Source organism: Podarcis melisellensis, assembly GCF_964234715.1.
Source record: "Podarcis melisellensis genome assembly, chromosome: 6".
NCBI lineage: Eukaryota > Metazoa > Chordata > Lepidosauria > Squamata > Lacertidae > Podarcis > Podarcis melisellensis.
In genome coordinates, this window is record NC_138538.1 from 6,433,438 (window position 1) to 6,505,526 (window position 72,089).

General features: G+C 46.9%; 1 protein-coding gene across 1 annotated transcript; it reads right to left on the reverse strand.

Moving 5' to 3' along the window:
* Window positions 1-40,317: 40,317 nt before the first annotated feature.
* SOX18 (SRY-box transcription factor 18) lies at window positions 40,318-49,935 on the reverse strand. Its single transcript, XM_081917492.1, has 2 exons — window positions 49,120-49,935; window positions 40,318-45,133 (listed from the first exon to the last, which is right to left on the reverse strand). Exons 1-2 carry the CDS (start codon window positions 49,619-49,621, stop codon window positions 44,253-44,255), a joined length of 1,383 nt encoding a protein of 460 aa, XP_081773618.1. The 5' UTR covers window positions 49,622-49,935; the 3' UTR covers window positions 40,318-44,252.
* Window positions 49,936-72,089: the final 22,154 nt, after the last annotated feature.

Here is a 72,089-nt window from a genome sequence, read left to right on the forward strand (position 1 = left end):
ACCTTGGGTTAAGAACTTTGCTTCAGGATGAGAACAGAAATCGTGCTCCAGCGGCACGGTGGCAGCGGGAGGCCACATTAGCTAAAGTGGTGCTTCAGGTTAAGAACAGTTTCAGGTTAAGAACGGACCTCCAGAACGAATTAAGTACTTAACCCGAGGTACCACTGTACTAGCAAACAGGTCATGGCTGTTCAATCATCCTTTAGCCAGCATCCCTCAACTTATTGGAAAAGAGCTTATTGGAAGAGCGTGTGTGGCTTTCAATGGACACACCACACTTTGGTTCTCTTCTCCCCCATTACTCATTGCAGGCCCAGACTTTCCTCGCTCGTTCCAGCAAAATATTCTCCTTTCCATGCCGGTTGCCGCAGTCACGTCCTGTTTCCTGTCTGGCCAACGTTGGTTTCCGCAGCAAAGGAATGGTGCAGAAATCATGGAATTGGCCACTCTTGCTGAAAACCTCCGGCGACAGAAGGGTTTTCAGCAGACGAACCCTGAGCCAGAATGCCAGCCCGGCTAGCCTAGGGTTTGCCAAGCTCAGCAATTCGCCAACCTGGTGCCCTCCAGCTGTGCTACAACTCCCAGCAGCGCCAGCCGGCATTACTAAGAGCCAGGGACGGTGGCGGCTGCTATTTCCCCTTCCTTCCAGAACGGCACTAGGAAAGTTTCAGGGGTAAATAACAATGGAGAAGTTGGAAGCAGGAAGGCTGGCGGAGCAGTTGCGAGTGTTGCTCTCCACCCTTCAAAGCAGGTGGTTTCGTAATCCTAGAACTGTAGAGTTGGAAAGGAACCAAGGGGTCATGTAGTCCAACCCCCTGAAATGCGGGGATCACACCTGACAGATGCCCCCCTCTCTTTTGCTTTCCACCCCCCAGCCCCACCCAATTTCAGGCAGAAATTTTGGCATTTCAGAAGTTTGAACTCCTTGCAAGCAGAAAGCCAGTACTTTGCTTCAGGGTTACAGCTTTTCTCCCTGTTCTCCTAGCTTTCTCTCTGCAGGCAAGATGTCCATTTGTCTGTCTGTTTTTAGGTGTCCCTCCATTCATATTAATTTTATCTATTTTTAAATATTTCTTTGCTGTCTTTCAGGGCGAAGCCCTCGCCAAGGCAGCTCACTTCAGTAAACAAAGCTCAAAAAACCTAGAACCAATAAAATGAAACCATTGCAAAGGCAGCCCACTTGGCCTTGAAACTCACTGGGTGACTCACTGGGGAAGGGTCATAGCTCTGGGACAGTGCTGTAGATATTAACACAAAGCAATTGGATGCATAAACACTGCGTCCTTTCGGAAATGAAATGGTCCAGGCCTATAAATATTATCCAAAGCTTCACTAACCAGAATTTCTTCAAAACAGATACCCAAACAACCAAGGGTACACCCTGAAAGTTGTAAAAACATACGCATATTCAAGCCTAGGCTCTTCTTCATAAATATATAGCATAATTGCGATCAGAGCAAAAATCAAAGCTCTGTCTCTCCCAGAGCCTGTATCCATCCTAAGGCTTTGCCCTCCTGGAGTGGCGTCTTTATCACATCGTTCTCCCATGGTGCCTGGAGAACAACAGACTAACTCCCTTCAAAATGAAGATTTGCAACTGACTACCTTAGTCGTGTGACTTAAGGTTAAACACTCACGTGAAAGAGCAGAGAACATCAACAGTTAATTATTAACCCAGCTAGAGAGTTAATTATTAACTCAGAGAGCTTCAATGATGGAATTTCCCGATGTTAAACCCTGAGCAATACACATACAAACATTTCTGCATTTCAGTGTGCAAGTAAACAATGATGCTTAACAGTTAGAAGTGTCTGCCTTGCATGCAGAAGAATCCCCACTGAAATCTCCAGGTAGGGTTGGGAGAGAACCCTACTTGAAATCCCAGAGAGGTGCTGCCAGTCAGTGTAGACAATATTAAGATAGATGAACCAATGGTCCCATTCAGACTAAGGCAATTTTCCATGCTGCTCTGCACCTTGGGCCCGTTACTGCCTCTCAGCCCATCCTACCCTACAGGGTTGTTATGGGGATTAAACATGAAGGGGGAGACCCTTGAGCTCCTTGGAGGAAAAAGTGGGATGTACATGCAATAAAACAATTAGTAATAATCATATAAATCTGGTTGGCCACTGGGAGAAAAGGTTGCTAGACCAGGTGGGCCATTACAGAAGACTCTCCTTATGTTGTTGGACTACAATTCCCACCAGCCAGCAAGACCAGGGGTTAGGGATGATGGGAGTTGTAGTCCAGCGGTTTGGAGGTTAGGAAGCACAACTGCCCCTGGAAGTCTGGTTTTAGGAAATTAAACACTGGGCAACGGGAGGGGGGAATGGTGGCAATTGCGGCAGCGGCAGCGATGGAGCAGATGTTTGTGCAGAGGGGGCAGATGCCAGCGCCGCTCGCCCCTTTCGGCACCTCCTCCCCGGTGTGCCAAGATTCCATGGTGGAGTGTGAGTGTTTATCCCAAGCGATTCTCATCATTTTCAGCCGGGCCGGAGGTGTTCAGAGCCGGGAAGGAAGTAGAGGCAGCAACTGAAACAACAATAAAAAGAAAACAAAGACCCTCTCTTTTTTTTTAACTTTTGAAAAAAAATAATAATAAAGAAATTCTCCGTTCATAAATCAAATGAACTGCAGGTGATCCCTGGAGCTAGCCAAAGTCCCGGCAGAGAGGAGCTCTTCAAAAACAAGCCAAGGAACAGCTGGGGGAGAGAGATGGGTTTCTGTGCCTGCCTCTTAGCAGAACAGGGATGCCTCTGGCTTGCCGATGGCTCAGATGCTGGAGAGGGGACGAAAAGAGAAGAAAGTGTCTTGAATCAGTGCTGCAAAGCACAAAGATCCTCCCCCCCCTTCCTCTATTTTCTTTTAAAAAGGAGGATTGTGAGTAATCCCTCCATGACACCAGTTCTTCCAAAAGAGTGATAAATGAGTATTTATAGAAGTGTAAGAAGTGAATCAGAGGGACACGGGTGGCGCTGTGGGTTAAACCACAGAGCCTAGGACTTGCCGATCAGAAGGTCGGCAGTTCGAAACCCCGCGAGGGGGTGAGCTCCTGTTGCTCAGTCCCTGCTCCTGCCAACCTAGCAGTTCAAAAGCACCTCAAAGTGCAAGTAGATCAATAGGTACCGCTCCGGCGGGAAGGTAAACGGCGTTTCCGTGCTCTGCTCTGGTTCGCCAGAAGCGGCTCAGTCATGCTGGCCACATGACCCGGAAGCTGTATGCCGGCTCCCTTGGCCAATAAAGCGAGATGAGCGCCGCAACCCCAGAGTCAGCCATGACTGGATCTAATGGTCAGGGGTCCCTTTACCCTTAAGAAGTGAATCACTAGATCAGTGTAAATTGAGTAGCGAATTGCCCCAGTTTTCAGCTTTTGCTCCTCAATGTTTATTTGTTTCTATATTCACTTCATCCAAAGATCTCAGATCCACAGCAGAAATACGCAAAATGAAAACACACACAGAAAAAACAAGAACAAAAACCAAACAAACACAATTCCCACTCCTACAAACACATTTAAAAGGCCACAGAATGGCAATCAGCCCTAGGCCTGGTTGAAGTGGAACGTTTTTGCCTGGCGGCCAAAGATATGTAATGAAGGTGCCAGGCGAGTCTCCCAGGGGAAAATATTCTACAAACAGGGAGCCCTGTTCTCATGTTGCCACCCTCCGGATCTCATGTGGAGGAGGATGTTCACAGATCTGGGTCAGTTCATATGGAGAGAGGCGGTTCTTGAGGTAATACGGTCCCCAAAGATAAAGGCTAGAAACCTGAAGCCTTTTAAAAAATATAAAGTAATTCAATTGAGATGCTGATATTCTCAGAATTTAGGAGCTTATAAGAGATTATAAAATGATCCCCAACGGAGTCAGGAGCACAGAGGGGAGTTTGCAAATTTCCCTGCTCCTACCCTGAATCTGCTGGGCTCAGCATTCCCAGTGATGGTTTCTTGATGTGGCTCAGTTAGCATGAGGTCTGGTGCAACTGAGGTCGCGCCTCCAGTGCTTGTGGGGTTGCTCAATTTTATTTTAGTCTGCCTGGGCGATTCCTCATCTGTTCCGCAGGCTCTCTCTCTCTCTCTCTTTCCGCATAACATGAGGATCTTCTCCTTGTGTTGTGGGTGGGAAGCTAGTTAATTACCAAATGGCTTCGGGACGATGAACAGAAGGCTCTCCTGCCTGGGTTTCTCCCCCACGAGGGGACAATTTGGCTCATGCGCAATGTGCGCTTGACACAGTCGTAATCCTGGCTGCGAGAGAAGTGCCACACACCACCCACGTCCCTGAGTCTACCCGTATGCCTTTTTGAACATTTCAGAATCATTGTGGGGTGGGGTACAGGGATGGCAACTTGAATAAAATATTGGGGGGCAAATAAGCCCTGCCCTGAATAATCGATCACACGTTGTGGTGCATAAACACCACTCAAATGGCAATGCCCATCAGCTTGGGGGGGGCCCTCAACTATTTTCCTGAGGGGGCTAAAGGGACCTTGGCCCCTAAGAGTTGGCTCCTATGGTGGGGAGGAAGGGGGTTGTTATATACTGAGTGAATAGGATCCAAAATGCAGCAGTCTGATTGGTCCTAGAACAATAGGATTCAGAATAAAGCAGTGTGATTGGTCCTAGAACAATAGGGTCCAGAATGCAGCAGTCTGATTGGTCCACAGGAGCCGCCCAATCCAGCTCCAGGTGGAAGTGAATCCGCAATCTGATTGACCTACAGGAGAATCCCGGAATTAGCCAATCACGTGGGGCCCATTGTGTAAATAATGTATATAAAGAAGACATTCTGGGGGAACTTCCATTCCTCATACTATGAGCTGAATAAAGAGCATGAAATCCACACTTGACTCTGAGTATATTTCAGGGGTCATGGAAGCAATGGATTGAAATTTGTTTTTTTACTACAAGAAATTCAGATCCACCAATTGTTTCTATTTTCCAGAGACGTCTCTGGTTCAGAGAAGCCACCCTGGTTTCTGATTTGATCCCTGAACGTCCTGCTTTTCCTTAGGATGCCCCTGTTTTCATTGGAAAAATCTTAGAGGGTATGGAGTTATTTATTTTATTTATGATTTTCAGCTTTATACATTTCAATAATTGTACAATCATTTTAACATTCCAAAACTCGACTTCCTTCCCCCTCTTTCTGCGGTTCCTTAAATTAATTTTTAGAATCATAGAATCATGAAGTTGGAAGAGACCACAAGGGCCATCGAGTTCAACCCCCCTGCCAAGCAGGAAACACCATCAGAGCACTCCTGACATATGGTTGTCAAGCCTCTGCTTAAAGACCTCCAAAGAAGGAGACTCCACCACACTCCTTGGCAGCAAATTCCACTGTCGAACAGCTCTTACTGCCAGGAGGTTCTTCCTAATGTTTAGGCGGAATCTTCTTTCTTGTAGTTTGGATCCATTGCTCCGTGTCCGCTTCTCTGGAGCAGCAGAAAACAACCTTTCTCCCTCCTCTATGTGACATCCTTTGATATATTTGAACATGGCTATCATATCACCCCTTAACCTCCTCTTCTCCAGGCTAAACATGCCCAGCTCCCTTAGCCGTTCCTCATAAGACATCGTTTCCAGGCCTTTGACCATTTTGGTTGCCCTCCTCTGGACACGTTCCAGATTGTCAGTGTCCTTTTTGAACTGTGGTGCCCAGAACTGGACACAGTACTCCAGGTGAGGTCTGACCAGAGCAGAATACAGTGGCACTATTACTTCCCTTGATCTAGATGCTATACTCCTATTGATGCAGCCCAGAATTGCATTGGCTTTTTTAGCTGCCGTGTCACACTGTTGGCTCATGTCAAGTTTGTGGTCAACCTAGACTCCTAGATCCTTTTCACATGAACTGCTCTCAAGCCAGGTGTCATCCATCTTGTATTTGTGCCTCTCATTTTTATGTTTTCTGCATATTCCAAAAATAAATTAATTTACTCATTTATTCATCTACTTTAAAAACCGTATTTTTCGCCCCATAGGACGCACTTTTTCCCCTCCAAAAATGAAGGGGAAATGTGTGTGCGTCCTATGGGGCGAATGCAGGCTTTCGCTGAAGCCTGGAGAGTGAGAGGCATCGGTGCGCACCGACCCCTCTCGCTCTCCAGGCTTCAGGAAGCTATCCGCAATCCTTGGAAGCCCGGCGTGAGTTCCCGTGGGCTCACAAGGCTTGCGGGCAGCAGCCCGAAGCACGGGGAGCCCTCCAGAGGGTGCCCCGTGCTTTGGGCAGGTGTCTGCAAGCTTTGTGTGCTCGGCGGGAGGTCCCGCCAGGCGCGCGAGGCTTGGGGCTCCCCATGCTTCGGGCGGGTGTGCGCAAGGCTTGGGGCGGCAGCCGCGGCTGGGGGAGGGGAAATAATTTTTTTTTATTCATTCCCCCCCCCAAAAAAAACAATAAGGTGTGTCCTATGGGCCAGTGCGCCCTATAGGACGAAAAATACGGTATATACACTTATAAAACTGCAGGCTATTACAATAATCCTGCCAATGTTCTGTTTACAGCTTATTTGTAAATATTCAATAAACCATTTCCATTCTTTTATAAAAAGTTTGTTATCTTCATTTCTTACTTTCAGACCAATTTTGCCATTTCTGCATATTCTGTAAGTTTTTGTATCCATTCTTTTTTCGCTGAGAGTTCTTCTTCTTTCCATTTCCCCCCCCCCCCCATAACATTCTTGCCACTGTAGTCATGTACATGAATAAATTTCTATACAGTTTGAGTAGTTTTGTCCCTATAATTCCCAAAAAGAAAGCTTCTGGGTTTGTTTTTTTACAAACATTATTTGAAACATCTTTTTCAATTCATTATCTATCATTTCCCAGTAAGCTTCAACCTTCCTACAAGACCACCACATATGATAAAAATAGCCTTCTTTCTCTGAGGGTATGGAGTTATCCAACCCCCAAGCTTTCTCAAGGAAATCCTGTCTCAAGGAAATCCTGTATTTGTTGTTGTTTAGTCGTTTAGTCGTGTCCGACTCTTCGTGACCCCATGGACCAGAGTATGCCAGGCACTCCTGTCTTCCACTGCCTCCCGCAGTTTGGTCAAACTCATGCTGGTAGCTTCAAGAACACTGTCCAACCACCTCGTCCTCGGTCGTCCCCTTCTCCTTGTGCCCTCCATCTTTCCCAACATCAGGTTCTTTTCCAGGGAGTCTTCTCTTCTCATGAGGTGGCCAAAGTATTGGAGTCTCAGCTTCAGGATCTGTCCTTCCAGTGAGCATTCAGGGCTGGTTTCCTTCAGAATGGAGAGGTTTGATCTTCTTGCAGTCCATGGGACTCTCACGAGTCTCCTCCAGCACCATAATTCAAAAGCATCAATTCTTCGGCGATCAGCCTTCTTTATGGTCCATCTCTCACTTCCATACATCACTACTGGGAAAACCATAGCTTGAACTATACGGACCTTTGATGGCAAGGTGATGTCTCTGCTTTATAAGATGCTGTCTAGGTTTGCCATCGCTTTTCTCCCAATAAGCAGTATTTAATGTTTTATTATGTTTTTATATGTGTTGGAAGCTGCCCAGAGTGGCTGGGGCAACCCAGTAAGACGTATAAATAGTAAAATTATCATTATGGGATGCAACATTCCTTCATCTGAGGAAAGATGAAGGGCATGGGAATTTTCCAGAATGAAGAAGAAGAAGAAGAAGAGTTTGGATTTGATATCCCGCCTTTCACTCCCTTTAAGGAGTCTCAAAGTGGCTCACATTCTCCTTTCCCTTCCTCCCCCACAACAAACACTCTGTGAGGTGAGTGGGGCTGAGAGACTTCACAGAAGTGTGACTGGCCCAAGGTCACCCAGCAGCTGCATGTGGAGGAGCGGAGACGCGAACCCGGTTCCCCAGATTAGGAGACTACCGCTCTTAACCACTACACCACACTGGCTCCCTTACTGTGCAACCCAAACCCAAAATCAGTGGTGATGTGAGAGCTTGGATTTGCTGGATCTTGGATTTTCCTGACTGAACTAGGGCTAAACTGACACATGTCCATCATCCCTAGTCAGCCGGGGCTCAGAAGGAGGAATTTAAGTCAGCATAAAATCCCCAAAAATTGTCGTTCTAAAGGGAGAGGTGAGAGTGAGTGAGAGTGATGGGAGAAGGAGAAACATCTATTCCATACCTTCATTCAGCTCGGCCTTGTGGCCCTATCCTGAAAACTCAGACCCACCCTCATCTGTAGCCCCTCCAAGAGGCTCCTGGGCAGAATTTGCAACAGGGGTAGGTTTCACTGGTTGCCAATATAACTGTCCTCTGCTTGCAATTCACAGCTCCGCATGTATGAGTCAGGATACTGGTTGAGAGAGCCAACAGTGAGTGGTTCTTCACTTTATACAACTTTATGCAAGTACCACTTCCTCCACTTTATGCAGTTTCATGCAGGTACCACTTAATATCACTTCCACATTGGTAAGAACTTAGTGTGGCACTCTGGAACTCCCTGCCTATTGATATCACACGGGGCCTTCTTAGGGTTGCCATACAATGGTACCTCGGGTTACATGCGCTTCAGGTTACAGACTCCGCTAACCCAGAAATAGTACCTTGGGTTAAGAACTTTGCTTCAGGATGAGAACAGAAATCATGCTCCGGCGGCACGGCGGCAGCAGCAGGCCCCATTAGCTAAAGTGGTGCTTCAGGTTAAGAACAGTTTCAGGTTAAGAATGGACCTGCAGAATGAATTAAGTACTTAACCCGAGGTACCACTGTATTTTGAAGAGCAAAATAGAGGACACATTTGTCGACTTCTGCTTTTAACTACGGATCACTATGACGACCCTCATTTTAAATACCCCAACTCTATGTAGGCTATAGAAGCTGTGACATATTGCTAGTAGCAATGTTCTTAACTTTCAACAAAATAATAATAATAATAATAATAATAATAATAATAATAATAATAATACATATTGCTCCCTCGCTTGCCGCATGAAAGTATTTGGACTCCTGTTCATATCTTTGTGAACATAAGTGTGCACAGAACAATTTATTAAACTGTTTAACATGTACATATGGACTCTTCTTAAGGGCAGGGGGATGTTAAGTCTCGCCCTCCCAGGCTTCTTCTCCAAGATCTTGTAACTGAGCCAGCGTAGTTTAAGATGCTGCTCTGTTGCGATTCTCTGCTGCAGACTAGCTTAGCTGGGTGCCTTAGATCTGAGTCTAATATGCTAGAAAAAAAATCTTGGGTTACTATAAACAAAAAAAACACAAAAAAACCCAGACATTTTGCCAAATTTTAAAAATCCACCTGGACAGAAATGTTAACCCTAAAACAGAGGACATGTCCTGGAAAAAGAGGACATATGGCAACCCTACCTTCATTGTACTCATTTAAGCGCCTGCTAAAAATATGTTCGATTAGACATGCCTACCTAGATGATGCTTAGAAAGCTGAGGCAATTTAAATCTGTTTTTAGTATTTTTATCTTCTACGTGATGTAGAGTACTGTTGCATTTCCCCCTTGTTTTTACTTTTTAAAAATCTTTTTTGCAAACTTCTTTGAGGGTTTCTTTTCTTTCTTTTCTTTTCTTTTTTACCATCAAGTGGTATGTAAATTTTATGAAATAAATAACTACATACAGTGGGTGTGGAGCTGTGCCCAGGCAGGCACGTTTTTCAGGGCATCTGTTGTGATATTGTCTGCGTTGAGTTGCTGCCTCATATTATTGTGTCCCATATTATTATTTAATCTGGATTAACAGTTTCCATGGAAAAGCTGATAAGCAAAGACCCCCACGGAAACAGTGAATCCAGAATAAAGGTGTGGTGACACACAAACACACCTTCCTACCTACCTACCTGCCTACCTACCTAGGTGTTAAGATCCTCAGGTGAGCACCTTCCCTCTCCCCATAAACATTGGAGGTATGGTTGGTGGTGACACAAGAGAGAGACTTTTCTGTGGTGGCCCCCATAGTGTGGAATTTCCAGTTCTGATTACTAGGCTGCTGTCAGGGAAAACGGGATTTAGAAGCTGGTTTTAAATGGTATTTTAACTATTGCTGTTATTACTTTGTATTTCATGAGGCTGTTTTTAAATATTCCAAGCCTGCCTTGGACCCAACTTGGGTCAGGGGGGCGATATAAATACATTAAAATCAAAAGTAAACATTGTAGACATTTTTATTGTTAAATCGCTTTGGTATGTTGTAGGGGAAGTGAGTCATCAGTGAAATGAGATACGTAAAACGCCCAAGATCTGCGCCAGGTTTGGGGGCCTGTTGGAGGAGGAAGCAAAATGGCGGCTGATCTGCCAACATAGTTGCCACCTCAACAACGTTTTGTTTTGTTTTTTTAAAAAATTTTTTAAAGCCATCAGGGGGAAGAATGAAACGATCTGTTCTGCTGCCGTTGCCAATGGTAAGCCCCACCCTCGAGACACTGCTAGAGACATAGGAGCCAACTCCTAGGGGCTATGGGATCAAATATGTGACGCAGCAGCTTAAAAAGCCAATGCAATTCTGGGCTGCATCAATAGGAGTATAGCATCTAGATCAAGGGAAGTAATAGTGCCACTGTATTCTGCTCTGGTCAGACCTCACCTGGAGTACTGTGTCCAGTTCTGGGCACCACAGTTCAAGAAGGACACTGACAAACTGGAACGTTTCCAGAGGAGGGCAACCAAAATGGTCAAAGGCCTGGAAACGATGCCTTATGAGGAACGGCTAAGGGAGCTGGGCATGTTTAGCCTGGAGAAGAGGAGGTTAAGGGGTGATATGATAGCCATGTTCAAATATATAAAAGGATGTCACATAGAGGAGGGAGAAAGGGGGTTATGGCCCTTGTGGTCTCTTCCAACTCTATGATTCTATGATTCTATGAAATATAAAATATGTGAGGGGATTGGGCCTCCGCAAAGTGAATGGGAATTGCCATTCAAATGGCGTGATGCACAGCATCATGTGATCGATTATGCGGGGGCGGACTTACCCGCCTCCCCCAATATTTTTTCCAAGTTGGCACCCCTGGCTGGAGAATTTCTCCTCTCCCCAGCGAAATTTGGTGAGATGTCCCCCCCCCCCAATTTCTCTGCCTCGGCTTGGGTGGAGGATTCCCAGGTGCATAAGCAGAGACTGGGCGTCCATCTTTCAGGGATGCTGACGTTCCATCCCGCAGGGGGTTTGAGCTACATGACCCCTGAGGTCCCCCTCAGACGGGCCCCCGGCCTCCCTCGAAGCCGCGCCACCGCATCGCGCAAACCGTGGCAGGCCGCCACAAAGGAACCCTGCGTCTTTAAGATGTTCCGTACAGTACGAGGGAATGCACTTGCTGAATTACAGCTTTTTAATCAAATACATGTAACCATGTCACTTAAAGGGCTCAAGAGAAGGAATAATATATATAAAAAATACAACTAGAAGAGCACGAAATTAAAACCAGCTGCTTTGTTATACCCCCACCACACTTAATCGGTTCTGAATGTTCAGAAGGAAGGGGGGCGAGTGCGAGAGAACATAGCCAAAACACCATATTTCTGTCCATCTTTTGGATCCTGCTAGGTCTGCTTTACATTTTTTTTATGTGGGGGGGCGGGGAGAGCTCAGCAGGAACAGCCAAGCTAGGAGAAAGATGGACGGGGGGGCCTCCGAGGCCCCCTTTGCAATCTGGAATGGTTACACTCTGTCTCTCTTCCCAGTGGCAGGACACCAGAGATCTCGGGTTCCCATTGCAGCTAAAGAAATAGCAAGGGTTTGGGGTTGGGGGGGGGGAGAGGATTGCAGAAATGCTGCAGATTAATAATGGGAGAGCAGGCAAACAGCCACACCATAGCGTATACCCAGTCTACGAGGTTTCACTTAGGAGGGCCATGTGGTGGTGGCTTTTATAGCCGGAGCCTCCAAACGGCAGATACCGCCCCCATCAACTCCTTCTCTGCTTTGCTTTATTAAAGGGTACTGTGCTTGTAAATTTCTGGGATTTCTAAAGGGACAGGATTGGTAGTACTCCCGCTCCCAGAGGCTGCCCATTTCGTCTTCCGAAAGATAAGAGACATTTAATGTTAAGTGCATGACTGCATTTAACAGATCGCTGTGGTTTGGTAGGGTTACTTTATTTTGCTCTTTTGACAGCAGCCAAAGGTGGGGATGGGGCCAATCAGGATCAGGACCACAAGGGATAGGGGAGAATGGGGGGTGGGTGGTTAAACAGGAGATGGACAGTCAGGTTGTGCATCCATAGCAATGGCCAGAGGAGGAATGACTGCCAGGAGGAGCACAGAGAGAAGAAAGGCCATAGTACACCAGCAGCATCACAAGCGGACGCCTTCCTGTGCCCCAGCTGCAACAAAACATGTCTCTCCTGCATTTGACTCTGCAGCCGCAGCAGGGAAGCTTCCCACAGCTGGACCTCACCCCACAAGGCACACTCACCCATTGTCTCTTGAGATCAGTGCCAGATTTACGTATAAGCTAAACAAGCTATGGCTTAGGGCCCCACTCTCTTGGGGGCCCAAAAAAAATTTAAAGGAAAAAACAACACCTGGATGTACATCTCCAAAATATAAGATTAAAAATAAATAAAATAAAATCTGCATACAGCAACAGTGGTTTATGTTGTGTATGTGTTATGACGTGGGGTTTGTGATTTCAGACCTTGGAAGTCGCAGTGCTGAGCGAGCTTCCGCGGTTCAGCTAGAAATGCAGATACAGACTCCCCAGCACGCTGCTGCCTCTTATGAAACTCTATCCGCTGGGCCATCTTGGTCTCAGTAGGCACCAAATGGCTTGTTAGGCAGGCCAGAATATCTTTGAGAGATGTCTCACTTAGCTTCGCTGGAGCAAGCAATGCCTTGGCCAGCTTGAAGATCTCAGGCCCACAGTAGCTCAGGAATGTGGCCCTTCTTTTGCTGGCATCGGTGATCCCTTGAGCCACTGCGAAGAACTCCGAAGCGTTCGACGTAGTCTTCCCACGTGTGGGGCTCTGATGCCTGGAAGGGCTCCAATACCCTTGGACTCTCCATGGTCCTGTGGGCAGGGTCGTCTTCTCAGCTGGCCAGTGAGTCTTGTTCTTAGCTACAATCCGGACTCTGAGGCAGGGCTGCGTTAACTGCTCCTCAGCATTCCGGATCCCATCCTCGTCGCCAGTTGTTGTGACGTGGGGTTTGTGATTTCAGCTCTCTTGACATAATATGCTGGAGACAGTTCTCTAGTAACACTTCTTTATTAAAGCAAACAAGACTGAGACCTGAGGAGGGGAGAGCTACATTTATAGGGACAGGGAACTAGCTAGAAAGGATACATTTTGGAGGGAACAATATCAGGCAATCACAGTCCTGCCTTCTGGAGGAAACCAATAAGACAGAGGATCCAAATACAGCAGCTTAAATGAACCAATAGTAGCTGTACCCTCTAGAACCAAAAGGCAGTTACTTTACCCTAATGCAAATACAGACAATAATAATACAGATATAAAATCCTTTGACTCAATACACAACAGTATGGACCTATTGGGTCCATAAATTACCATATAGCATATATTCATATAGCATATGTTCAGCATATATTTGCTGTTGACAAAGGACAGCTGGACATATAAAGGGCCCTATTACCTTCAGTAGCTTAGGGCCTCATCAAACCTAAATCCGGCCCTGGACCAATGCCAGATATAGACATAGACAGAGATAGAGATATAAAACTGGCAGCCCGGGGTCTCGTATGAGCCTTGGGGATTCCTTTCATGGCCCCCAGCAAAGATTCTGATCCAAAGGATTGTCTTCTTTCCCCACCTTTTCCTCCAAGGACCTCAAGGTGGCCTACACGGTTTTCTTCCCTTCCTTATTTCATCTCCCAAACAACCCTGGGAGGTACGTTAGACAGAGAGGCAGCGACTGGCCCAAGGTTGCCCAGTGTGAGTGGGGATTTGAACCCAAGTCCTAGCCCAACACTCTCTGAGGTCAAGGCACAAGGAAAAGGTTTAAGTTCTGTTATGTACTGAGTTGAATAGGATCCAAAATGCAGCAGTCTGATTGGTCCTAGAACAATAGGATTCAGAATGCAGCAATCTGATTGGTCCTAGAACAATAGGATCCAAAATGCAGCAGTCTGATTGGTCCTAGAACAGTAGGCTCCAGAATGCAGCAGTCTGGTTGGTCCTAGAACAATAGGATTCAGAATAAAGCAGTGTGATTGGTCCTAGAACAATAGGGTCCAGAATGCAGCAGTCTGATTGGTCCACAGGAGCCACCCAATCCAGCTCCAGGTGGAAGTGAATCCGCAACCTGATTGGCCTACAGGAGAATCCCGGAATTAGCCAATCACGTGGGGCCCATAGTGTAAATAATGTGTATAAAGCAGACATTCTGGGTGAACATCCATTCCTCCTCACCACTATGAGCTGAATAAAGAGCATGAAATCTGCTCTCGACTCCGAGCATATTTCAAGTTCCTTCTCCCCATTGTGGAAAGCAAGGGGAGGAAGATTGGGCCCCCCACAGTCCACCCCCCACACTTTGTAGTTCCAGTGGGTATCAGTCATTTGGGAGGGACCTTCCCATCTCTGGGTGGTGACGACTGCACCAAAGACAGGATGCGACCTCCCCCATCACACACCCCTTTTAAGTCCCCCAACAATGGCTTTCAAATTCAGCGCAGTGAAGTGGTTGCAGAGGAAGTAGGCAGCCCAGTGAGACTTTCAGATGTGGAACAAGGCGCCACTCCTCCTCACAGCGAACTCAGCTGGTGAGTGACGCCAGGGCTTGTAGCCAAAACATGGGCACTGGGAATCAAGAGGGGAGACTCAGCAGCCTGGCCAGGAGGCGGGCTCTGGAGTTTGTTTAACTACAAAACAGAATAAAAACCAAGGGGACATCCCCCCCCCCGAAAAAAAGACAACTCTGTGTATATCCTCAGTAGCCGTGTAAAACAGAGTGGCAGTAGGAACAGAAAAATGGAGGAACGAGTATCACAGTGGAATACTGTTATGTACTGAGTTGAATAGGATCCAGAATGCAGCAGTCTGATTAGTCCTAGAACAATAAGATCCAAAATCCAGCAGTCTGATTGGTTCTAGAACAATAGGATGCAGCAGTCTGATTGGCCCTCGAACAATAGGATCCAGAAATTAGCAGTCTGATTGGTCCTAGAACAATAGGATCCAGAATGCAGCAGTCTGATTGGTCTGCAGGAGCCACCCAATCCAACTCCGGGTGGAAGTGAATCCGCAACCTGATTGGCCTACAGGAGAATCCCGGAATTAGCCAATCATGTGGGGCCCACTGTGTAAATAATGTATATAAAGCAGACATTTGGGGGGAATTTCCATTCCTCACTACTCTGAGCTGAATAAAGAGCATGAAATCCACACTCGACTCCGAGTATATTTCAAATACCCTGCTTGGGGGGGGGGGGGATGGCTGGCTGGAAACCAGAAAAGGAGGGTCTTGCTCCCCAAAGCCTCATAACTATGGGCCTGGCCCAAGCTAGATCCATGGTTAGGCAAAGAATCGTGGACGTAGAGAGACAACAGGACTGTACAAGGGTCCCCGATTATAAAATCATAGAAAACGGGAGATTTGTAGCCGCCCCAGCAGCATATCTCTATTTCCTCACACCCAGAAATGCAAGAAGGGTTTTTACTCTTGCTAGAAGTTCGGCCTTGCCCTCACCGGTTCTGGAAGGCTCCTATAGGGGGAATAGAAAGCCTCAAACATATATATTTTTAGATGTCCTTTTTATTTTGAGATTCGTAGAGACACCACTGATCCTTTGCTGAAGAGACTCGCCGATCTTTCAGACAAGTCTAAACCGAATTCTCTCCTCTTAGGCAAAGATCGTAAGATGACCTGGCTGGTAGCCAGATTCTGCGCCCAGATTTGTAGGCACAGATCATCCTCTAGAATAAAATAGCTTACTAGGGAAATGCTGAGGTTGCCCTTTGGGGTGCCTCAGGGTCAATTTTTTATGGTAGCCCAAATCTCAGTTGTACGGGTGTAAGTATATATCTCAATTTTAACTCACGAGCTATTGCTGCAATCTGCTCCGATTGTATATTTTATCTTTACGAACGCTGTTTTTATTGTGTTATGTTATGTGAGCTGGTCTTTGACCGTAATAAATTATCTATCTAAGGAGGAAGAATACGCTGCAACATTTTGTTGCAGACCCCCCTCGCACTGATCTGTTTCTAAACCACCCTGTCCTGTGGAGCGGGGCCAAGCGACGTCACTCCCATAGAACCCTGAAACACATGCTGATGCTTTCATAGAAGCGGGTCTTGGAATACGATGGGTTCCACATAAATGTTTCATCATTGTAATAATGCTAATGAATGAGTGTGGCGAGGTTGCATTCCGTTCGTGTCTTATTTAAGAATGCCTGCAGCTCATAAGAGCCGTGGAGAGACTGAGCGAGCCGCATCCAGGGGGGTCCAAAGTATGCCTCCCCCCGTATCCCGCTTTGAAGCTTTGACGTATGGCCCTCCCCATGGCAAACGTGAGCTTCTCGCATTTGCCACCCCACATGTCTCAGTGGCCTGAGAAGGGATGCTGGAACATGGAGGGCAAAGTCCTTGGGGCAGACCATGGGTAGGCAATCTAAGGCCTGGGGGCCGGATCCAGCCCAATCGCCTTCTTAATCCGGCCCACAGATGGTCCGGGAATCAGCGTGTTTTTACAGGAGTAGAAGTACTCATGGGGACAGGGGGCGGGCAGGTGTGGAGGACTCCCTGGTCCTGAATGGGGTAACTGTGCCCCTGAAGGACCAGGTGCGCAGCCTGGGGGTCATTCTGGACTCACAGCTGTCCATGGAGGTGCAGGTCAATTCTGTGTCCAGGGCAGCTGTTTACCAGCTCCATCTGGTACACAGGCTGAGACCCTACCTGCCCGCAGACTGTCTTGCCAGAGTGGTGCATGCTCTGGTTATCTCCCGCTTGGACTACTGCAATGCGCTCTACGTGGGGCTACCTTTGAAGGTGACCCGGAAACTGCAATTAATCCAGAATGCGGCAGCTAGACTGGGGAGTGTGAGCGGCCACCGAGACCATATAACACCGGTCTTGAAAGACCTACACTGGCTCCAAACAAAGGTTGGAATGGACCCCTTTCAAAGCGCTTCTTCCCACTCATTTCACCCCTCTGTCCGTTTAACTTTGCTGCCTTTGCACCCCCATTTTCTCCACACACCCCTGTCACCCACAGCTCACACCTAGACTCCCCTTCTCTGCCCTCCCACCCCCTCCTTACTTTCACGGAAACACACATGCACAGAAAATTCATGGAGGAAACAGTTTGCAGTGGGGCAGCTCAGAGAACATAAATGGGGTTGCCATGTCTGGATGGCTGCATGGAATTAGTCTGGGGACCTCAGGTTCTCCCCCACTATCAGAGTCAAGGATCACCGAGTTGTAAGGTACTCCAAGAGGCTATCCAGCCATCCCCAATCTCAGCAGTAACAGCAGCAAAAGAAGAAGTTGATGCTATTCTAGGCTGCATCAACAGAAGATCAAGGGAAGGAATAGTCCCACTCTAACTTGTGTTGGTCAGACTGTGGGATGTGAAACACAAGAGCAGTCAAGTACAACATTCCTAGAGTGAACATGTTTATACATGGGGAGGGATGTTTGTCCAGCCAGCAGGTAAACTTCCTGTTTCCTTCTGGACTGGGACAGACTTCCTCTGCATGTGACTAGAGGTGGGCGTCACCTGTGCAGGTAACGACAAAAGCACAGGGCAGGACAGCCATCTCTCTCTGTTTGACTACATGCAGCGAAGAAGCAACAACTGCTTAGCCAAAGATGCTCAGCCAAGAGAGGACAAAGGGACTGTCTCCTTATGAGATAGTTTCCAGGTGTATGTTACTTTTCTAAGCTAAGTCTGCCTTCTGGGATCCGATTGTGAACAGAATGTGAGTAAACTCTTTTTATACTTTAATAGAAGACATGTCATGTCTTATCTTTTATGAGGGAATAAGAGGGAAATACCAGAACAGTTATTATAGAGGCTTTAGCGAGCCTGAGCAAACGCATCCGCTGCGAGTTTAAAAGGGGAATGTTACTCTGCTAAATTGTGAACTTGTTAACACAAGTTGGAAAGGCTATAATCAAATAATATATCCTTTCCTGCGTCCCTGAACATTCCCACACAGACCACACCTGGAATACTGTGTCCAATTCTGGGCACCACAATTGAAGAAGGATATTGATAATCTGCAAAGGAGGGAAACCAAGATGATCATGGGTCTGGAAACCAAGCCTTATGAAGAATGGTTGAAGGAGCTGGGTATGTTTCATCTGGAGAAGAAGAGACTGAGAGGAGATATGATAGCCATCTTCAGATATCTCAAGGGCTGTCAGGTGGAAGATGGAGCAAGCTTGTTTCTCCCTGCTCTGGAGGGTAGGACTCGAACCCATGGCTTCAAATTACAAGAAAAGATATTCTGACTAAACACCAGGAAGAACTTTTTGACAGGAAGAAGAAGAAGAAGAAGAAGAAGAAGAAGAAGAAGAAGAAGAAGAAGAAGAAGAAGAAGAAGAAGAAGAAGAAGAAGAATTTGGATTTGATATCCCACTTTCTCACAATCCGAAGGAGTCTCAAAGCGGCTAACATTCTCCTTTCCCTTCCTCCCCGAGAACAAAAACTCTGTGAGGTGAGTGGGGCTGAGAGACTTTAAAGAAGTGTGACTAGCCCAAGGTCACCCAGCAGCTGCATGTGGAGGAGTGGAGATGTGAACCTGGTTCACCAGATTAGAAGTCCACCACTCTTTACCACTACACCACACTGGATCCCAGTGTAAGAGCTGTTTGACAGTGGAAAGGACTCCCTTGGGAGGTTGCAGAATCTCCTTCATTGGAGGTTTTAAGCAGAGGTTGGATGGCATCTGCCAGGGATGCTTTAGCTGAGATCCCTGCATTGTAGGGGACTGGACTAGATGGCCCTTGGGGTCCCTTCCAACTCTACGATTCTCAGAGTGGACCCCATGTCTGGCAACTGAGCAGATGCCAGGCCATGTCTGGTGTGGGCCTGTTGTGACCCGGCGCGCACAGCTGTTGCACGGCTAAACAGGGTAATGAATGCTTGTTTTTAATTGCTCTGTGCGTCGATGGTGCTATTGAAATGATTAATAATAGCAGAGCCCCAACTGCGAGAGCCTCAACTTCTGGCACATGTGTCATCATTTCCTTGTTCTTCCAGCCTTGGATCACACCCTTTTCTGTCTACACACATGCCTCTTGGCCCAGGACCACCTATCACTTCCCCCCTCCAGCTAGCGTTTGCCAAGACTCTCGAGCTGTGCGGTTATTGTGTAACGTGGACAAACATTTGCGACGAGTGAGGCCGGGACCACCAGATATGTCAAAACACTTCACATTTATTTGCTGCATACAATATGTCCGAGCACCTTGAATGCCAAAGACCGATCCCTTCTCTCCGACGGCCGCGACGCCTCCGCGATGAGTATCTCCTGCGTCCGCATAGCACAAAATTGGTTTTCTTTTTTAATTTAATGAAAGGGGGATATTTCGAAAGCGCAAAAACGCACACACAAACAACGGGTGGAAAATGTACATGTGTTCCATATGGGAGGTTTGGCCAGTGGACAGCAGCCAAAGTGAGAAAGAGAGAGGGGGGGTTATTATTTTTTTTAAGCCACGTTCCTCAAAACTGTTGGCTGGATCTCTTCCCAGAATGGTCCCATTGTAGCCTCGACCAGCTTTCCTTGATGGGTTTCAGGCAGTCGGCAAGGTTTTGGCTCCAGCAGGAACATAAACCTTTGCCAGGGTTTACCCCCACAGCGCTCAAAGAAGAGAAGGTCATGTTGCCCCTGCCAGATCCCACATCCTCTCACGATCACCACCAGGAGTGATGTGCTTAGGGCAAGGAGGGAGACCCTCCAGGTGTCCATCTTTTCCAGGGACAGTCCCGGATTTACAGAAGCCGTCGCAGTTTCTGATTTGATCCCAGAATGTCCTGCTTTTCCTTAGGACGTCCCTATTTTCACTGGAGAAATGTTGGAGGGTATGGAGTTATGTGACCTCTGAGTCAAGGAAATAAAAAACTGTGCAACCTCTAGAGGACAACGGAAAGCAGCCCCGTATTGTTGTTGTTTAGTTGTGTCTAACTCTTCATGACCCCATGGACCAGAGCACGCCAGGCACTCCTGTCTTCCACTGCCTCCCGCAGTTTGGTCCCGCCCCTTGCTGTGGCGATGGGGCTTGAATAACTCAAGAGAAGCTGTGAGCTATGCCGTGCAGGGCCACCCAAGATGGACAGGTCATAGTGGAGAGTTTTGACCAAACGTGATCCACCTGGAGCAGGAACCGGCAAGCCACTCCAGTATCCCTGCCAAGAAAACTCCATGGACAAAGACAACAGCCCCGTATAGGGAAGTTTTTAAAAAAGTTTAATGTTTTATTATGTTTTTGTATATGTTGGAAGCTGCCCAGAGTGGCTGCGGCAACCCAGTCAGATGGGTGGGGTTTAAATAAGAAAATGATGATGATGATGATGATGGAATAGGATGCCCCTATTTTCACCGGAGAAATGTTGGAGGGGAAGGAGACATTGACCCTCAAAAGCGCAATGCAAAATACCAGGGGGACTTGATTTGATTTAATATTTGCATGTTACTATTCCTTCTTAAGAATAATATTATTTATTTTTGATGGTTTTGAGTGACACTCATCTATATAATTTGGAAAGTGGTTTGTCGGTCTGTTCTCTATGAATTCAGATGCCTCTCAAGATATTGTTGCCAAGAAATTGGCATGAGGGTTCCAGGGATGAGGGTAGGGGTCTTACAGTAGTTGTTAATTATAACAGATCTAATTGACACAGAAATGAAAAATGCACATGTATTGATGACGGTTTAAAAAGCAAAATGGCAAACTGTGTATTGCTAACAATCGGGGTTTTTCACAGGAGTTTTCTAAGGGACTCTAAGCTCCTAAATGAGTTAATGATTACCTGATGATTGTTTTCTGTTACTCTCAACTGTTGTAACCTTAGATCAGGTGGGAAAGGTATTTGCTTGCAAATCTCCATTTTGAAGTGAGTTACCTTGGAGTCTTTTCTCTCTCAAAAGTCCACGATGTCCATTGCCTAAGGCCAATGGAGGCTGGAACACAGACTGTGGGGAGAGGCAGACCTCAGCTTCTAGGTCTGCTGGGATTATTCCATATTTTCTAAGATGGTGAGCTTGTGCTGGACAGCACAGGACTTTGCACGACTACGTTGGATGTATCTTTGATGCTTAGGTTCAGTTTTTTGAAGAGTTCTGCAAGTAAAACATTAGGAAGAACTTCCTGACAGTAATAGCTGTTCGACAGTGGAATTTGCTGCCAAGGAGTGTGGTGGACACTCCTTCTATGGAGGTCTTTAAGCAGAGGCTTGACAACCATATGTCAGGAGTGCTCTGATGGTGTTTCCTGCTTGGCAGGGGGTTGGACTCAATGGCCCTTGTGGTCTCTTCCAACTCTATGATTCTATGATTCTATGATAAAACTTTGAATGATACCTTTATGGGCCTGAACAACGATTTCTGCCTAAAGGAGTCCATTCTTATGCATCCAGTTGCTTCAAACTGCATGATATTAATATCTGCAATAGTGGCCAACCAGATGCCTGGGGAAAACCTGCAAGCGGAATTTGAGCTCAAGAGCCACTCTCCCATCCTGCACTTTGCACAACCGGTGCAAAGAAGCATGACTGCCTCCCATCATAAAAGCAAAACATAGTCATCCAGGCAAGCAGCCATTGGCAGCCTTTTCTAGGGGTGTAGCCAAGCTGCTGAATGTGGGTGTGAAGGAAGCCCTAAAGGATGAGGAATGGAACTGCCTCTTCCTCCACAATGTTGACCTCATTCCCCAAAACGACCACAATCTCTACATCTGTGGCCCGTGGAGTCCCAAGCACGTCTCTGTCACCATGAACAAATTTGGCTACAACCTCCCATATTTGCAATACTTTGGCGGTGTGTTGGCCCTTACCCCGGACCAGTACCTAAAGATCAACGGCTTCCCCAATGTGTACTGGGGCCGGGGAGGTGAGGACGACGACATCGCCACTAGGGTGCGCCTGGTCAGCATGAAGATCTCATGGCCTCCTGTCTCTGTTGGCCACTACCAGATGGTGAAGCATAAGGGAAATAAAGGCAACGAGGAGAATCCACACAGGTTTGACCTGCTGATCAGTACGCATCGGGGTGTAGCGTGGGGAGAGCCAGGGGGGCCATAGTCCTGGTTACATAATTTTGAGGGAGTGCAAGCTAGGTGCCCCCATGCAGAGATCTCTGCCCTGCCCACCACCAGGGGTCTCTGGGCCCTGGAGCCAGGTTGGCCTTGCCACTGCACCACCAGCCCCCTCCCTCAATGGCCACCTGGCCAGCACTGGGGGGATGTGCCTGCAAAGGGCTGCGTTAGCTGGCCCAAGCCAAAGCAAGGCCAAAGCACCACCACCTAAAATTAGGGAGGGAGGGCGGGTGTTCGGCAGCCCGAAGCAAGTGCCCCCAATTACGTCGCACTGCCGCTTTTATAGGCCCCAGGAATCACACAATCCATCCTGATTGGCCCAAACAGCCTGGCGCGATCCCAGGGCCCGACTATTAAGGCTTGGGACAAGCCCAGAAACAACTCACCCTGCAGGTGTGCCTTAGGGGCCTGTGCGCAACCAGGATCCTAATTAAGGAGGATCCAATTTAGGAGGATCCAGTTGGTACACGGGTGGCGCTGTGGGTTAAACCACAGAGCCTAGGACTTGCCGATCAGAAGGTCGGCGGTTCGAATCCCCGCGACGGGGTGAGCCCCTGTTGCTCGGTCCCTGCTCCTGCCAACCTAGCAGTTCGAAAGCACGTCAAAGTGCAAGTAGATAAATAGGTACCGCTCCGGCGGGAAGGTAAACGGCGTTTCCATGCGCTGCTCTGGTTCGCCAGAAGCGGCTTAGTCATGCTGGCCACATGATCCAGAAGCTGTATGCCGGCTCCGGCGGCCAGTAAAGCGAGATGAGTACCGCAACCCCAGAGTCATCCGCGACTGGACCTGACGGTCAGGGGTCCCTTTACCTTTTTTTATACCCCACCCATCTGGCTGGGTTTCCCCAGCCACTCTGGGTGGCTCCCAACAGAATATTAAAAATATGATAAAGCATCAAACATTAAAAACTTCGCCAAACAGGGTTGCCTTCAGATGTCTTCTAAAAGTCTGCAACCCCAGAGTCGTCCGCGACTGGACGTAATGGTCAGGGGTCCCTTTACTTTTACATTTATCTACCCTGCACCTCCTGACGTTCAGTTTCACAAGTTCTAGTGCAGGAACAGTTGGCAGGCGGCAAAGAGGGAGATCCCCGGCCATGTCCTGCCTTAAATATGGCAGGCCACCCCCCCGAGCCAGCCGATTGGCCAGCCAGAGGGTAACACGGCTGGGAATCCCCCCAATCGCACGGGCTGCAACCCCACCTCCTCCTTAGGCAGTAGCGGCTTTGCGGCCTCAGCTGATACCACCATGCTCTCACCTACAGCCATTGTGCAGGTGCAATGAAACCTCCCTGGCCCTCTGGAGAGGCAGGCAGGCAGGCAGGCACCCTCGGTCTCAGCAGACCCCGTTAAAATCACCGCAGCTCCTCAAGGAATCCAACCCATGTGTTAAGCGTGCGTGCATTTTATTTTCAGACCCAGCGAAGTAGCTGGGAGGTCCCCATCAATACCGGAGTGTGCATTTCATGGAAAACCTTCCCTGCCAGATGCCAGAGTAATGGGCCTATAATAGACGTGAGGACAGGGAGGAGAAGGGAGTCTTCTGGTTGCAGTGGACTAATGAAAGCCCTCTCCTTTCCAAGATAAAAGATGGAGAGACCAGCACTTATTTGTTCCTACGGAAAGAGCAGACGATGTGGCATTTCCACAACTAAGGTGCCTGAACTAAGGATGGATTGATCGGTAAATTTCAGTTTCTCTCATTGTCTCAATTTTCCAACCTTTCATTCAGTTCTCCACATTTTTATATGACTTTGCAATATTGCTTTAAATATTCACTAGCCTTTTAATTTCTCATAATATATGCATTTTTCACATTTTTGTATGCAGTTTTTTCTAAATTTGCAAATATATGCAAAGCTCTTTTCCCTGATATAATGCAATTTTGTATCCCCTCCCCCGATACATGCATTTTTAATATCAAGACTTTACCCTACTATAAGCATTTTTGGACGCTCTTCTTCAGGGGTCAACAACCTAAGGCCCATGGGGGGCATTTAACCAGCCCATGGACCTCTGCCACCCACTTGGGGACCCCCCCACCTGCTAGGTCGGCTCCTGTGCGCCACCCTAAACCAGCATGGAGCAGAGCGGGGACTGCCTTCTGCAACGCTGGCCGGTTTCCCACTGGCTGGTGAAGAGAAATGGGTGTCTCTCAGTCCTGCTGTGACAAGCTTTCCTCTCCCCTGGTCTCTCAGAACCAGGAGAGGTATGAAGAGGGCGTAGGAGGCGATAGTGTCACACAGGCATAGTCTCAGATTCGTTGGGGGAAACCCTGGGCAAGGAGGGGACTTGGCAGAGACCTTCAATCTCAGCAACTGCTTCATGCAGGCAAGACCTGCTGAAGAAGTGTTGCCGTTCTCATTAGGCGTGACACTCCTGTGCCGATCTCGTTTTTGCCAATGAAGAGTTAACTCCGACTTGCTGGGAGTGATCTACTGCTGACTCGCTCCTGTCAACAGGGCCATTTCACCCAGATGACACTGACCTGCCCCACACCTGAAGCCAGGACACGGTAGCACTGAAATGCACTCCTGGTTGCTCTTTGGCAAGCAAGGTTGACGGCAAGCCCTGCTGGAATCGGCTGCCCTAACGCCATTGTGAAGCTGATCTCTGCCGAAAGCAGGGCTTGCTGTAAGCGCAGATCAGTTGACTGATGCTTCCGGCGAGCCTCTCGGGGATCGGCTGCAGTTTGGAATTCCCAGGCGGAAGTGCGATGGTGCAACCAATCCCTGTCCAAATCAGGGCTTGCTGGGTTTTGGCTAAGCCAATGTGCCAGCCCATTGGGTGAAAAGCACAGTGTCTGAGGTGCTTTGAAAGCGGGCATCAAGAGATAAAGCCAGGCAGATGTGGTCATCGTTTACGGAGAAAAGATAGCTCACCTTTTTGGATGCTCTTGCAAAGGCTTTCCGGGTTGTCAACAAGAAAGTTCTGAGAAGAACCAGATGCCCTTTCAGCCAAATAGATTTCCATCCATCCACTCTTTTTAAGCCTGTGCCTTAGCCATCCCCTAAAACAGTTGACAGAATGGATCTGTGCTTTTTTTTTTTTAAGGTACCTGTCAAATACCTTCTCCATCTCCAGCAGTAACGACCTGTTAAGAGCTGCATGCAGTCATACTGCCTGCATTAGCCCATCAGGTGCTCTGCTTCAGAGTACTCAAGTCATAAAACCAGGAGAGATTTTGTCCCATAACAGCTGCAGGTAGGACCGTAATGGCAGTTAAATTGCCCGCAAACTATTCTGCCCCATCCCTTTCCACCCTTCCCTGCTTTGCACCTGATCACCACTCAGGAGTTATTACAGAAAACAATAAGAATAATAATAACAAAAAAAGGCAGGCCTGTTCCCAGGCACTCTCATAAAATGGGTTTTGCCGCTTAACAGTCCCTTCTCCACACCTGCCTGCCTGCTTTCTCCCTCCCTCCATCTATTTCCAGAAGGGACCCCCCCCCCTCTTTCCAGTTGCCAACTTATCAGTGGGAGAAGTCTTCGCCTGCCCCGTGCTTTGATAGGCAGGAACCCAGTACGTTTCTGAGCTCAATTCAAAGTGTTGGTGCTGACCTTTAAAGCTCTAAACAGCCTTGGCCCACTATACCTGAAGGAGCGTCTCCACCCCCATCGTTCTGCCTGGACGCTGAGGTCCAGCGAGGTTGCAGGGAAGCAGGCAGAGGGCCTTCTCAGTGGTGACGCTCTTCCATCAGATGTCAAGGAAACAAACAACTATCTGACTTTTAGAAGACATCTGAAGGCAACCCTGTTTGGGGAAGTTTTTAATGTTTGATGTTTTATCGTATTTTTAATATTCTGTTGGGAGCCACCCAGAGTGGCTGGGGAAACCCAGCCAGATGGGTGGGGTATAAATAAAGGTAAAGGGACCCCTGACCATTAGGTCCAGTCGCGGATGACTCTGGGGTTGTGGCGCTCATCTCGCTTTATTGGCCAAGGGAGCCGGCGTACAGCTTCCGGGTCATGTGGCCAGCATGACTAAGCCGCTTCTGGTGAAACCAGAGCAGCGCACGGAAACGCCGTTTACCTTCCTGCTGGAGCGGTACCTATTTATCTACTTGCACTTTGACGTGCTTTCGAACTGCTAGGTTGGCAGGAGCAGGGACCGAGCAACAGGAGCTCACGCTGTTGCGGGGATTTGAACCGCTGACCTTCTGATCGGCAAGCCCTAGGCTCTGTGATTTAGACCACAGCACCACCCACGTCCCGGGGTATAAATAATAAACCATTAAACTAAACTATTAATCTGCCGATTCAGACCAGAGGTGGATTTGGGGGGGGGGGGGCGGGGTGACCGGTTCAATCACACTGGGTGCAGAGCCTTATAGGAGCCATAGGGGGCGCCACAACTATGATGCAGAATGGGAAGTGAGAGGTGTGGGAAGGCATTAAATTTTGGTGTCAAGCAGAGGTGCCGCTGAAATTTTAGACCCCAAGGTATGCCACTGATTCTGACAGATCAAGCCACCTAGAGAAGGTTTTCTCTCTAAGGGCGTAGGGATGGGTGAATTCCATTCACATTTAATAGAGAACCTATCCAACTTGCACCTTCCGAAACAACATGAGAACCAAAACACAGGTCAGTTTCAGAATTCACATTTCTTCAAATTTTGCAATGCAGTTCTCCGGCCAAGTAACGTGCGCAAAAATGCATCTGTTTAGTGTGCATAAAACTGGAGAGATGGGTGAAAAAAACATAGAAAAATGCATTTCATTAGGGGAGACTGCTTGCAAAAATGTGAAGGTTAATTAAAACTGCATATAAAATTGGGTTTATTTGGAGAAATTTGCAGCAAAATCCTGGTGAGTTTTCACAATGATTTTTTTAAAAACAAACAGGAAATTGCTGCAAAACATGGAAAACCGAATTTAACCCTGGGAAAATGAGAGATCAGTTCCTAGTCCAGAGACAGATCCATGATCTGGGAACAGGAGGAGTTCTTTGTGTTTCCGAAACATGAATTTATTGAGCTTTTGATCTTTCTTCAGTGGAAAGTAGTCACGAGAGAGAAATTTGGATCCCTTTCATTTACACTTCCTGAAACGACACATGAACTAAATCACAGCTAGCCTTCGAAAGGTGTACTGCTCCGAATTTTGTGACGTAGCTCTCTGACCCGAAAAGGTGTCAGATCAGGGAAAGTCTGCGTAAGGTGCATGCGTTGGTGGAAACAGAATACAAAAATGCATTGCATTGGGGAAAATGTTTTGCAGACACGCATGTTTGGCAGAATTGCGTGGAGGGTTGTCTATTAGGGGGAAGCGGCAATTGGAAAACGAAATTGCAAACTGATGCTGGAATGTGGATAACTGGGGAAGATGAGAAACAGAGAGAAGCCAAAATGGAAAGATCCGTCCGTACCTAAGAAAAGTGAGAGATATTATCCAAAGTGGGGTAGGGGGGTGGGGAAGGGGGGGTCCCTCAACCCTCAACCTTAGTACAAAGCATGAGATCATTACATGAGACACAGCAGGGAGGGAAATGAAATTATTTTAGCAACTGGGAACAGCAGCCTCCACACAAAAGCCATCGCTACAGCAGAACATCCTGTCCTCCAGGAAAACAGGAAGTGTTAAACCTCCATCCTGACATGGCATCCTTTATAGGTTAAGCAAACCCAAAAGGGAACTGACGCCGTCTCTAGGGGCAAATCAAACCGATTGGGGCTGTGATTGCGGAGGGCACGATAAAAGGTCTCTGGAATGTTTGGTTCCTCCCATACTTCAGGTCCCACATTAATGGAACCCCATAGTAACGTGCAGCATGTGAGATCCATCTTGCACAGTGTCAAGACTCCATCTATGGGGTTTTTTTGGGGGGGAACTATAGTTCAGTGGCAAAGGGCGAGGTTTTGTGAGCCGAAGGTCCCAGGTTCAGTTCCCGGCATCTCTCGTTAAAAGGGTCAGGTAGCAGGTGGTGGGAAAAACCTCCTTTTTTCCCTCCCAGGCACTCCAGAGAGCCATTGCCAGCCAGAGTAGACAATATGGGGCCGGATGGAGAAACAGCAGGCTTTCCTATATTGCTGAGATCTCTGTTTCAAAAGCCTGCCAAAGTTGTTTGGACAGAGGGGACCTACAGAGGAACATTTGTGACTCTTCAGCCCTTGCCGGACTACAAATCCCATAGTCCCTGATTTAGGATGGACGCAATTCTGGTACTCTCAGCCAATCTGGTTCTCTCTTCCAATCTTGAATTCAGCGCTTCACATTTCTGCAACAATTTGTTTTTTGGTTTTTTTAATGTTTAAAATTTTTAATTTTTACCGACAACCAAAACACAAACAGTGAACCCCCCCCCCCAAGGCGGCTGATACATTGGGTATACATAATCAATAATAACATATTCAAATCAACCATATGTACAATTTTATATACGTTAACACGCCTCCATCCACAAGGTTTATTTAACTTTTAACATTTTAATTGCCCCAAATTGTTCAAACCTGCCCAAATAATTCAATATCTTCTCAAACCAATCCTCCTCTTTCTCACTGACCTTAAACCCTTTCATTCTGTGTATCTTCACAGTTAGATATTCTAAAATTATAATATTATTCAGTTTTTTCCTCCATTGGTTCACCCCTAACTCTTCTGCATTTTTCCAATTACCTCGCTATAACCAGTCTGGCTGCAGTTACCATCAATTTTACCCATTTACATTCCTCTTTTGTTTTTAACTCTGTGCTACTTAGACTAATAAGAACCATTAATTTAGATATTCTCGCCTTCCTACCCACAATTCCTGATATTTCTATACCAATCTGTTCCCAAAATTCATTAACTAGTGGACAATCCCACCACATATGACTGTACGTTCCCATCACTCCACATTTCCGCCAACAATTCTTACAAATTTTAGATTTAGAATTTGTGACTTTCTTTTGGAAGTTTCAGGGGGTTGGACTAGATGACCCTTGTGGTCCCTTCCAAGTCTACAACTCTGTGATTCCTACTCATGAAAATTCACCAGGGTTTTAGCGCTCATTTCGCCTAATAAACACATTTTGGTGTTCACTTCTGACTAACAATACACACAATTTTGCAAGCAGTTTCCCCAGATATGTCTTTTGTATGCCTTTTTGTCACTAAGATATTCATTTTTATGCACACTTTCCCCCAATATAAAATATCTTTTGGTTGGAGAACTGCATTGTTAAATTCAGATGAGTGCAAATTTCGAAGGATAGCTTCGTTTCAGTAACGCATTGTTTCAGAAAGTGTGGATTTGATAGATTTGTCTTTGAATGTAAGCGAAATTGAATGCCACTCCCCCCATTCCCAGCCATGGCCACTGGCCATTCTGACTGAGCCTGATGGCAGCTGCAGTTCAACAACATCTGGAGGGCCATAGATTGATTGATTGATTGATTGATTGAATATACCGCCCTATACCCGGGGGTCTCAGGGCGGTTCACAGAATAAAATCAAGATATAAAACCACAAGATACCGAATAAAAATAAAACAACAGCCCAATAGCTCCCCCCCCAAAAAACCACATTTTAAAAGGGCATAGGATGTAAATCGGATCAGCCAAAGGCCTGGTTGAAAAGGAATGTTTTTGCCTGGCACCTAAAGGTGTATAATGAAAGTGCCAGGTGAACTTCCCTGGGGAGAGCATTCCACAGACGGGGAGCCACTGCAGAGAAGGCTCTGTTCTCATATTGCCACCCTCAGGACCTCTTGAGGAGGGGGCACACGAAGGAGGGCCTCAGAAGATAATCTCAGGGTCTGGGTAGGTTCATTTAGAAAGAGGCAGTCCTTGAGGTATGGCGGTCCTGAACTTGAATTGAATTTTATTATTACAGTCACAGACTAGTTCCGGCTCACTTACAATATCAGGAAAATCATAAAACACAACAGGAATACATTGAATTGCAATTAGGTATAACAGAGACAACTCAGATATAGCGACAGTTAAAAATATATATTAAATCTTGATCACTAAAATATAAGCTAAAATTGTCATTTAAAACCTTCATCATTTTGGTAGTACAGCTTGTTCCCTAAGTTTTATGGCAGTCGCACAGAATTTGGCCACCCTTAGCGTGATCTCTGGATCCTTGTCCTCTACCAGGAGTTTTAGACATTGAAGTTTGGCCCATTTGGAGATTTTTGTATAACAGGAGTGATAAATACCGAGCGTATATCCCCGTAGAAACAGCAATGTAACAAGACATGAGAGACAGCATCTTAAAAAGCAGAGACATCACCTTGCCAACAAAGGTCCATATAGTTAAAGCTATGGTTTTCCCAGTAGTGATGTATGGAAGTGAGAGCTGGACCATAAAGAAGGCTGATCGCCGAAGAATTGATGCTTTTGAATTATGGTGCTGGAGGAGACTCTTGAGAGTCCCATGGACTGCAAGAAGATCAAACCTCTCCATTCTGAAGGAAACCAGCCCTGAGTGTTCACTGGAAGGACAGATCCTGAAGCTGAGACTCCAATACTTTGGCCACCTCATGAGAAGAGAAGACTCCCTGGAAAAGACCCTGATGTTGGGAAAGATGGAGGGCACAAGGAGAAGGGGACGACAGAGGACGAGATGGTTGGACAGTGTTCTTGAAGCTACCAGCATGAGTTTGACCAAACTGCGGGAGGCAGTGGAAGACAGGAGTGCCTGGCGTGCTCTGGTCCAGGGGGTCATGAAGAGTCGGACACGACTAAACGACTAAACAACATGTCTGTAGCCGAAAATCTTCTGCACATGCCCAGATGCCGAAAATCGCCCCTGCGTAGAAGCAATTTTTGATGTCTGGGCATGCGCAGAAGCGATTTCCGGGGCCGCGGAAGAGAGTCCCTGCGCTGTTTTGGTTTAGCGCAGCGTGCAGGGACTCGCCAAGCAGGTGGCTCAGTTTAGGGGCAGCTGGTGGGCTGGTTAAACGGCCTCCAAGGGCCTTGTCCGGGCCATGGGCCTTAGGTTGCCGGCCCCTGGGCAAATGGGACATCCTTTCCCCCCTATGGATTGTCTCTGCCACTTAGCCTGGAATCTCTGCTTTTCATGTGCATCGTGGGTTTGACCAAACTGCGGCATGAGTTTGACCAAACTGCGGGAGGCAGTGGAAGACAGGAGTGCCTGGCGTGCTCTGGTCCAGGGGGTCACGAAGAGTCGGACACGACTAAACGACTAAACAACATGTCTGTAGCCGAAAATCTTCTGCACATGCCCAGATGCCGAAAATCGCCCCTGCGTAGAAGCAATTTTTGATGTCTGGGCATGCGCAGAAGCGATTTCCGGGGCCGCGGAAGAGAGTCCCTGCGCTGTCTTGGTTTAGCGCAGCGTGCAGGGACTCGCCAAGCAGGTGGCTCAGTTTAGGGGCAGCTGGTGGGCTGGTTAAACGGCCTCCAAGGGCCTTGTCCGGGCCATGGGCCTTAGGTTGCCGGCCCCTGGGCAAATGGGACATCCTTTCCCCCCTATGGATTGTCCCTGCCACTTAGCCTGGAATCTCTGCTTTTCATGTGCATCGTGGGGGCTGGCGGTAAATGCAAAGACCAGTTAATTGCTTCACTTGCGAGAGCTGAAGGTCCCTGAGTTTGATATCTCTGCTAAGTATTCTAGCAGGGGCTATTGGCTTCCTAAACCTCAAGTGCCCATTAAAAGCGCAGGAGCACATGTTACGAGCAGTAATGCAATGCTGCAGAAATGGTTCACAAAGGGAGAGTCCCCCCCCCCATCAAGTGATTAACTACAAAAGTGAGTCATTGCCAAGAAACTATAAAAAGACCCAGGGTCAGAAGAACTGGAAGGAGGGGGGGGTCTCAGAGGCTTACTTTAGTCTTGTCTGAAACATGCCTCTGTGTGAGCTGTTTTGGCCGTTCTTCTCCACCCACCCCCCAATTTCCCGATCATAACAAGGAGAAGGGGACGACAGTGGACGAGATGGTTGGACAGTGTTCTCGAAGCTACCAGCGTGAGTTTGACCAAACTGCGGGAGGCAGTGGAAGACAGGAGTGCCTAGAGTGCTCTGGTCCAGGGAATCATGAAGAGTTGGACACAACTAAACGACAAAACAACAACAACAATGTTTTCTGCGGCTAGAGCAGTGTGACCATTTTTCTTGTTGCCCTTTTCCTGCCCCAGTTGTTTTCATACACATGTATTTTCATACAGATGTATTTGTTTTCATACAGATGTATGCTTTTATGGACACACAAAAACGTGGTTTCTGCACCTTTGCATTTTGCTCACAGCCACACACTGCATCATGGGTTTTGTACTCTTAAGGGACGGATTCACAAACAGAGTTTCCCATGCCTTTGTAATTTGCTGATCGTCACACGCTGCATCATGGACTTTGTAGTCCATATAGCATCAAGATTACAAAATCCAGTTTCTTGTTCTTGTTCCTGATGTTGCAATAAATCCTTTTTTTTAAAAAAAAAAGACTACAAAATCCAATGTAACAATTCGTAAACAGCAGATCTTGTACATTTTATTGCAAGACGATGAGAGAAATCCCTGAAAGCATGAGTGACAGATGCCACAGAGGCAATGCCTATTTCAGCAAAAACTTTCTGTTTTTTTGAAAACACTGTTCCACAACAGCAGAACTCTGTATCTTGTCTAGGGAGACATTGGTAAGGTTTGCCTTCAGGCTCCTTGACATTAGAAGAGCAGCGTCTGATTTGGGCTCAAGATAAGAGACTCTCAGAATTTGATCCACAGATCACCTGCCCCATCATGCGTGCAAAACAAGATCTGGTGGTGGGTTTGCTAACGAGACAAGACTTAAAGGCAAAAACAGAGAGCGGGGCCTTTCCTCATCCGTCTATCAGTGGCGAGAGACTGGATGAAGAACATGAGTCCCCTGAATCCATGATTGGTCAGAGAAGAATGGATGGAGGCAGGATCCTGCGGAAAAACAAGGCAGGTCTTTATTTTTCTGTTGCAAGGAGGTCAGAGAAGACCCAGAACAAAGATGTACAAGGCTCCTCTAAAGGCTTTTGACATTGTCCAACCCCTCACCCAAAGACCACCCTAAAAGCATCATCTGTACATCACAAGAGGTGGTCTAAATCAGAAATTTGAGCGTGGCTTCTCTCCTGTCTGCCAAGATGCCTGATAATGTTTTACTGATTGCATTACCTGGGCAGTCTGGCCATTCTTTTGAGATGGTAAATACTTTAGTTCTTGGATATAGGTCCCAGGCCCACCCTGTTCAGACACAAATATGCCCTTAAGGCAGGATTTGAAGGATTTGCAAGTGAAAAGAATGACTGGGAAAGGTTTCTCCAAGATATCTCCTTCTGCAGAGGAAATATTTAGAAAATCTAAGGTTGATTTCGGGATTGTTCCGTGTGCTAAAATAATGTGTAATTTTCTCAGGGAATGTTTCCCAAATCTTGAAGGGCGAAGGATTGATTTTCTGTGGAGTGTATGTCTGCTATGTGTGCGCACCCTAAGAATTTATGACAGAAGGGATCCAGCCCCCTCATAGCATCTACCAACTAGATGGCTTCAGGAAGCTAGTAGGTTTTAAATTTTTTATTTTTATTAGTTTTAAAATGACTATGAAACCACAGAGATCAGTAAACAATCACAAAAATTAAATAACATGTCCAATTGAAAGCAAGGCATGCAAAACCCAGTCGGTAGAGCATGAGATTCTTAATCTTAGGGTCGTGGGTTCTTTTTTTTTAAAAAAAAGTTTTTTTATTGACTATTTTTACATAACAAATTATTTCAACAATTGTATTTTCCCCCCATTCTTCCCCTCCTATCTCCCCCACATACTCCCCTCCCCCCTCCGACTTCCCTCAGTTCCTCTTTCTGATTTATTAACACATATTATTCTCTTTATGTTATAAAAATGTAAAAATCTCTAAGTTATCCATCTATTATATTAACAAATAAATTTGTGTCCATTTATTCAAAGCCTGCCAAGGAGTCCAGTTCATTTTGTTGTTTCTTTAAGCGCTTTGTAAAAGGTTCCCATTCTTCTTTGAAGTCACAGTTGTCCTTATCGCGCAGTTTGTACGTCAACTTTGCCAGTTCCACATAGTCCATCAATTTCTCTTGCCACAGTTCTTTTGTCAGGATTTATTCATTCTTCCATCCTTGTGCTATTAAGACTTGCCGCCATTATTGCATACATAAATATGTTCTTCACTTTCCTTGGCAGGTCTTTTCCTACAATCCCTAACAAAAATGCTTCTGGCTTTTTTTACAAATGTTAATTTGAACATTGTCTTCAATTCATTATATATCATTTCCCTTTTTAAAAAAAATTTCTCTGCAATCCCACCACATATGATAAAAAGTCCCTTCTTTTTCTTTGCATTTCCAACATATATTTGAACCAGTTTTATACATTTTTGCTATCTGTACTGGTGTTATGTACCATCTATACATCATTTTCATGTAATTTTCTTTCAATAAAGAACAGTCTGTAAAATTTAAATCGGTTTTCCACAGTCTTTCCCAATCTTCAAACAATATATTATGACCTATATCTTGTGCCCATTTAATCATGACTGATTTCACCTCTTCATCTTTTGTTTCCCATTCTAGCAGAATACAATCTGCGCCCTTCAGCAGCTTTGCCTTCCAGGGTTCTGGGTTCGAGCCCCACGTTGGGCAAAAGATTCCTGCATGTCAGGGGGTTGGACTAGATGACCCTTGTGGTCCCTTCAAAAATCTACAATCCTATGAACCTATTAAATTTCTGTAGGTGTCGTGGGGAGAGATACTTGTAAATTCGAAACTATGCTGTATGAAATAAAATCCCACTATAATGAATAGGAGGGACACGGGTGGCGCTGTGGGTTAAACCACAGAGCCTAGGATTTGCCAATCAGAAGGTTGGCGGTTCGAATCCCCGCAACGGGGTGAGCTCCCGTTGCTCGGTCCCTGCTCCTGCCAACCTAGCAGTTCGAAAGCACGTCAAAGTGCAAGTAGATCAATAGGTACCACTCCAGCGGGAAGGTAAACAGTGTTTAATAATAATAATAATAATAATAATAATAATAATAATAATAATAATAATAATAATATCTTTATTGTCATTGCCCCCTCTCGGGGACAACGAAATCACTTGACTGCTCCATAAAAACACTAATTAAAACAATACAGTATAGTACAGCAAGGAAGATTAGATGACTTTCAAAGTCCAGGCTTCTCATTCAGGGCCGAGATCGCTCTGGAGAAGAAGCTGTTCTTAAGACGGCTCGTTCTTGTCTTCATCATCCTGTATCTCCGTCCCGACGGCAGGAGCTCGAAGAGACAGTGACCAGGATGCGATGGATCTTTTACTATGTCCAGTGCCTTCCTATGGCACCTTGTGGCATAAATCCGTGCGCTGCTCTGGTTTGCCAGAAGCGGCTCAGTCATGCTGGCCACATGACCTGGAAGCTGTACGCTGGCTCCCTCGGCCAATAAAGTGAGATGAGCGCCTCAACCCCAGAGTCGGACACGACTGGACCTAATGGTCAGGGGTCCCTTTACCTCTACTTTATACTGAGTAGAAATGATGGGAATTGCATTGCCCCTTAGAGACCCATAACCTGTGTGTTATCCCCCCCCCCCCGAAAGAACTAAAATCCCGATATGAGGATAGATTCAGGAAGCTGGTGCTTTAGTGGCATATGCTTCAGAGGGACAATATAGCCAGCATGTTCAGCAGCCAATGATAGCTTTAAAATCCATGAATTTATCTAATCTTCTTACAGCTGTCCAAGTGAGTGGATTTAGATAAGATTGGCTCTGTGAATCTTGGTGTCATTTACAGTACTCACTTTATCAGAGCCAACCCCAAAGTTGCAAAATCACCATGCAAAAGCTTTTCGAGTTTTATGTATGTGTTTGAAATTATTTACAACCTGCTCTTCATCAATTTCCAGAGCAAGGATCGGCATTAAAATACAATAAAAGGATCTTTATGATATGATATCTTTATTGTCGTTGTCCCATACAGAACAACGAAATTGAAAAATCTACATAAGACATTCAAAAACCAACAAAAACCAACAATAGCCTGCTATCCCAGCTATCCCAACCTGGTTAGCCCCCTAAAAACTCTGAAACCCCATTATTAAATAGAATATACTCCCATAGAGACTCCTCATACTGTGTTTAAAACCAAAAGGCAATTTATAATAAAAACAGACAATATGCGTCAATCAGGCGAGGGAACTTTTTTTTTTTTTTTGCAAATGCATGGAATGAGCAGCCATTTTCACCTGGTGTCAAAACTCTGTCTATCCCAGTGCACTTTGCACCTGCGGGTGGGGAGGGCAAATACAGTGGTACCTCGGGTTACAGACGCTTCAGGTTACAGACTCCGCTAACCCAGAAATATTACCTCGGGTTAAGAAATTTGATTCAGGATGAGAACAGAAATTGTGCTCCACCGGCACGGCGGCAGCGGGAGGCCCCATTAGCTAAAGTGGTAATTCAGGTTAAGAACAGTTTCAGGTTAAGAACGGACCTCCGCAACGAATTAAGTACTTAACCCGAGGTACCACTGTACAGAGTCGGAGTGTCACAGTTGCAACACACCTTAACTCAGAGGACTGTGGACCCAGGAGTAGAGATGCAGGAGAAATTCGGTTCCGTTTGCATTGAAAGGCGAACCTACCTACAACACAGGGAACTGAAACACACCCGTCCTTCAAAATCTCTACGTGTTGTGATGCCATTTCCCAGCCAAATAATGTATAGAAAAATGCATGTGCCAGGGTAAAGCCTGCATAAATACGCACTGATTAGAGAAAACATGAGAAAATAGAGAGAAATTGCTTTGAGCAAAAGCGGATTGGAAAATGTGGTACGTGGAGCCGTCTTTCCTATTGGGCTTATTGGTGCGTTGTGCCAGGGCTCTGGCCTCTCAGGAGCGTCCCAGCAAGTGGGGGAGCTCTGCGGCTTTGTCAGAGGCCTCCCCTTTCCCTGCACGCCCACAAGCTGTGCCCCGTCAACCACTGAGAACCAGTGTGGTGTTGTTGTTTAAGAGCGGTAGACTCGTAATCTGGGGAACCGGGTTCGCGTCTCCGCTCCTCCACATGCAGCTGCTGGGTGACCTTGGGCCAGTCACACTTCTTTGAAGTCTCTCAGCCCCACTCACCTCACAGAGTGTTTGTTGTGGGGGAGGAAGGGAAAGGAGAAGGTTAGCCGCTTTGCGACTCCTTCGGGTAGTGATAAAGCGGGATATCAAATCCAAACTCCTCCTCCTCCTCCTCCTCTTCTTCTTCTATGGTTTCTATAGGAGCTTCCTGCAGCCAATGGGAAGCCAGCCAGCATCACGGAAGGCGGTCCCTGCTCTGCTCCACACCAGTTTAGTGTGGTGTACAGGAGCCAACCAAGCGGGTGGCGGGGGTCCCCGGGCCGGTTAAAAAATAAAAAATTAATAATAATAATAATAATTATTTATTTATTTATACCTCGCCCATCTGGCTGAGTTTCCCCAGCCACTCTGGGCAGCTTCCAATCGAGTGTTAAAAACAATACAGCATTAAATATTAAAAACTTCCCTAAGCTTCCCTAAATGACCCCCATGGGTTGGTTAAACGACCCCCATGGGCTGCTTGTGCCCCATGGGCCTTAGGTTGCTGACCTCTGATCTAGAGCTTCTAGACTGGTTCTGAGCCATCTAGAGAGCTCCAAAACTCTTCACCAGAAGACATCTCATCTCATGAAGCGTTCTGGACATCTGAAAAATTGTACGCTATTTTGCAACATTTTGGTTGGTTCCAACAGAGGTGTTGGATCTTGGAGTTTGCAAACACGGACCAACTCATCTGCCTTATATTGATGACACTTTGTTCTCCATATCACTAGATGATCTCACTCAGTGGCGCTCCCTCTCCCTCTCTCTCTACACACAAACATATATCCTGCATGGTGCCAGCCAGATGGGTAGGAACAGAGCCAGGATAAAGCCAGGTTGCTCAGTTCTGCAGCTGGTCCAAGAGAAAAAAATATATGCAGGACTTGACAAACCGCCAAGAAGTCCATTAGGCTGTACAGGAGTTTGGCGTCCCGCTCTTGATTTTTAGATGTAATTACATGCCAATGGAGGCATGCCAGTAATCAACTTCCTTTCCCTCTGGGAAGTTGGCAACTTGACATAGATGAGAGCAAGGCTCAAGGAGGCCCCGGCAGTGGCAAGAATACGTATTGGAGAGGGCGGGGCTTCTGGTTCCAGGGCGGGGCTTCCCCGCAAAACGGAGAGCCCAGGCGCTTCTCCTTCTACGATGAACCCACCTAACGGGGCTGGGAACTCTAGTTGGTGAAAGGGACTAGCAGCATGGTTTCCTCAGCCATCGTTCAAGACTTTCCTGTGAGTGGCCGAGAAGGGGAACGAATGGACATGTGTGCGTTTCTCCTTTGTACCTCAGGAAGTGATCGCATAGCAATAACCTGCAAGAGAAGTCAAGAGCTGGTCTTTCCCCCTCCCGGTCCCAAAACCCACCTCCTTCCTTCCAGATTTGTTTCTGGGGACTATAATGTCATTCGGCCTTTATAAGTCCATTTCCTGACATAGTCATTTTCAGGGATATACACAGGATGTTTCCTATTTCTTTACAAAGCTGGGGGTGGGAGGGGGGAGCAAACGCCAACCATTCTGGCTCCAATTGGATGCCCCAACCATGGCAAAGGGCCAGTCCTCCTGTTTTGCTGGTGATGTAATTTTCCCCTTCTCAATCCTTTACCTTCCTTGGCCTTGTTAACGGGCTGCAAATGGAAACGAAATTTGTCACCCGTCATTTTGACTGGAACCTGCCTCCAAATCGGTATTTGAAAACTAAAGTGTTCTTTGCAAGTGTTGAAAACCCAATCCTTTACACCCATGGAGTTTTCCTTTTAAAACTTCTCTAAAGCGAGTAGGGTTGGTTTAAAGATCACACCCCCCTCTCGGCCACTCAACATCTTTTTGCCAACAGCAACAATAAGAGAGAAAGAGAAAGAAAGGGGACTCATAAAAAATAAAATAAAAACCTTCCTTGGCGAAGAAGAAATCTGTTTTAAATCATCGCCATCATTCAATGAACAGATGTCATTAGCATTTTTCTGCAATGGACTGACATTTTCCTTCCTAGATATATTCTAAGCACATTCACGGGGGCTTTAAAAAAAAAGCCAATGTGTAGCTTGATTAATTGGATGGGGTTAAAATATGACAAAGAAGGAGTGGAAGAAAGAAAGAAAGAAAGAAAGAAAGAAAGAAAGAAAGAAAGAAAGAAAGAAAGAAAGAAAGAAAGAAAGAAAATCTACATCAAGGGGCTGTTTTGGAACCGGAGTCTTAGCATACATTGTGTACAAAAACACAGCAGAAATATGGAGGGAGAGAACAGAGAGGATTGGTAATAACTAATAAGGTTGTTGTGAAAAATTCACAAGGTAAAAATGGCCAACTGCTTTGCCCAATGGAAGCGCCAAAAGAAAGGCAAACCGCCCATCAGGCAACAGAGAGCTGTCTTGGGAAACATCTTGCAACATCAAAGACAGCATAGCCCAAGTGAAATTAAGTTTGCATTGCTATGGAATTAAGTTCTATTGATCGGAACTTAATTGCCCATTCCCCAGAGTGTTTTCATGAGCAACAGCAAGCCCTGTTCCTTGAATTCCCTGTCTTTGGAAACTGGATGAAAGCACCGCATGAACCAAGAATCTACAGCTGATTTTTCAAAAAGAGCTTTCTTCTCCATATACAGCATTAGCGGTGATGATGAGCAAGTGAAGCACAGGAGACTGAAAGGCATTCCTGGTGCAAAAAAACAATAATAATGCTCAAAGACATTTCTGTGCCAGAGAAACAATGTGCTTGAAACGGGGGACATGTGTCCTCCAGTGCATCAGTAACATAACAAAAGATGATGTGATGAGATCTTAAGCTAGCGCTGCAAACAATCACAATAATGTTTAGGACAGGGAAGAGGGTGGGTGGGAAACCAACTGGCTCTCACCCAAGCCCTTTGACGTCACCGTCTTATGTGTCAGGCTGTAAACAAAGCATCAGAACACATGCGAGGAGCCACATTAGCACGGCGAAATCAACGGATCTAAGCAGGCTTTTAATATTATTCCCAATTTCTGCAGGCTCCGACGTGCAAATGCAGAGCCCCTTTAGCGCAGCTTGTGCGCAGTTGTGTTAACGAAACCCCAAAAACCACACACAGACATGTCAAGAAAAGGATATCACGTCGTTTTATTAGAGGACTGGGGGTTGTTCCCCGCCTCCTCAAATCTGAGAACAGATGGCACGTCCGACCAAACACATCGGCAGCTTACACAACATTGGGAAAATAGGCACGTACACTGGATTGCATTGGCAACTGAGCCTGGATCAAACCCACTCTCTCCTATCTATAGAGAAGGCCTTTCACACACAAACACAACCTTGCCCAGTGCTTGGTAGGAGGTGCTCCCTTGAAACCAATGCGCAGTCTAAACAGGAATCGACTGCCAGAGAAATCTGGAAATGGTTGGGGACAACATTTATTGGGGGGAGAAACATGTGTTCACATAGCAAGCACATGAGAGCCATGGAATTAGGAAAATATGTCTTAACAATTAACCAGCCAGCAACATTATTTGGGACGGTCTTCTGCACAAACTCTAGCAGGGTCCTTGTGTAGCTGCCAATTCATTTCGACGGGGTTTTATACAGATTCACCCCACACACACCGTGGGATCGAGTCTCCTTGGTCTCGTGGCTTTCGAAAATGCTCTCCTTATCCCCCCCAAAATTCCAGAAAATTGTTGTGTGCAATTTTACGTGTTAAAACTGCCCCTCGCTCCTCTGTTCTTTAGATTTGTTTTAATTCGCTTGCTACATAAATGCTTTCCGTGACACAGATACCCTTTGATTTATTACCAAAAGAGACAGAAAAGACATTCGGTAGTATAAAATGCCTGAACAAATTAAATATCATTTATAGATAGATAGATAAGATATAAAAAAAGACTTAGTAAAAATATAGTCCTATGGTTCAAATGAAAGATAATAATCTTGATACAGTGAAAAATGTGCCTGTTTGGCACCCCTAAACTAGTCTCTGTCCCAGAACAATCATTGCAAAAGAATCACTCCCAGTTTTGAACACCTTATTAGAGCTCATCCTTACTGCCCTTCCCTCCCCAATGCTTTCTAGGCATAGGGTCGCACTTCCCAGTCCATTTCAGAGTGCTTTTCTTCCTTCCTTCCTTTCTTTCTTTCTCTCTCTCTCTCTTTCTCTCTCTCCCATCTGCTTTCCCCAAGAAAATTGGATCCATACTGCTGATTAGGAGCAAATGGCAATTCGAGTTTTCTGCAAATTGCCATTTGCTCTGATTCAGTGGCAAAGAGCGGGTTTTCGCAGGGAAAGCAAAAATAATATTAATAAAAAACTGTTGGACACAGACCTGGAAAGTGTGGACCTCTGCTTAGGAATGCGGAGCGTAGGTCAGTGTGGATAAGCCCTGACTTGCTTCTCCTTAAGCCTTAATAACCTAACTCTGAAAGTGCTGGTTCTCCAGGCATGGCGTAGACCTTGGGGAAAGTGGAAGGCTGGAAGTTACACCTCCATCCTGAAAACACGGGCGGCTGTGGCTCAGCATCAAAGCATCTGCTTGCATGAAAAAAGGTCCCAGGTGTAATCACCTGCATTCCCAGGCAGAGGCTTCCCCTCTGAAACCCAGTCAACATGGGCAGTACTGAGATGGGCCAGTAGTCTGACTTGGTCTGAAGCAGCTGCCTGTTTCGGGAAGAGCCGTAGGCCAGTGGCAGAACATCTGCTTTGCAAGACAATGGTCCCGGTTTCAGTCCTGGGTGCCACCAGCTCACAGGATCCCAGAGGAGCGGGGAAAGATTCTTGCCCTGAGTCCTTGAATTACGGCCACCAGTCAGAGATGGCAGTGGGCTAGTGGCTCGGATCTCACATGGCAGCTTCAAATTCACCTCCACTCCAACGCTTCCATCAGTGTGACTGCAAAGATCATGGGTTTACATGGGCAAAGCTTAGCAGAGCTGATTCAATGGGATTTACGCAGAAGTTCACAGGGAAGCTGAGTTGAAGCAGGTTCTGTGAGCTTTCTGATAGGGATGCTTGGAATTGAAATTATATGAAAAAGCATCCGGGGGAAATTAACTCGAGAATGGATTTCTAAAATACTTGGAAGCTACTGAAATCAGTGGGTTGGCTTTGAAGTGAACGGGCACAATCTGGGTAAAGCTATGCCAGCCTAAAAGGACCATCTGTCAATTTTATTTTATTTTTATGGCTGTTTCAAGCCTTTCCCTTCATCACACTTGCATACCACTTTAACCAGTCTTAAAACCCTCCCTCGTCACAATTTGGCTACTTCCCTGCCTTGATGCCCATCCTCTTTTATGGAAGGTCTCAAACCGCACTGCCGTCAGTGCTCCCCCTCCTGCAAAAGCCAGTTAAATCCAACCTGTTTTAGGCATGACTATAGCTTTACCCCACGACGGTGCCCTCGGGGTGCAATGCAGAAGCATGACAGTGAAAGGATTTTTGTTGTTGCTGCCATGCGCTCCGTTGGGTTGCAGACTGCCCACTCGCCACCAGATCCCAGCATGTTCTAGGACTTGGGTGATGCTTCAAATCGGACAGCTTGCAATTCAGCTCCGGGTCAGGCGGCTAGCCTGCTTTTGAAGAACAACAAACCTTGCTTCACTGCTAAAAAAACAACCCAGATGTTGAGAGCCACTGCCTCCCCACCCTGCTTCCCCAGTTACGCAGACTTACAGTACAGACATCTTAAGCACTGGAAGAGATCAAATGCACCGGAGAACCAGGCTCCTGAACTTTTTCCAACAATCCAGAGGGAAAGGAGTTCAGCATCTTGCGGCTTGTCATGTTATAATGCTGCAGGCGCGAGGAAAAGCTGCACCCACGGTAATTCCCTCCGGGGCAGTAAAAGGTCCAGAAAAACTGTCCGCCCTCACACATTTCGGCACCCTATGAATTCAGTTTCCTTCTGCTTTCAAACAGTCTATCTCGTTGTGCTACATAGCAATACAGTATATCAGTGGTTCAGCATTATTATTTTTAAAAACAAAAAAAACCCAAGCAATGCATTTAATGAGATAATCTAAATATTGCAATGTTGACAGGCAAGGGGAGAGGGTTTGGAAGGCTGATGGAAAGGAAGGCACTTGTGGGGATATATAGGTGGGCACTCTTATCTCAGCTAGATGAATGTCGGGTCTTGCAGTGGGACTCTGAGATGATTGGCACATTACGCTGAACAAGGAAGAGGGCAGGGTCCCGTGTCTTGGCCCCCCAACCCAGCGCTTCAGCTAAAAATGTGCAAGGCAGGGGATCTAAGGGCTCTTTCACACAGAGCAAAGTCGATCCAGTCCCTTGCTCTCAGATGAGCACGATGCACACATGTCTGCTCTGCAAACACATCTGTGACATGCACACGTCACACATGCTCTGCGGCACGGGAGAGAATGAAAAATCCTGACAGTGACACTCATGGGTTTTATGCTGAATGACCTTGGGTGGACACTAATAATAATAATAATAATAATAATAATAATAATAATAATAAATCTGTTTAAGTGTGAAGAGGCCCTTAAATGCAGAAAACTCCACAAGCTTCAGGGGTGAGGTTCCCAAGCCCTGCTTGGGACGCAACAGTAGAAGGGCAAATAGTTTCTCTGCAGCAAATCTCCGCAGCAACAGTTTCAAAGTTCCTGCAGATGTTTTTTGCTCACTCCTCGGCAGATTGGCCCTTGTTTCTCAAAGGACGGGCACATTAGCTGAGCTGGGCCGTCTCTCAGCAGGTAAGAATAAATTTGTTAGAAGGACAAGGTGCCCCACAGGGATGGGAAACCAAGCTGCTCTCATTTGGAGCAAACAAAAAAAGAGGTTAGCACCTGCGCATTATGCCTTTCCCTAAGGGTACGTGTAGGTTTTGAGCTTCCGTCAAATTCATACTGGTTTAACCGGCTCAAAGGGTCCTGGGAATTGTGGTTAGGAGACGGCATTCAGGTACAAGATCCCACGGTTCCCCCTTGCAGGTTCCCAGGGTTCCCTGGGGGAAGGGAGATGACGGTTAAACCGGGCTCAGCCTCGAACCCCTCTCCCCTTGCTGAACACGCAAGCACAGCTCTACCCAGTGATACAGGTGCTGTAATAGACAGCGCTGCTGGCATCGGACAGGGCCGATATCAAGCTGCTCTCCTCGCAGGAGAGGCTCCGTGGAGTCACTTTGGACACGGAGACATGGTAGGCAAACCCCGAAGGATCGGGACGAGTCCTGCTCATATTCAAATACTGGTCAAACTCGTTGCGGTCCACTTCTGTCCAGAGCTCGTTGGGGTTCAAGTGCTCCACGCCGTCAAGGTGGTGAGATTCGGGCGGCGGGGAGAGCTGGCCCAGGTGGGCAGAAAGCCCGTTGGCGGCTCCGGCGCATAGTTGGTTGTAGTACATACCAGGTGGGTGGGGAGTCCTCATGGCATCAGCCAGGTGAGGTGGGTTCTGCGGATAGCCCATGGGCATGTTCCTCCCCAGGTTTTTCTCCGGGGTAAACTCCATCTGGGGCGGTGGAGGAGGAGGAGGAGGGTGGTGGTGGTAGCCTCGGAAGGACATCACGCCACAGTCGTCCTGCATGTGTGGAGGGAAAAAGGCAGGCTCCGTCTGCTCCAAGACGTCCAGAGGGGACATCTCAGGGGTCGGCAAGCCGTAGTTCTCCATATCAGAGCTCACCGAGCGGAGTTCTCTGAAGTGGTTGAGCGGAGGAGGCTGGGCATGGCCCGGGTGCCCGATGGCGCCACCAGCCCGGTGGTTCATGGCAAAGCCGTCGCCGCAAGGCTGGGAGAGATTGTGCAGGAGGATGTTGGGCTCCATCCTCTTGATTTTCTTGGCTTGCTTCTTCCTCCTGGGGCGGTACTTGTAGTTGGGGTGGTCCTGCAGGTGCTGGATCCTCAGCCTCTCTGCCTCTTCCACAAAGGGGCGCTTGTCGTTGGCGCTGAGCGCTTTCCACGACTGGCCTGGAAAGGAAAAACACAGGCGTGAAGCTACAGCAGAAACAGGGGAGAATTAAGGGCTCCGGCAGATCAAGGGTTCAAGTCCTTCACCTGCTTCAGAAGCCCAAACTATTGCTCACGTAATAATTGCAGCATACAAAGGCCGTTAAACAATAGGCAGTATTCGCATTAATGCATGGGTAGGCAAACTAAGGCGTGGGGGCTGGATTCGGCCCAATCGGCTTCTCAATCCAGCCTGCAGACAGTCCGGGAATCAGCGTGTTTTTACCTAAGTAAAATGTGTGCTTTAATTTAAAATGCATCTCTGGGTTATTTGTGGGGCATAGGAATTTGTTCATTTCCCCCCTTCAAAATATTGTCTGGCCCCCCACAATGTCTGAGGGACAGTGGACCGCCCCCCTGCTGAAAAAGTTTGCTGATGCCTGCATTAAAGTATCTCACACTGGGAAGTTGGACGCTGTTGTTGTTTTTAAACCATACATGTCCAATCACCAAAAGGTCATCTCATCAGGCCCTGCCCACCTTGGGGACATTAGATTCCAGTTTTTTCACCATGTGTCTTAACCATGCCAGACCCGAGAGAGGAGAGAAAGACAGAGAAAGAGAGGGAGGGAGGGAGGGAGACAAACAAACAAACAAACAAACAAACAAACAGAGAGAGAGAGAGTATGCCAAGAAGGTACAGTAGATCCTCTGGGAGATCATAGCTCCATGTCCCTGATATGTTCGAGATCTCTTGGTATGATCCATGAGAACAACCCCAAAATCCACAAAAACATTATTAAGACCATCCAAGATATCACAAGATGGTGAACTATCTCATTAGCCTGGATGCCAAGTAAAATAGGGTGTGGAGAAGGAGATCAAGTTTATCATCCAGTCCGATGGAGAGTTTTGGAGAACCTGAGAGTGCATTCACTATTTTAAACGTTTTCATGGGTTCTGATAAAGTTCCTACCCTGCTGTGATTTTTGATGTGATGGAGATTCCACTTCGACTAGAAACATCTCTCTCTTTCCCTGCTCTTCCTTACTTGCGCGCGCTCTCTCTCTCTCTCTCTCTCTCTCTCTCTCTCTCTCTCACACACACACACACACACACACACACACACACGGTAGTTAAAGAGAGGGGAAACCAAAGTGCAGATTTTTGATAAGAGTGCATTATGTTGCTTTCACACAACCATAGTGATGGCAGCTTCTTTGCAAGTGATTTTTTGTATTTCTCTTGTCTACTCTGAAATGCAAATGTGATACCCACATTGCAGAACAATAGGCTTTCAGTTTAGAAAAGGCTCTCTCCCACATTCCTTCCCATAGTAATTAACGTCCATACATGGTATATATGGCTAGAGGACCCTGGACACTTTGCAAGGGGATGGCTAGCTAAGGTATATAATATATGGAATTATTTTTAAGGAGCTTGTCTCTCTCTCGTTTCTAGATAGGTGTTCAGGAAAGGGTGGGGGAATAAGAGAACTAATGAGTTCTTTTTTCCTTGACCGCTTCCAAGGACAAGGGGAAATGGCATTTTGTCTGGGCGGTATCCAATGTACTTACTCTGTTAGTGCAAGGATTTTTGCTTGTGCAACAGAACTCCCCTATCTTGTCCCCTCTGTGCACATCCTGTGCCCTCTCCAAATCTGCCCCAGTGGATTGGGAGAACCCCCAAAACAAATTTGAGGGAGGAAGTTCCATTGTGAAAGCATACAACCTTGCACAAATGGAACAAGTTACTTAACCCCTTTCCATTCTATTTGTTGCAAATTTGATAATGCTGAATTTGGACTTAATCAAGATTCACACTACAAAAAAGTAAGGGTGCGTAAAGACTTATAAAGTGGCTCTCTATGCCCTGGAGGCTAGGAAGATTAGGAAGAAAGAAATGGTTGGGCTAGCGGTCAGTTGCAAAGGGGAGTCTAAGATCTAATCCACACATTTTATTTGAGAATCACTTTTTATTCTGTGTAATAATAAATTTTGGTGGATTTGACCATGGTTTTACTGCAGATGTAGCGACTGCTGTTTAGCTTTGTACTGAACTCAGTACAGATGCAGAACACCCTGCCCAGGGCTGAGCTCAGAAGAAACCAGTTCTGGCTTTCTGCAATAGAAACTGCAGTGCATAGTGCTGATTGCCCAGTGCTTGTAATGTCACAAATACTTCCCTCAACGAACCCTACAGCCCTTTTGCGTCCCTCTAGATACTTTATTTCAACCAAGTCAAACAAATGCATGCCGACACATGAATGCTGCACTATCTCTCTATTCCTCCTAATAGCCTATCTTTCAATAAAATTAGCACAAGAAGCTTGTGGTTTGTTGTTGTGAATGAGTCAATTTGCTCTTACCTTGCAATAAGGGGTGGGCGTGGGGAAGGGCTATCGCTCAATGATAGAGCATCTGCCTCACATGCAGAATGCCCCAAGTTCAATCCCTGGCATTTCCAGATATGGCTAGGAGAGACCCCACCCCCTCCCAAAGTCCTGGATAGCTGCTGCCAGTCTGTGTAGACAGTACTGAGATAGATGGACCAATGATTCAGGATGTGGCAGCTTCCTACGTTGTGTAAATTTAGGTTTGTGATAGAAATGTGATAGACAGACCGTTACCTTTTGTATCTCGGGTTCTTGGGGACCCTTCTATGTGCAATCTTCATCCCACTCTCTGCTTATCTGTATGTCTCTGCATCCCTCCCCATACACACCTCCCAATTGAAGATGAAATGTCCTGCATCATCAGACGAAGCGAAAAAAGCCAAAAAGCTTCTAAATGTGTTCATCTTTCAGGGCCTCTTATTACTCATTGACTGCGGATCTTTTTATCCCGAGGAAGTGAAATTAGTAAAAGGGTGCAAGGGAAAATGTTCTTCTAGTCTTTGAACTGTATCCTTTCGGGAGAAGAGGGGACTGAGAGCAACGTTTCATAGAATAACACCCAATGCATTTCAGTTTTAAAACCACACGCTTGGCCAGAATGCACATTTGATTTGAAAACGACTCTCTTTGGCTGCTTTCTCAGCTTTGTGAGAAACATTTACAAGCGTGTGCAGTAAGGAGTGCAAGAGGGAAGTGATCTGCCCATGTGCTCCCCTGCTGTAGGTGCAGCAGATGGGTAAATTATCTGGATTAAAGTCACAATCCTATAGCCCTTTATCTGGGAATGAGCCACACTTCAATTGACTTCTGGGTACACATGTGCAGGATTGTACTGCGAATGACCTGCAGAGAGGGGCTGATGAGAAAGGTTCCACCACAAGAGACGGATTCCTCAAAATAAATTTAAAAAGAGAGAGCTTCCTCCCTCATGGCTGTTACTCTCTCCTCTCCCAAACTCCATTTCGATCCTTGTAAGAACTGCACTGTTCAGACAGATGCCCTCACAGAGCCCACCAGCAGAACAAAAGGCAGCGGCCACCTCTGTTCCTGTTTGCCCCCAGCCTCCAAACTTACTCCAAGGTAAACTGCCTTGGAACATGCAAGCTCCATTTCTCAGGTATGACTAATAAGTGGGACCTGCAATGAAATTTTGCAGTGTGTGTGAGAGAGAGATAGAGAGAGGTGCCTCTGCTCAGGAGTCTAGATTGCTGGTTACGTCTTCCTCTAGGAAAGTTCCCACTCCAGTTGTCAACCCCCCCCCCCACTAGAAAACCCTCAGCATCCCATTGCTACTGAGCATGCTTGGTCTTTGCAGGGTCTTTTCTGGAGGGCCCCCATTATAGGTTGCTAAAAAGGATTTCTGAAATCTCAGGTCTTCCTTCAACACCTGAGTGTGCTCTCAGAGGGAGGGAGAAGCCTTTCAAGCCTGACTAAGGGGGGGGGAGGCTGCCCCCCTAAATCAATAAAAATCAATACTTAACTAACAGAGGTTGTGTTCCCCTAAGATTCCGCTTCCCTGTGAATCTGTCCAAAGCCACCTTAGCTCCTGGTGGTCATCATCCCTACATCTGGTGGCAATGAGTCCCACAGTGCACTCACACTCCCCGCTTACCCAGCATCTTGCTCAGCACCGCGTTGTGCAGGTCCGGATTCTGCTGGGCCAGCCGCTTCCTCTCGTCCTTAGCCCACACCATGAAGGCGTTCATGGGGCGCCGGATGCGGGAATCCTCGGCGCTCTTGCCGTCGGATGGACGGCCCGAGCCGGCGCCGTAGCCATAGCCGGCGTCGGGGCTGGGAGAACGGCTCGAGGCAGCCGAGGTGCCCAAGAGCGCGCCGCCGGGGTCGCCTCCCCCGATGGGCGCCGCTGCGCCGGGGCGAAATCCGAAGGCCGGCTCCGGGCTGGGGGTCCGGCTGGAGACGGCGGGCTCGGCGGCTCGGCTGTGCTGCGCGAAGGCGCGCCCGGGATCAGAGGCAGCGGCGGCGGGAGGAGGTGGAGGCGGCGGAGGCGGAGGCGGCGGTGGCGCAGCGGCTGCTCCCGCGACGGATCCCCATGAAAAGTCGCCTCTGGCTTGGGGTATCTCCTCTCTACAGAAACTAGGCTCAGATATATTCATTCCAGCTAGACGGACCTTTTGGGATCACAAGGCGAGCAGAAAAAGAAAAGAAAAAACGGACAACAAGAAGAGAATCGGGTTCCCTTCTCCAAGAAAAGAAGACGACGCGAGCGAAGGAATCAGCGGCTCCAAGTGCGCAAAGGAACCAGAGAAGAAGGCAGGATTCGGCCCGAGCTAAGGGCTGGCTTGGTTCGCCCCCTCCAAAAAAAGGAGGACAAGAGCACGCGCTGGAAAGGATGCTCCCGTCGGAGGGGCCACATTATAAAGGCTGCGCTTCCCATCCGAGGGAGGGCGACGGGAAAGGAGGAGGGGTTAGACGGGCCCGCTAGGAACACCCCCGACGGAGGAGGGCGATGGACGCGCCGTTTCATTCTGCGCTCCCCCCTCTCGGCAAAGGAAATCGGGGAAATTGCTCCCCCCGCTCCCCCGACTTTCGGATTAAGTCCTGGCGAGGCAATTCCGTTTGCGCAAACCTCAGGCGCGCAGCAGCGCCTCCTCCGAGCTAGCCAGACGCAAATGTCCCCCCGCGAAGTGGGCGACAGGGATTTTTTTGGGTGCCGCTGGCCGGGGGGTGGGGAGAGAGGGGGTGGTTAGTTTAGCCTTGCTTTGATTTCCTAACATCCCCCCCTCTTTTTTATGTGTATAATCCCTTTGTGCACGCACACCCTTTGGAAAAGAAGAAAAGCCGCAGCCAAATAAAGTTGGCTCCTAGGCGCACGTGGTCGAGGCAAACGCTGCAAGAGAGCACCGGGAGAGGTCCCTTTGCGTGGAGAAAGACTCGCTTGGGTGGGGGTGATTCGCAGTGCAGGTGGGCAGGGAGGAGGTGGAAGAGCCGAGAGCCCTCTTTGAAAGGGGGCCTGGAAATGGTTTGAAAAGTGCCGTCTTTTCACGGTGGTTAAGTGCGCGCAGACGCGTTTCCTTGCTGGAAGCAAAGTTAGATTGTAAGCTCTTCGGGGCAGGTCCGTTAGGCAGGGGACAGAACCTCAGTTAGTTAAGCAGGGCCGCAGAATCTTTTCTTTCCGGCCCGAGGGCCGCATTTCCTTCTGGAGGCGGGCCACATGCGAATGGTGGGCGGAGCCAGAGGCAAAAGTGGGCGGGGCCACGAATAGAAATGTTACCTTTGTATGGTAGACTCGTTTGAACACAGACACACCCCTCCATCTAGACAAGCAGGCAGGGTCCATCCAGGCAGTGTCACAGATCAAGGGCGAATGTTAGGCAAGGAGGGGGAGGGGCTAGTAGGAGGTGTGGCCTTGGAGGGGCGGGGCCTGATGTTCACCACCTCTGCTGTAAAGCTAATCGCGTTAAGTGCTGATGGATAGCCCTTGTACTGTACGCTTACGCTGCAATTCAGTGCACCTTTGCAAAGGGATAAATGGGTCTTAATGCGCCTACTAAGTGAGAGTGGGACTTGCTTTAGGATTGTGCTCATAGGTGTCAAAATAAAACGGGAAGAGAAGACAGCAAGCCCCACCAAACTGAGAAGAATAGTACCTGGACAATCTATCTCGTGTCTCAGGAACTACAAATGATAAAAGCACTTTTTAAAAAAATGAAAACTGGGAATCTCACAATCTTTTTGGAGGGGCCTGTTCCCCTTTCCTTTCCCGGAGATGCTCAGGACTGTACTGTAAATTTCCGGAGCTGCTGGGTGAAGCTCTACCTGGAATTTATTGGTTGATTGATTGATTGATTGAATTTACAGTGGTATCTCAGGATACATACGTTTCAGGTTACATACGCTTCAGGTTACAGACTCCGCTAAACCAGAAATAGTACCTCGGGTTAAGAGCTTTGCTTCAGGAGGAGAACAGAAATCGTGCGGTGGCAGTGCGGCAGCAGCGGGAGGCCCCATTAGCTAAAGTGGTGCTTCAGGTTAATAGAACAGTTTCAGGTTAAGAACGAATTAAGTACTTAACCCGAGGTACCACTGTATATACCGCCCTATACCCATAGATCTCAGGGTGGTTCACACAACAAAATCAAAATACCAAACCACAAAATATATAATCAAAATAAAAACAACAACCCAATATCCCCCCAACCCCCCCCATGTTTATTATTTATTTGTTGAATTTATTTATTTATATCCCGCCTTTCAGTCAGATGATTCCGAGCTCAGTTTACACCAGATTGCAGGAATGCTCAGAGATGTGCAAGCCTGCAGCCCCTGATGGATGAGGACAAGCTGGTTTTCCTCCTTTGAGTGATGTTCTCCCTGGAGTTTTTCTATGGTCCTTCATCCCTTGGTCAGAATGCACCTCCTTCTAGCACTGCAGTCCCTCGAAACCCAGGACATGGTGAGACTGTGGAACTCACTCCCACATGATTTGGTGATCGCCACCGACTTGGATGGCTTTGAAAGAGGATTGGACAAGTTCAAGGAGGGTCAGGCTCTCATTGGCAACTGGACACAATGGCTTGTTCAGCTTCCACTGTCGAAGGCAGTGGGCGTCCGAATGTCAGAGGCTCCCAGAAAATTGGCGTGCAGCTGGTGAATTAAAGAGGAAGGGCTTCCAGGTTAAGAGGTGGGGGTGTACAGGAGCACAGAAAGCTGCATTATCCTGAGTATTTTTATACCATTCAGTGCTGGCTACATTGACCTGCAGTGACGCGGGTGGCGCTGTGGGTTAAACCACAGAGCCTTGGACTTGCCGATCAGAAAGTCGGCAGTTCAAATCCCTGCGACAGGGTGAGCTCCCGTTGCTCGGTCCCTGCTCCTGCCCACATAGCAGTTCAAAAGCACATCCAAGTGCAAGTAGATAAATAGGTACCACTTCGGCGGGAAGGTAAATGGCGTTTCCGTGCACTGCTCTGGTTTGCCAGAAGTGGCTTAGTCATGTTGGCCACATGACCCGGAAGCTGTACGCCCTCAGCCAATAAAGCGAGATGAGCGCCGCAACCCCAGAGTCAGCCACAACTGGACCTAATGGTCAGGGGTCCCTTTACCTTTACCTTACATTGACCAGCATGGGATATTCCCATCCCATTATACAATATTTATATTTATACCCCATATTTCCTCCAAGCAGCTCAAGCTGGTGTACACAATTCTTTGTCTCCCCATTATATCTTCACAGCAACCCTGTGAGGTAGGTTAGGCTGAGAGATGGTGACTGGGAAAGTGGGGATTTGAACCCTGATCTCCCAAGTGCTAGTCCAGCACTCTAACCATTTCACTATACTGGCTGTCTTACACTGGTGCTCCCTTAACGCTCTCTTATTACTATTAAATGTATAGCCCAAGCACATCTTTGCTTAAAAATAATTAAAAATAAAAGTGTGTTTAAAACACTTAAACAGAAACACAATAAAACACTCAATTTATTTTATTTTTTAAAAAAGCAGATGTAACCAAATCACATGTCTGGATAGGTCTGCTGAAACAAGGAACTTTTCAGCAGCTGTCTAAATGGACACAGTGATGGCGCCTGCCTGTCAACAGGCAGGGAGTTCCACAGATGCTGAGGATTGGACCGGCATACCCTCCAACATTTCTCTGATGAAAATAGGGACGTCCCATTCCATAATGATACATTTTACTATTTATACCCCACACATCTCACTGGGTTGCCCCAGCCACTCTGGGCAGCTTCCAACATATATAAAAACATAATAAAACATTAAATATTTTTTTTTAAAAAAACCTTCCCTGTACAAGATTGCCTTCGGATGGCTCAGGGGTTAGATAACTCCATAGCCTCCAACATTTCTCTGATGAAAATAGGGACATCCTAAGGCAAAGTGGGACATTCTGGGATCAAATCAGAAACCGGGATGGCTTCTTTAAATCAGGAAAAAAGCACACCAAGAACTCAGGCCAATGTAAATTTCAATAGTGGGAGTGGTCCCTACTCGCAAATCAATAGCAACAAAAACTAATCCATTCAAAAGTATTCTGACAAGGATTACAGACTCAAACAGAGATTACAAACTCTAACTCATAAAAATATGTATAACAATAATTCATTACAGAATTAGAGATAAGAGTTTATGAGTAGAGATAAGTTCATGTTAGTCCAAATTCGTCGTGGAGGCCTTAGTTTCAATCACTGAGCAGAAGTCAGAAGTCAGTTATGTACTGTATTGTTTTAATTAGTGTTTTTATAGTTGTTTTGATTTTGTGAGGAGTGCCCTACCTGGGTGGATGGAGCAGCCAAGTAATTTCGTTGTCCCCGAGAGGGGCAATGACAATAAAAATATTATTATTATTCACCTTCATCAGCTGGAAGTATCAAATATTACATGAAAATACATTTAAACTCTAAATTATCATACATTATAATTTATATAACATTTGGTTAGTGTAAATTTGAAGACTTTCGGATAAATATATCCTGTTATTTTCTATGTTTCTCAAGGATAACAACTGAAAATAATCACTATTAATAATAGTTACATGTGTTGAATCAAATTGAAAACTCTAAGGCAGCATATAATCATATGATTCCTCACCTACGTGTGGGTAGATCAATGGGGATTGGGGGTTGGGTCGGGGTCTGGACTTGGGACCAGCCGGTGTTCTGTCACAGAGCTATGTCCCTTTTCCAGACTTTCACCTCTGGGTCCCTTGCTCTGGAAATGGATTGCTGTTTCAGGACAGAGAAAAAGAAGCCAGGATATCCTTATCAGTTAAGTGTGCTGCAGGAAGCAGCCTGCCTCCATTTGAGGTCAGGGCCAAAAGCCCCATTGATCTTGGTGGGTCCTGATGGCGCTTGCGCTCATCTGCACGGGAACCCTTGGAAAGCACGCTTACCTGGGAGCAAGTCCCACTGAATTCAGCAGGACCCACTTCGGAATGAACGTACATCAGATTGTGCCCGCAAGAAGGGAGTGCAGGATGGCTGCTGACAACCAGAGATCAAAAGGAAGAAGCTAAAATGTAATGACTGCATGGGAATCCTCCTGGTCTGCCCCGCAGAGGACCTTAAGGTCCATGAACAACCATAGTTTAGAGGTCCCGGGTGCTAAGGAAGTCAGACTATCCTCCACCAGGGCCAGGGCCTTCTCAGTGATGGCTCCGACCTGGTGGAATGAATGCTCTGTCCCATGAGACTAGGGCCCTTCAGGATTCAACCTCTTTCTGCCCGGCCTGTAAGACAGAGCTATTCCGCCTGGCCTTTGATTTGAATTCAGCCTGATCTTTTATTTATCTTCTCTTCCTTCCCCCTCCCCTTTTATGAAGATCACCTGCTCTGAGACCCCACAGCTAATTCTCCCCTGGCCTCCTTGCTGGCCCAAGTAGGACCAATTCAGCCAGCTAGCCCTGCTTATTTCCCCTAAATTTTTGAATTTTATTGTTATTCATGTTTTTATACTGTATTTTATGCTGCTTTTATAATTAAGTGTTTTAAATTTGTTGTTAGCCGCCCTTTTTATGCTGCTTTTATAATTAAGTGTTTTAAATTTGTTGTTAGCCACCCTGAGCCTGGTTTTTGAACTGGGAAGGGCGGGGTATAAATAAAATTTATTATTATTATTTCTTGATCCCATCATGCTGCCATGTTTGATCAGGGCTCTGGGCCCAGCTGGAGCTGCCTTCGGTAGAGGCATCCCCTCCTGTGTCAGAGTGAAGGGGGGGCGGAATGATGCCTTTTCTGCAAAAGTGCTTGCCACCTGCAATTTTTAAAAGTTTATATTAAAAAGAATCTTTTTTAAACGAAAAGAAACAAAACCATGCTTCCTACTTTGGGGGGATGCATTTTCAGTTGATTCAGAAATAAATTCGAAAACTGCTAAACCAAGTAATCAATTAAAGGTTGCAGCCTTGAGCATAACAATGTGCATCTGGGCATGTGCGGAATGCCTTTCCCTCACTGCCAAATGACAGGAGAGATGCCATTTGTGTAGTGCAATAGCTCTTGCTGCCTCCTCAACCCACCACGTTTTCTCTGACCAAAGATGCCAACTCCCTGGGGCCCCGGGTGCCTGAGCACCCACAAAATTCCCCATGATGGAGCCCGGCACCCACAGATTATGGTGCTGGGGCCATGCACATTGCATGGCATCCACAGCCCTGGGCACCTATAGTCGTGTGGCCAAGCTGGCACTCATGTCTCTGACTACGTGTTGTGTTTCCATTGGAAGGCAGGAAGTGCACAGAATTCAAACTACAAAGCTTTATTTAATTTAATTTAATTTTTTTAAAAAAGCTTCTAGTAGACAAATAGACTGAAAAATAGTTTCTATGCCGGATCTGAAGCTATACTACGAAGCATCGTGCCTTTGCTGGTTAAAAGAATGGATTAAACTTAAAAATACAAAACTCTTGGATTTGGAAGGATTTGACAACAGATTTGGATGGCACGCATACCTCTGGAAAGAAAAGAAGAAGGGATACAAAACTTTTGAAAATCACATCTTCCGGAAATCGCTATGGGAAGTTTGGGACAGATATAAAAACATATTGGAAGGGGGGGTGCCACATTGGCTATCACCACTAGAGGTTATGGGGGTCAAAAAAGTTAATATGAGAAGTGATTGGATTACCTATGGAGACTTAGTAGAGAAAGAAGGAGGAAAGTGGAGATTAAAACCATATGAACAAGTCAAAGAGCACGTTTTTGATTGGCTGCACTACCATCAAATAAATGAAATGTTCAAAAAGGATGTGAAAGAAAAGGGGTATAAAGAAAAAGATTCGAGATACCAAACAGAGATAGTGAACAGCGACTCCAAAACAATTTCCAAAATGTACAAAATCTTGCTGGAATGGCACACAATAGATGAGGAAGTGAAAGTAGTAATGATTCAGTGGGCTAAAGATTTAGGATACAATATAGACTTCGACGACTGGCAGAAAATATGGAATGAGAATTTGAAATTTACGGCATGTACCACACTAAAAGAAAATGTAATGAAGATGGTTTACAGGTGGTACATGACACCAGCAAAATTGGCAAAAATGTATAAAACCTGTAACAAATGCTGGAGGTGTAAGGAGAAGGAGGGTACGTTCATACATATGTGGTGGGACTGTAAAAAAGTAAGGGGGTTCTGGGAAGCTATATACAACGAACTAAAGAAAATACTAAAATACAGTTTTGCTAAAAAACCAGAAACCTTCCTTCTAGGCATAACAAGAACGGATATAAGTAGGAGAGATCTTAAACTGTTTCAATATGCTACTGTTGCAGCAAGGACACTGCTAGCACAAAGGTGGAAACAAGAAATGGTTCCGACTTTAGAGGAATGGAGGTCAAAACTAATAGATTACGCAGAGTTAGACAAATTAACGGGGAAAATTAGATACAAAAAGGACCAGAATTTTATTGAGGACTGGGGGAAATTTACAGAGTATTTGGAAAGTATATGTGAGGATAGTACAACGCTAGCGTGTTTTAAAGAGGCTTTGTGAAAGCAGAAGGAGTATTGTCAAAAGGCAAGCAAAGATAGAAACATAATACTTAATGGCAATATAAAATTAAGGAATGTGAAGAGAGGATTGGAAATACGAAAGATTGTCAGAAAGGTTGGGGGAGGTCCAAGTAAGGCCAAATATGTGATATATAAATGGATTTGTTTATCGCTTTTTATGGAAAACTTTAATAAAAATTTATATAGGAGAAAAATAGTTTCTATCCAAGAGCTGTGGCCTTTTTGAATGCTGTAACTCGATAGTGTGACCTGGGAGTTTGATGGGTGTGGGTGTGGCTGGAATGTGGTTTGTTTGGTTGTTGTTGTTTTGCTTTTGTTGTTTTTTAAGGGATGGCATCCAATTTCGTTGCACTTGTGCAATGTTGCACTTGTGTAATGACAATAAAGAATCTATCTATCTATCTATCTATCTATCTATCTATCTATCTATCTATCTATCTATCTATCTATCTATCATCTATCTATCTATCTATCTAGCTTAGTAGGTAGAGCTTGATACTTTTAATTTCATGGTTGTGGGTTTGAGCCCCACACTGGGCAAGAAAATCCCGCATTGCAGGGGGTTGATCTAGATGACCCTTGTGATCCCTTCCAACTTTATAGTTTTATGGTTCTGTGATTCCAGTCCTTATGGATCAAAGATTCAGTGTGTCCCACCTCCCAATCCCCCTCCCTACGTGCCTAGGATTAAAAGCGAAACAAAACCCCCTGATGCGGTTCAAAAATCAAGTAACGTGCTGCTTAAACTTTCCAAACCCAATTGCTCTTGTGAAAAGGCAGAGAAAATTAGCTTGGGGCGGGGCGGGGGCTCCCTGTGATAAGAGTGTGTAGAGATATCGTCTGGCATAGATTGTCCGGGTTTTGCAGAATTTAGATGGCTTTTAAAGGGAGCCAAAGCCATGGAGCTAAATGAATTCTAGCTAAACGGAGCACCAACTTCAGAAGCAGCATAACCCTGAATTGCAGCTGCAGGGGAGCAAACAACGGGGAGTTTTTGTTGCCGCTTTCATGCTCTAGTTGCGGGTTCCCAGAAGCATCTGGCTGCGCACTCTTCAAAACAGGATGCCGAAGGCTGCGCTGATCTGATCTAGCATGTCACTGCTTGGCTTCTTAAAGACTTCCAAACTTCAGATCTCTTTTGCCCCGTGGAAATGGCCCGATCAGATAAACAGGTCTACCCTAAAGAGCCGGTATCATAAAACTAATCAGCTGTGTCAAGTAGTTGCCATTATAACAATGTATGGCAGTTCGGCAAGGGGTGTTTTTGCGCGTGTTTACTCGGAAGCCACCCTCGCTGATAGCAAGGGAATGGTGTCGAAGTAAAAGCATCTGGGATTTTCGAAGAGCGGGGTGGTATTGCAGCCATTGCTGCGGTTCACCTCCAGACTGCAAGGGAACGGGTTAAATCTGCATTGCCTCGGAGTTTCCCTTCGGAGAGGCAGTCAAAGGATGCCTTTCGCAAGCAAAGGTTCTCTTCTCCAGTTCCTTCCAAAAAATAGCTTTTCCCCCGCCCCACACCAATGTCTGCAAACACACCCCAGATCCCAGCTTGAAATCTGAAACTTTGCATTGGCTGGAATGGGGGCACTGGGTTGTGCAAGAGACTGGCGGTGGGAGATTGCACGCTATGGTTTGGGGAGCGCGAGTGTGTGTTATGTCTGGAACTGATTTTGGAAAATCCGATCTGCATTTAACCCTAAACAAAACAATAGTCTCTCTCTCTCTCTCTCTCTCTCTCTCTCTCTCTCTCTCTCTCTCTCTCTCTCTCTCTCTCTCTCTCTCTCTCTCTCTGGTTTACTCTTCTTCTAGACGAAAACAGCGGGCGCTTTGAGCTGCATTTCTTTGCTGTCTTGGGAGTTCTAAATGTTGGTTGGAGCGCACACGATGCGCTCTCCCTCTCCTGTTTCTGATCCTATCTGGTCGGTAGGGAGATGTAGAGCACGTTTGCATACATGAGGTTGGTGGTTCAGTCCTGAGTTAAACCACAGAGCCAAAGGCTTGCCGATCAGAAGGTCGGCGGTTCGAATCCCCGTGACAAGGTGAGTTCCCCTTGCTCGGTTAACCTAGCAGTTCAAAAGCACGTCAAAGTGCAAGTAGATAAATAGGTACCACTCTGGCGGGAAGGTAAATGGCATTTCTGCGCACTGCTCTGGTTCGGCAGAAGTGGCTTAGTCATGCTGGCCACATGACCCGGAAGCTGTACACCGGCTCCCTCGGCCAATAAAGCGAGATGAGCGCCGCAACCCCAGAGTCGGTCACGACTGGACCTAATGGTCAGGGGTCCCTTTACCTTTTACTGCTGCTTAAAGGGACCTTCTAAAGCAGAATCCATCTGTCAGCGATTCTTTAGCTGTAATTCCTGCATTGCAGGGGTTGAACTAGATGAACCTCAGGTCCCTTCCAAACCTTACAATTCTATCATTCAACAACAACAACAATAGTAGTAGTAATAATATATTTATACCTTGCCCATCTGGTTGGGTTTCCCCAGCCACTCTGGGCGGCTCCCAACAAATTAAAAACAGAATAAAAATCAAACATTAAAAACTCCCCTAGACAGGGCTGCCTTCAGATGTCTTCTAAAAGCCAGATAGTGTATTATTTCCCTGACATCTGATGGGGGGGTGTTCCACAGGGCGGGCGCCACCACCGAGAAGGCCCTCTGCCTGGTTCTATGACTTCAAGTGTCCGTGTTGGGAAAGGGGCCTCTTGTGGTCGAGTGGCAGTGCACCTGCTTTGCATGCAGAAGGTCACAGGTTCAATCTCCAGGTAGGGCTGGAAATGTCCCGTCTGAAACCCCAGACAGCAGCTGCCAGTCATTGTAGGCACTTCTGAGCTAGGTGGATCAAAGCTGTCCTGCTTTAAAGAGAACAAGCCTCTGTGCAGCTCAATTTTGGTTCAAGAAGGGAGAGCAGGAGAGCAAAAGATGTCATTTCATATGGGCATCTTTTGCAGCAAAAATTGGCACAGCGCTACAATAATCAAAATGATTGCATTTAGATGTGTGCTTGGGTGTGTGTGTCTTTACCTACACCAGCATTGTTTTACTTGTTTTCCTCTCCCCTCCTCCTCCCCGTTTCCTTTTGCACAGTGTATTTTTTATTGTAAGCCACAGGACTGTATAGAATGCAGGGCTTAATAAACTGTAGGCACAATAAATATTAATTTGCTGATTCATTCATTCTCTGAATGTTGGGGAAAACACTAGAAGTCGGCCATCAGCGTTGAGTGAGGCCTCCAAAAACTGGTAGTCAATTTTCGTGCCTCTAGGTGGCGATTCATCCTTGAAGAGCAGAGAGCTCTAATCTCCTATCGGCTCCTTATTTCCTTTCTACGCCATGGAAGTGTTTTTTGCTGACCAAAGGACAAGGTGGTATAAATATAGAAAGATGTAGATTTGAGAGGGAAACCTTGCAGATGAGGCATGGCGGCATGCAAAGGCCATTTCATGGGAATGTTTATATCTGTCTCACTCCACTCGTTTAATCGCAGCTGAAGGTCTGTGCCGATAAAAGCAGGATGTCTTTTTGCAAATTTAGAAAGCGGGACAGGAAAAGACCCCCCGAAGGGTTCACCTTGGGGGTGGGGTGGGGGGGGAGTGCCACGCATTGACCATCATGAGCTTATGCAGTTGTGCTGCTCCAGCAAAGGTTGTAGCTGTTCTTTTCCTTGTGAGATCTGGAAAGCAATAAAAAAGTAGCTGATGTGGATAGGCAGGAAAATTCTATCTCTAAAGGACAATGGAAGAGAACTATGCCCACTTAGGTAGGTCTAGCCCAGGGGTTGTCAATGTGGTCGCTACTGCCCACTAGTGGGTGTTTCAGGATTCTAGGTGGGCGGGAGGGGGTTCTATGGCACAAGCTGAATCTTCCTTCCATCGAGCACTGGTGGGTGGTAAGGAAATTTTGCCATCAAGAAAGATGCATTAGTGGGCGGCAGGTATAAAAAGATTGACTACCCCTGGTCTAGCCAATGACTTAGATCCCAAATCTCTGAAAGACTGACTCCTTCCCTGCAGACCTTTCTGGGGACCGTCTTGGTAGTTTCACCAAGTTCAGGAAGTGGTTGCCCCAGAGAGGATATTTTCTCTGGAAGCACCTAAGTTCTTTGTTGTTGTTGTTTAGTCATTTAGTCGTGTCTGATTCTTCGTGACCCCATGGACCAGAGCACGCCAGGCACTCTTGTCTTCCACTGCCTCCCGCAGTTTGGTCAAACTCATGCTGGTAGCTTTGAGAACACTGTCCAACCATCTTGTCCTCTGTCGTCCCCTTCTCCTTGTGCCCTCCATCTTTCCCAACATCAGGGTCTTTTCCAGGGAGTCTTCTCTTCTCATGAGGTGGCCAAAGTATTGGAGCCTCAGCTTCACGATCTGTCCTTCCAGTGAGCACTCAGTGCTGGTTTCATTCAGAATGGATAGGTTTGATCTTATTGCAGTCCATGGGACTCTCAAGAGTCTCCTCCAGCACCATAATTCAAAAGCATCAATTCTTCGGCAATCATCCTTCTTTATGGTCCAGCTCTCACTTCCATACATCACTACTGGGAAAACCATGGCTTTAACTGTACGGACCTTTGTTGGCAAGGTGATGTCTCTGCTTTTTAAGATGCTCTCTAGGTTTGTCATTGCTTTTCTCCCAAGAACCTAAGTTCTTAGAATCATAGAACTGTAAAGTTCGAAGGGACCACGAAGGTCATTTAGCCCAGCTCCCTGCAATGCAGGAATCTTTTGCCCAAGGTGGGGCTTGAACCCGTAGCCCTGAGATTAAGTCTCACGCTCTACCGGACTGAGCTCTTCAGAAAGCTAGCTTTGTGGAACTTCCTCTGCACAGAGGAGCATCTGGCTTCATCACAATACAGTTTTCAGCAAAGGCTGATGATGCACTTATTTTTCTGGCCTTTGGCCCCTGAGATGTGTATTTTCAGAGCCCACCCTCTTCCTGTGACTGCCAACTGTTCTAATGGTTTTTAATTCTGAATTTTAAATTGTTGTAACCCTCCCTGGGACTTGCTGGTGAAGGGCAGGGGATCAGTAAATCAGGTTACTTTCCAAGATGGGGAGAAGGAATGAAGGGAACTCAAGATCACACCATATTTAACAGCGAAAAGCTCACTGTGTAGCGACTTTTCCTTGTCACTCTACCATGCTGAAGTTTTCTCATGGAGATGTTCAGCTTCTGCGTTTCACTGTGCTGCAATACCTTTGCTCTTTGCAGGACCCCTGAAAAGACAGTGCCTTGATGGGAGCATGGAAGGTAAACGATTAGGTGACTGCAGAGAGACACTATGAGGCCGATGCCAAGGTCTGGGATAGGAATGTTGTTGTTGTTTAGTCGTTTAGTCGTGTCTGACTCTTCGTGACCCCGTGGACTAGAGCACGCCAGGCACTTCTGTCTTCCACTGCCTCCCACAGTTTGGTCAAACTCGTGCTGGTAGCTTAGAGAACACTGTCCCACCATCTCGTCCTCCGTCGTCCCCTTCTCCTTGTGCCCTCCATCTTTCCCAACATCAGGGTCTTTTCCAGGGAGTCTTCTCTTCTCATGAGGGGGCCAAAGTATTGGAGCCTCAGCTTCACGATCTGTCCTTCCAGTGAGCACTCAGGGCTGATTTCCTTCAGAATGGATGTGTTTGATCTTCTTGCAGTCCATGGGACTCTCAAGAGTCTCCTCCAGCACCATAACTCAAAAGCATCCATTCTTCAGTGATCAGCCTTCTTTATGGTCCAGCTTTCACTTCCATAGAGCACTAGGGATAGGAATAGCAGACCACAGACTCTGGAGCTGCCACAGAAAACCACGGTAAATTCTTTGATTTAAAGAATTTATATACCACTTAACCATTAGCATTTCTAAGCAGCTTACATAAAAATAAACCTCACATAGGCAGAACACAGCAATAGAATTACAGTGGTACCTCTGGTTGTGAACAGGATCCGTTCCAGAGGCCCATTCACAACATGAAAAGCCCACAACCTGAAGTGCCGTATCTGTGCAGGTGTGTGGTGCGATTTGGTGCTTGTGCACATGCGCAAAGAGCGATTTAGCATGTCTGCGCATGCGCAAACGGTGAAACCCGGAAGTAACCCTTTCCGGTACTTCCAGGTTGCTGCAGGACGCAACCTGAAAAAACATAGCATGAAGCAAATGTAACATGAGGTATGACTGTATATCATAATACTGAACATAAGGAAAAATTGTTGTTGTTGTTGTTGTTGTTGTTGTTGTTAATATGCTGCTTATTTGCCAAAGCAAGCAGTATATTAAGAATAATTAATTAAGAAAATAAAAGCAGTTACCAGAAATGCATATAATTAAAATACCCAATAAAACCATTTAATCGAAATGTTAAAATAAATACCCACAATTTGCAATAAAACAAGCTCATTAATGCAGCGCAACAATTAAAACAGGAGGTTCAAGTCCAGAGAACAGGGGAATGCTTGTCTAAATAGCGTTTTTGAGAGCCGGCCGAATGCCAATACTGATGGGGCCTCTCCTATTTCAGCAAGGAGATGACTTAGACAGCTCCAGAACACGAGTGCGTGTAAAAAGCAGACTGAATCATGCTCTGTCCACTGAATGTCACAGATATCTGGCAGATCCCTTAAAAAAAACAGCAATCTGAGTCACAGAGAGGAATGTTGCAAACCACATGAAGATGGGACAGTTGCCAGTCACTGGGAATGTGATCCATAAATTCAGATCCAAAGATATCTCTGCCCTACTTTAGTTTTTGTTAATTGCATATACATCCTGCATTTCCACCAAAGAGTTCAAAGCAGCACACGATGTTCTCCCTCCATCCCCAATTTTATCCTAGCACAACAACCCTGTGAGGTAGTTTGGACTAAGATAGGAGTAGTCCATGTGGTGGTCTCCAGATGCTGTCAGACTACAACTCCCATCATCCCCAGCCAACATGGCCAATGCTGAGGGATGATGGGAGTTGGAGTCCAGTAACCTGGAGAGGGCACCATATCAGCTAAGACATGACCCAAAGCCACTATGTCAGCTTTGTGGCTGAGTTGGGATTTTATGTTTGGGCCTTGCCTGTGATTTGCCAGACATTGCTAGACCACAACCCCCTCACCCCTCACAATTGCCTATGCTGGCTGGGGATGATGGGATCTGGAGTCTGACAAAGTTTTGAGGGTTGCAAGTTTCCCATCTTTTTGCCAACCAGTACATTGTACCACACTGGTCCTCAGTTTACTTCCCTTTATTTCCTTTGGGTGCCCAAATCTCCAATATGTAGATCTATAATTGCTGAGGCTGCTGCTGGATTCTGATTCACTGAGGGTTTGGGGTGGTTTCCCAGGTTCTGGTTAAAGTGAGCCAGTTTCGAGGGTCAGATCTTGAATCTGGCCATTTTGGTGGGGTCTGTTCCAGAAACTGAAGGCTGTTAATGATAGCTTCTCAGCTTATATGGTGTGAAAACGCATCAGTTCCATTCCATTTGACCCCATGTGTTCGAGGGTACGCAACAGGAAGTGGGGCAGGGGGAAGATATGACAGCTATCTTCAAATATCTGAAGGGCTGTCATATGGAAGAAGGAACAAGCTTGTTTTCTCCAGCTCTGGAGGATAGGACTCAAACCAATGGCTTGAAGTTACAAGAAAGGAGATTCCGAATAAACGTCAGGAAGAACTTTCTGACAGTAAGAGCTGTTCACCAGTGGAACGGTCTCCCTTGGCAGGTTGTGGGCTCTCCTTCCTTGGAGATTTTTGAGCTGAAATTTACAATTCTATGAATCTTTGTCTTCTATCAGGTCCTGGTGCAACAGCATTTCGGAAGTTGTTTCCCCTTTCCTGGTGCATACCATCGGGTAAGAATAAGAATAAGAATAGGAATATATTATTTATACCCCACCCATTTGGCTGGGTTTCCCCAGCCACTCTGGGCAGCTTCCAACAGAATATTAAAATACAATAGTCTATTAAAGATTAAAAGCTTCCCTAAACAGGGCTGCCTTCAGATGTCTTCTAAAAGTCTGGTCTTCTCTTTGACATCTGGAGGGAGGGCGTTCCACAGGGTGGGTGCCACTACCAAGAAGGCGCTCAGCACTGGACCTCAGTGTCCGGGCAGAACGATGGGGGGTGGAGATGCTCCTTCAGGTATACTAGACCGAGGCCGTTTAGGGCTTTAAAGGTCAGCACCAACACTTTGAATAATAATAATAATTTTATTATCTGTATGCCGCCGATCTGGCTGGGTTGCCCATGCACCAGGTTTAGTCATGCTGGCCACATGACCCGGAAAAGCTGTCTGCGGACAAATGCAGGCTCCCTTGGCCTGAAAGCACTGGATCTCAATGAAACTGTGATGTGCTTGCGCCACATAAACTCACATTTATGCAAACCCGAGCGTTTCCAGGCCTTTGACCGCCCAAAGCGACTATCTCAGGCCCACCCAAATGAGCCAAAATAGCCGCAGGTCAAAAGGTCAGTGATTGTTTGGCCCAGTGGGACTGGCTACGTGAATGGCCGCCGAACCGGCCTCCACCCTCGTCCGACGTGGCCTTCCGCCCCGAGAGAGAGGGAAAGTGGTCCAAGTTTCTCGGACAGTGAGCACGGGGCGTGACATAAACATACAGCCCCGTGTCTTAACAATTAGCTCAGCGGGCCGACCTCTTAACTTTCACTGGGACCGAGCTCCGCTGCGTTTCACTTCAACCCCCAGTGTCTAGACACACAAGCCGCGCTCGATCCTGTCCACACACACTGGGAGTCCGCTTTGGACAAAGGGAAGCCAGCGAACAAAGACAGGCCTGACGGGCAGGTGGGCGAGAAAAGGCAGACGGGCGGCGAAATCTGGCGGCGGTGGAGGAGGACGGGACGCAGGGAAGCGTTGGGGGCAGGGAAGCAAGCCGTCTGCCTCCGACCCTGAGCTTCTCACCCTTTGTATTCGCAGCGTTGCACAGAGGGAGGAAATGTTGGATATCCCTGGGCAGAGATAAGATCGCTGTAAAAGCCATCTGGGTGACCTCTCCCATCTCCCTCCTCAGCAGAGCTGGCGTCTGGCAAGCTGGACGGCCGCCCAGGGGCCTGTTGCTCTCCCTCCCTCAATCTGCATAATATACACAGGTTTTTTATTGGAGTCGCCGATCTCGCTTCGCCTTTCTTTCTCACCCCCCTCCAACAAACACTCCATGAGCGCACACCGCGTTTCTCTTTATAGACTCTTGTGTCTCCGAGAGCCAGGGCCACGCCTTGGCTAGAGGAAGTGTGGCTGCCCAGGAGGTAGACTCGACGGCTTAGCGCTCTTTGAAACACAAAATGCTTTATGGTGCGGTGTGCTCTCTCTCACACACACAAAAACACACACACACTTGCCCCCTTCTCCTTCATCTCTCCTGAGCTCCAGATTGTTTCTCAAGGCGGCTGAGTCAGGCCACGAGAAATGGCAAAATAATAATACCTAATAAATGTTTTTTTTTTTCAAATCCCAGTTAGTCATTCCGCTCAGTTGTGGCCACTTTGGATTAGAAAGAAATTGGAAAGAGAAGGATAGTAGAACTGCCTGCAATGAACTATATAGAATGGCCCTTTAAAAAAATATAGAGTCTAAATAATATTAATTTTATTAATCACACTGATTAATAGATACAAGAAAAGAAATTCCGACTAAAACATACTGAAAAACTTTCTGACAGTAAGAGCTATTTGACAGTGGAACAGTCTCTATCGGGAGGTGATGGACTCTCCTTCCATGCAGAGGTTGGTTGGCCATTTGTCATGGATGCTTTAGCTGAGATTCCTGCATTGCAGAGGGTTGGACTGGATGAACCTTGAGGCCCCTTCAAACTCTACAATTTAGTGATTATAAGATGTCTCACCTTTCCTGCAAAGAGCTCAAAGTGACATGCATAGACCCCCTCCTCTCTGTTTAATCCACGCCCTGTGGGAGTGTGGTGTAGTGGTTAAGAGCGGTAGACTCATAATCTGGTGAACTGGGTTCGCTTCCCCTCTCCTCCACATGCAGCTGCTGGGTGACCTTGGGCTAGTCACACTTCTCTGAAGTCTCTCAGCCCCACTCACCTCACAGAGTGTTTGTTGTGGGGGAGGAAGGGAAAGGAGATTTTAGCTGCTTTGAGACTCCTTCGGGTACTGATAAAGTAGGATATCAAATCCAAACACTTCTTCTTCTTCTTCATGACCAAATGGGGGATTTGAACCCTGGTCTCCTAAAGTAGGGTCGCCATATTTCAAACAGTGGAAAACAGCAAAAATTTTATGCCGACATGGGCTGCCATACACCCGGATTTTCCCAGACATTTCCCCTGATTTCTGCCCAGACACGGCTTCTGACTGCAGTATTCCAAGTTTGTCCAGGATAATCCGGACATTCGGCAACCCTACCAAAGGTCCTAGTCCGGCACTTTAACCATGACACCACACAGACTCACTATGTGGCTGATCTGGGCTCTAAGGCCTGAAGTAAGCCTGGGATGAGGAACGGCTTGCAGAGTAGTGTCATGGAGGGGGATTCCTGGGTGGGTAAAAACATAAACGTATCCCTTCCTTCTCTCACCAACAGGCCGACTGTCCCTGAAAATGCCCCAGACACCACATTCATGTTTTTCATTTGCTGGGGTCGTGTGCTGTGCGGCTTTCTGTGTAGCTTATGAAAAGGGTGGACAAGCCATGGGCTGTGGCTCTCGGAGAAAATGAAAGGAAGGAAAAGAAGGAAGCAAGCAAGGAAATAAAGAACAACACAGCCTCTGCCAGGCAGCCTTCATCCCAGCCAGATGGCTGCTCTGGCCTCAAGGTTCAAGATATTTTAAGCACAAGGGCAACGGAGCCCCCAATAAGCAACTTTGCTTCCATTTTTTTTCCCTGGGTGGTTGTTTTATAAATGAGTTTCAAAAATAATGATTGTGAGCTATTTGAGGCCATGTTTTAGAGGAAAGCTTTATGTGTAAATGATAAATAGGACCAGATGGTTTCGTATGAAGGATTGCTTGTAGTTTAAGTGGGACTTTGTGGCATCCCTGCATTTGCTTCGAGAGCGCATGCTCAGGAGAACTTCTCACTGGGCTGAGCTCTGGGGTGTTCAAATGAGTTTATCAGAAAGTAAGCTCTATTTCCCAACTCCCCTACAGTTGCACGGCAGGTTCAAGGAGCCCTGGGAAATATAATTTCCCCAGTGCTACCGACAAATGTCAGTAGAACTAGGAAGATTTCGTTTTCCGGGTCTCCTTTGTACCTGGAATGCAGCTACTGCAGTGTCTCACATGGGAAGTGATTGGGAGATGGAGACAGAAAGTCTTTCATCCCTTTTTCAACAATCAGAACATAAACTAAGGGAAGATGGGACATGGGAAGAAGGTTGGAGGTACACAAGTGAAAGTTAGAGAGGGAGGAAACTGTTCAGGGGTTATTGATGATTATGATATATATAGATCCTGTGAAATAAAGTGAAGAAAGCGGACTGAAGTGGAAGGAAACAATACTGCATATGAGAGGGCAGAATGGAAAATGATGCCTGCTTGCATCCCAATTCCCAGACAACATGTTTCTTGAGCGTTCATCCTGATCTGTCTGCAAAAAGTTTGGGGGATATTAGACAGCACCGGTTCTCTATTGAATGCTCATCCTGATTTGTTCGTGGGAAGATTCGGTGACATTGCACCAAGCAAATGTTATCTCATGCTTTCTAGTGCCTTCCCCCATCACTTTCCTTCTTGCAAAAAGTCTGGGAGGGGTGGGAGTTGATTTGTTGCACAAGACCCCAAAATAAACTTTAGCTGCACATCCTGGACTTGCCAGTTTTGCAGCTGAATCCAACTAAAAAATAGCAACAGTCTGGAAATGCCTGGCATCCCAGGCAAAGGCTAGGCTCAAGCCCTTCTCCCAAGCTAGCTTTCCATGTGAAGGGATCTTCTCGCATGGAGGACCTGTCGGCCATGTTGTTCCTCTCTCCTGGTGTTATGTACTGAGTTGAATAGGATCCAGAATGCAGCACTCTGATTGGCCCTAGAACAATAGGATTCAGAATGCAGCAGTCTGATTGGCCCTAGAACACTTGGATCCAGAATGCAGCAGTCTGATTGGCCCTAGAACACTAAGATCCAGAATGCAGCAGTCTGATTGGTTCACAGGAGCCACCCAATCCAGCTCCAGGTGGAAGTGAATCCGCAACCTGATTGGCCTACAGGTGAATCCCGGAATTAGCCAATCACGTGGTGCCCATTGTGCAAATAATGTATATAAAGCAGACATCCCGGGGGAACTTCCATTCCTCCTCACCACTATGAGCTGAATAAAGAGCATGAAATCCACTCTCAACTCCGAGTATATTTCACCCCGCCCCCGCACACTCTGGAATGGTACAGTCCAGACACAGATTTACCACCTCTTTGAAAAATAGACCCAGGGTGTTTGGTGTGTGTATGTGTGTGTGGTTTGGACGGAGTCGCTTCTACGTGACTGTGGGAGGTATTAGGCAGCCCTGGATGTGTGCATCAGCCTGCTTTTCAACCAGCCTGTTTTCTTGCTGTTTATTGCAAGGCTCGAGAGGATTTACGGCAGTGACAACACATCATTTCCAGAGGAGAGTGTTACACTCCCAGCAACCATTTCCAGATGCCCAGAAGCATGTTTTCCTTTTTGGTTGTTGTTGTTGTTGGTTTCAGCATTAAGGAATTACCTCAACGCAATGCGGCCTGCGTGCCAAAGGCATGAACAGGACTCCTCAACCGGCCATGCTGAGGAAAGCAGCTGGCTTCAGTACGCAATTTATTGTCTTGATTATAGCTCTACGTTGAAGAGCATTTCCTTGCTAAGTGAATGTCTGCTGGAGCTCAGGAGGAGAGGGGAGGGTGGTTGGCTGGCTGGAAACACAGCAGAGAGGAGATGCCCATTTGCAACCCCCCCTCAAACCTTTTATCCGTGGCGCTGTGGGTTAAGCCACAGAGCCTAGGACTTGCCGATCAGAAGGTCGGCGGTTCGAATCCCCATGACGGGGTGAGCTCCCATTGCTCGGTCCCTGCTCCTGCCAACCTAGCAGTTCGAAAGCATGTCAAAGTGCAAGTAGATAAATATGTACTGCTCCGGCGGGAAGGTAAACGGCATTTCCGTGCGCTGCTGTGGTTTGCCAGAAGTGGCTTAGTCATGCTGGCCACATGACCTGGAAGCTGCACGCCGGCTCCCTCGGCCAATAAAGCGAGATGAGCGCTGCAACCCCAGAGTCGGTCACGACTGGACCTAATGGTCAGGGGCCCCTTTACCTTTACTATTTGCAGAAATAACTTCTCAAGCCCCTGGATGCAGGGACTTCCCGGTAGCGGCACCCTAGATTAGGATGTTCTGTGCAGGGATGCCCCACTGCTGCTGACATGGTTATCCTTTCAGTGCCATGTTTTAATGCCCCCCTGGTTTCCAATGGATGCTTTCCTTACTTCTGCTAAAGGGCCAGATGAACTAGACCTCTTTGCTAGATGCAAAGCCTCTCTGTAGGCATCAGCGTAACCTTTGTCCTCCGCCGAGTCTGTCCCATGAAGCGCTCCGCTCTCTTCCTGGCAGCAGCAGCAGAGGGGTCTCTCACGGCCGGCATTGTCAGAGGGTCATTCAGGAAACGTACACAATGTCAGGACATTTTAACACTGACCTCACCGCTTTATGACTCTTCAAGTTTCCTCCAGCGGAAACCGAGTCCTTTGAGATGGAAACCTGAGGCAGAGATGTTGCCAGGGGGTCTGGGAGAGCTTCACCCTGCATGAATCGATCCACAAAGGCTCTGGCTGCTTCTGTGTTGGACCCGGGGGGGGGGGGTTACCGAGAGGCGTGGTCAGAGTCCGGTCCTGGGTTGAGGGTCTGGAGACTGTCCACCAAGAGCGAAGCAGGGTCCAAAGTAAGAAGCCGGGCATGGTCAGGAACTCCGGAAGAACAGGTCTGGGTGCTGGCAGAAACAGGTTTCCAACGACGTTGCTCCTGCAACCTGGGACTGGGCTGACTGGCTTTTACCTCCTCTGAGGCCAGGGGCGGTCCCAGCCCACAGGTGACCCGCCTCTCCCGGCCTTAAGGCGAGCGCTCCTCCTGAGAGAACTTAGTTCCCTCCGCCTCTCAGCCCTGAGCCTCTGCAGCTCAGGAGAGGCTGGAGGGTTACTGGACCCAGGGGCAGCTTCACCTTCCCCTGACAGGGTTGGGAGAGGCGCACCTGCAGGCAATGGGTTTTCAATCACCTCTGGAGCCAGAGTGGATACATCTGGTGTCTGCCCCTGAGGACCCGGCACAGGTGCAGGCCCTTCAGATTCAAGCCCGCCCCCGGCTCAGCCGGCCCTGGAGGCAGGGACTCCTGTGCAGGCTGGGATTCCTCCGGTTCAACCTCAGAATCAGATTCCCAGGCCATCACAGCTTCTGTGTGCTCAAAACGTGGGCAGCCCCCAATGTACCTCTTTGCATCCCTCATTGAAAGCATGCAGGCAATCTTCAACTCCTTGGCCTTGGCCTTCTAGAATACTGGAACTCAGAAGGTTTATCAAAACCTGGCAAAGAACCACCAGTTCTTCCTTGAGAATAGGCGAGGAGGAGACCCGACAGAAGGTTATAAAAGTGGGTAGAGTCCCTAGACGCAATCAAAAAACAATGGGAGGATGACATAGGCTATGAGATTAACCCCACGCAATGGACCAAAACGTGGTCTAAACCTCCCTTTAAATCCATATCAACGAAAAGAAAATAACTCACTCTAAAACTCACCTACAGGTGGTACCTAACACCAAGAAAACTAGCGCTAATACGCCCAGGAACCTCACCAAAATGCTGGAGAGGGTCACCTCCACAGGCACATACCTCCACATGTGGTGGGAGTGCTCCAAAATCTAACTACTCTGGACAACAACCATACAAGAAATAAGTAAGATAACCAAGCAAGTATTAGAAATCACCCCAGAATTGACCTTACTAAACATCTTCCTAGACAATAATGCCCACTTACACCACAAAGAACTCATAACCCACCTACTTTCAGCAGCCAGAGGCATCATAGCCAAACACTGGAGAGACCTGTCAGGAGTAAACATGGACCAATGGTACCAAATAGTATGGGAAAAAGCGCTACTAGAAAAATTAACCAATAAACTGAAACTGACACG

Bases quoted from the DNA above. Each gene is read 5' to 3' on its own strand.
- SOX18 (XM_081917492.1), bottom strand. From the start codon at position 49,621: ATGAATATATCTGAGCCTAGTTTCTGTAGAGAGGAGATACCCCAAGCC. The intron at 45,134-49,119 runs GTAAGCGGGGAG...TTTCCTTTCCAG, and splicing joins GGTGCTGAGCAAGATGCTGG to GCCAGTCGTGGAAAGCGCTC.